Source organism: Eurosta solidaginis, chromosome 4 (assembly GCF_040869045.1).
Source record: "Eurosta solidaginis isolate ZX-2024a chromosome 4, ASM4086904v1, whole genome shotgun sequence".
In the NCBI taxonomy this organism is placed as follows: Eukaryota; Metazoa; Arthropoda; class Insecta; order Diptera; family Tephritidae; genus Eurosta; species Eurosta solidaginis.
Genome location: NC_090322.1, coordinates 233,971,133 through 234,043,221, shown reverse-complemented (window position 1 = coordinate 234,043,221; position 72,089 = coordinate 233,971,133). Strand labels below are relative to the sequence as shown.

At 37.6% G+C, this 72,089-nt stretch overlaps 3 protein-coding genes across 4 annotated transcripts in view; all 3 read right to left on the bottom strand.

Annotated features, from left to right (window-relative positions):
- LOC137251076 (scoloptoxin SSD14) overlaps nt 1-10,624 on the bottom strand; it is a 151,239-nt gene extending 140,615 nt beyond the window's left edge. The window contains exons 1-2 of one of the 2 annotated variants that reach the window (XM_067785042.1): nt 10,281-10,624; nt 4,038-4,344 (exon numbers count right to left, since the gene is read on the bottom strand). In XM_067785042.1, coding sequence (XP_067641143.1) covers nt 4,038-4,105 — 68 coding nt within the window. In that variant the 5' untranslated portion in view covers nt 4,106-4,344; nt 10,281-10,624. Of the gene's footprint in view, nt 1-4,037; nt 4,345-10,280 lie in introns of those variants that run through there. The other variant, XM_067785039.1, reaches the window with a different exon arrangement.
- A 20,971-nt stretch (nt 10,625-31,595) lies between these two features.
- Nucleotides 31,596-45,456, bottom strand: ppk28 (pickpocket 28). The gene is made up of 9 exons (XM_067779704.1): nt 45,390-45,456; nt 45,151-45,313; nt 40,967-41,173; nt 37,127-37,229; nt 36,906-37,057; nt 36,635-36,839; nt 34,407-34,995; nt 33,583-33,725; nt 31,596-31,799 (listed from the first exon to the last, which is right to left on the bottom strand). The coding sequence occupies exons 1-9, from the start codon at nt 45,454-45,456 to the stop codon at nt 31,596-31,598; spliced, it is 1,833 nt and encodes a 610-aa protein (XP_067635805.1).
- Nucleotides 45,202-67,354, bottom strand: LOC137248805 (pickpocket protein 28-like). The gene is made up of 7 exons (XM_067779703.1): nt 67,197-67,354; nt 60,885-61,085; nt 60,653-60,761; nt 60,439-60,587; nt 59,539-60,329; nt 57,185-57,899; nt 45,202-45,313 (listed from the first exon to the last, which is right to left on the bottom strand). The coding sequence occupies exons 1-6, from the start codon at nt 67,352-67,354 to the stop codon at nt 57,652-57,654; spliced, it is 1,656 nt and encodes a 551-aa protein (XP_067635804.1). The 3' UTR covers nt 45,202-45,313; nt 57,185-57,651.
- Between the last annotated feature and the right edge of the window lie 4,735 nt (nt 67,355-72,089).

Sequence of the window (72,089 nt, the reverse complement as noted above, 5' to 3'; positions counted from 1 at the left end):
AATTCAATCATTATGTATCTACATAAACGAATCAATAATTGCGTCTACAAATATGTACGTATACGAGCAGCGGAGAAGCAATGCACAAACACATGCATATATCTTATCTGAGTTGTCACAAGAGAGGGCAATAATTTGTGCAAGTATTACTCAAATGAGAAATTATACATCTGTAGTTGTAGCTGAGAAATTTATAACTAACTAAGTAAAATTCTGGAAGCGCCTTGAAAATGCCACGAGGAAATCACAAAGTATAAAAGCATCAGCGGTAGAGGCGCTATGGGCAGTTTTCGATTAAGACGCTATCTAGCGAGCAATAGCAGTATTATTTTGAAAGAGTTTCATTTGAGCTATCAATCAGTTTGGTTTTTAAGCAAGCTAGTGTTATTGCGAAGTACTTTAATAAAGGCCATTTTTCCATTATTCAATATTGGAGTTATTTATTCAACAGTTTAGTGATTCGAACTTAGCAAAAGGGCAAATAAGAGGATTTGCAAGTAAATTCGTTACAATATTATAGTCTCTACTCTATATATATTTTTTGGTATCACATCATCAGCGATTGACGGTGCAGATCAAATCTTAATACAGTGTTTCAAAAACATTACTATTAGACTGAGATACACAGTTTTTCTGTATCAGTCTAATGTATTTACGTGTAAACTCTATATATCATGCACATCTGCTGAGCGTTGTACTGGCGGATGAGTCTCTCCGTTTAACTCAAGATTATTCACCATCAATTGAATTGTTATGGTTTCTCACTTTATTTGTATATAAAGATTATCTATAAAGTGGGTGGGTGTAAAAATGTTTGCAGCTACAGCGGCATACACGTATTTATATTTACATATGTATATATATGTAAGTATTTTGCACAGTTTTAGATTATCTTTTTCCTGCATATCTAGGCATGTGGCCATATGAGACCTGCGGGTAAAACATTGTGGTCTTATTATGATGTAAAATGTTCCAATATAACCTTGAGTTTTTGTTTACAGAAATTTTTTGTTGCTATAAAATGCTAAAAATATCATATTCTGGTCACAATAATAACAAACGACTGGAAAACCAATTCCACAAAATTTCAAGAATTTTTGTAGATATATTTTTATAAAATATATATAATTTGAAAAATAATAACACAAATTTTATTAACTTATGATACAAATACAGTTATGCAGTATATGACAACATCACTCACCTACAATCAAGTATCTCATCATCACACTTACTCACGCATGACATGACCTTATTAACGGCAATGGGAAAAGTGCAATCACATTAAAGTTACACTAATTAGTTATCTGTCTGAATATTGCATCCTTGAGTTTCGAAGTTTTTAATTTTGTTGTAATAAAATACCTTAATCAAAACTTTATGAGCAAAGTCGGAAAAAACGTTGCATATGTATATGCTGTAAAAGCCGAGTTTTTTTGTTGTCGAGTAGGAAAATATCACTAGTTAGTGTACTGAAATTCAAGTAAATTACACAAACGCTAGTAAAACATTCTAAATTAGAAGTATTGTGAGTCCACAGAATTGTTGTTGTTGTATTAACGATAAAGACTCCCCACGAATGTTTTGGCGAGTGTTATCGATGTTGATGGTCCTTTGCCTGATACAGATGCGGTACGTTCCGGTAACAAAACACAATAAAGGTACTAGCCCGACCATCTCGGGAACGATTAATATGACCACCTTAAACCTTCCAGGCCAAACCGCCCAGACTCTAGCCTGCTAAACATGGTTATGGTACATTCATATTTGTAACAGGATTCCCCTCACGTAGGTGAGGTTGGCAATTGGGTTGAGGAAGCTTTGAAGCTATAAAGCTTTGTTTTGAGCTCATCAACCCCTTGAATTAGTAACATTCAATTCTTATTCACTCCTTACAATTAAATATTGTCTGTCGGACGATCCCATACTAGTCGTAGTGAGTTCATATCGTCAACACTCCCTTTAACTTACCGAGTTGTTTTTAGGCAACATAATCGGGTTCATGAACTGTTCCTTTGCATCAATATGCCTTTTGTGGAAACTAGTGTCGTCGAAACATTTTGGCTTTGTGCATATGCATGGCCTTAGAGCAAACAGGACCTTGCAAAATGTTCGACTAGAAGCTGTCCTAAACCAGGTAGGGTCCGCGGTCGGAGATCAAAGCTCACGTATAAATGTAAAAATCAGTGATCCTGTTGAGCAAGTTTCGCAGTACCGTTCGTCTTTTGTTTCGCAGTTATGTGGATTTTGTGCGGTTTTGTGAAGTTAACTATCTCCGTAATCTTCCGAATTAACCCGTTACAGTTTAACTGCAGTATTCTGAAATGCGGGGAAGATGTCTTCACTCCTAGGGTAAGAGACGAGTGAACGGGCATTAGGGCAGCTAAGGCTAGGTCACGTGTGCTATTGGACCTTTGGTACAGGGTGCCAAGGGATATGCCGAAGTGCTTGATAATATTGGGTGCGCGGCTGGGTAGCAGGATGCGACAAAAGCGCAATGGAGTACTAAGCAATGGTTCAGAACATCCATAGATCTATCATATATGAAAGTGGCATTGTCCGAGACAGGAACTGGTTTAGTGTAAGGTGCTGGGAGTCTGTTTCCCTGGCCTATTAGAATGGTGGTGCCGGAAATGAAATGGGAAGACGGGGACTGGGACTGCTGCTGGGCGTTAATTCAAGATATGATATGTAAATGGTAGCTATGTGGGATCGCCATCTGAGCTGGAGCGGTTATAGCTCTCTGAAAAGCAGTGTTCTAGAAGGTAGTGGGGTGCAAAAGCTCAAACTGAAATTACCAGGCCGACGAATATTGGGATCCCGTTCAGAACACCCCGTACAATATAGCCATTATTTGCACATGACACACTGATAGGAAAGTAACTGCCCTAAATAAATTCTTCTGCATCAAATCCATTAAATTACTTGCTGGATTAAATGGGGTTAGACTGAAATGTTCGTTACATAAAAGAGACTTACGTTGGAAGTGCCCAATCTTAACCAACAGTGCCACCAGTAAAGATCGATCGCAGGAGTGATTAGAATGTGACTTACAGAGGTTTCGAATATGAAATGCCACCGATCGACATTTTCATAAAATTAGCCCTGCTTTCCCCTGAGCTACAGCAGTTAAAGCTTGAAGAGGGGGTGCATACATTCTCGCATGACAATATTAAATTTATCCTGAATGTGTACAACTCCCGTATAGAAGCCAAAGCGTACTATATCAGTCTTATGACAGTCTTCATAATATATGAACCTTCTCCTACTAGAAAAGATTGCGAAGATGATTGTTGTTGTTACGGAATGCAGAAACAGCACCCAATGATTTTGGAGGATATGAATCGGGTACGCCAGGTATCCCGACTGCAGCGGGTGCAATTTATTTGAACTCTCGGCTGAACTCATTTTGCTTATCCGCACAAAACATGTCTTTAAGTCAACAATGCCACCTAACGTGAGCGAAATCTGGATAATACTGGTGAGCAGTATAGGCCTTCTTATGTATTCTTATCCACCCACATCCCAAATGGAAGTGCTTAAGTGGCTATCCCATAATTATACGGTTTGTAAATTTAACACATGCTCTACTGGCTAACGAATGATCATCTGGCTTCCGGCCGGTATAACTTTCAAGCGCATCTCTTAGCTCGAACGGCTGTAAACTACCCGAAATAGAGGCTGTAGAAAATTTAAAGTTTCACTGGACATCTGTGGTTTGTTTCTGTACAGATGTCTAGTAGGCTAAGGAAACGTTAGACCTACATTGCCCTTTTGTAGGGTAGAAGGATCCGTCTAGCCAGGAATGGATTTCAGGCGGTACAGGCAGTATGTCTTAGTATTCCTTCCCCCTGTAGTTGCATGTGTCATGACTCTTAAGCATCATCTATTTATTTTACAAGGTTTTTCTTAATTAAAACGTCATAATACACATTCACTTGAGCTACCATCAGGGCTGCGCATGAATTCATACACTCAATTATCTCGCATTCTCTCTGAAGAACAATAAAAATATGTAAATAATAATGCAAACTTACGCATTGTATGATGTATTCGTGGAGTTGCTAGAATTCAAAGCAGAGGCACTGCATGCCGTGGAATGCATTTTGAAGCTCGAAAGCGTCTTGAGCGCGAAAAGATTAAAAACTTTAATAGCGCAAATATAAGAATTTCCGTTTGCAATAAAACCAACGCACTTTTGCTGTAATATACATATATTTTGCTAAGAAATATAATAAAGTGTTTTTACTTTTCAGTTTCTTTCAACAATAGCATAATAATGTATATGAAAGGTGTTCATTTAGCAAAAAACAAAAAACACTTATTCGCCCACGAGTGCGTCAACTATCAATCATAGAAAATATATACATGTAACCAATTTGCATATATATTAGGCCGAGTCGATTTGTGGGGAGGCAAAAAAATCGCCCATTGCTCTGTGAAAATCATATTCTAGGGATCAAAATAAGAAACTTTGCCGAAGCAACCATACCTCTAAAACGAATTCTGACGTCCCCCCCCCCCCCTTTGGGTCGTAGGGGCAAATTTTTAAAAATCCCTTTTTGAAACTCCTATGTTTTTTCTTTTTGGAGTTTATTTTTCTCTTTAGGAATTTATTTGGTCAGAACATATGTAAATGAAAAAATGAATTTAACTTAGTAATAGAAAATAAATTTAAAAAAATTATTAGAAATTAGCGTTTTTACAACCCCCTTTTAAAACCAAGGCATCACTGTGATGCATTTGCATGTCGTAAACATAGTTGTGTGGGTTTTTTATTCAACCGTTTTAAAAAATGAAGGTATCACTGTGACACAATTGCAGATCGTAAAATGGCTTGTGTTGTTTTTTTAAGCCACCACAAGACACAGCAGGTAGAATTGTAATTACCCCTACCCAAAAGTTCGACCCAAAGGGCGGACATCAGAATTCCTTTTAGAGGTATGGTTCCTTCGGCAAAGTTTCTTATTTTGATCCCTAGAATACGATTTTCACAGAGCAATGAGCGATTTTAAATCGACCCGCCCTAATATATATATAGTGACTCGAAGTTCTATTCGCATATCTCTGAAGAGAAATTAAAAACAATATGTTGGGATATTATTTTCTTGGAACTACATGAACGCTGAACCACGCCCACGATTATACAAATTGATGTATATTGGAATATTTTCAGTCATCCCTTGTCGAATTTGGTTCGGTCACAAACCAGTTTCGGCGTGGCACCATCTTCAGTATCATTTTTCGTCTTGAGCTGGTGTTATCGTTTGTCTTGTCATACATCAACACCCCTTCTAACCATTACTGCTCAATTTTTTACAAAGAGAAATGATAACAAAACATCAGAAAGAAAAACGGCACTGAAGATAGCCCTATGACGAAACCAAACCCACTTTCATAAGTAATGACAGATAATCGTTCCAATATACATCAATTATTCACCATCAAAAAAAAAAACAAAATAATTTCCAAATTATTAAATAAAAATTATAAATTAAAAATTGCTTCAAATAAATGTTTTCATACATTTAAAAGCAATAAGGGCAACCCCCGCTTAATTCATACAAAATAATTTGTATTGAGAGGAATTAAAGAACTTAACACAACGATGGTTAACAACATATGTTTTTTTCGGACATATGTTTTGTTGGATCTTGGAGTTGGAAATTAGTGCTCCCAAACACTCATCCACATAATAGCTCTAAAGGTCAGTGGAGAAATTTTCTCTAGTGGAAAATTATCATTTGTCCTTTTTATACATATGATTCATTTTATATGATAACAAAAGAAATGAAGAGCAGACGTTTTCATTAGAGCTACATATAATAAATCATTTCCATTATGGAAGACGACGTTTTAAGTGTAAAGTCCGTCAACTTCGACCTTGCAGCAGAAGCCAAACCGAACATTCAATTTCGATTTACTAATCGGTCAATTTCCGAAGCCAAAGCCATTGGTTACCATAAGTTTGAATATGCCAAGAAACTCGAACAAAATACTATATTTCTCGTACAAAATCATGGATGAGGGAAATTTAGGTTAGAAAAGGTTTTCTGACTAATCTTTCAAAAAGTTTCTAGGAATTTCTGCCAAGTTCATTACTATGTTTGCAAGTTTAATGGTGTGCAGAAAAGAGTCTTAATTTAAGAGCCCATCTCAAAATGAGCCTAGCAAACTAATAGAATTTAGTGACAAATTCTGTGACCAAGAGCGTTTCATATGTCCAACACAAACATTTTTTTTCTAGCAGAAATATTTAACGACAGGTCTTTGATGACAGGTTTGATGAATAATAGGCCTACTTATGAAAACACACAAAGCACGCAAACTTTGCTGAAATTGTTTAATTTGTCAGGTTACGAGGTTTACGACGCAATTGCGAGTTTAAGTATGTCTTTTATATTTTTTTTCTTTCGTGCAACAAACCGTATTTTATTACTTTTGGTAGTTCTCCTACAATGAAAAGAAGGCTATGTTATTTGTCAAACTCTTTAACAGAGCCACAGATATGAATATTGTCTTCATTTTGACAAGCACTCTCACTACCTTCAACTACCCTGCAGTCAAGCCAACTAGTTGTATACTAGAAGAATACTAGTTTGCCAAAAATTTCAATTAGCTCAAGTTCTGTCATTTTTCCATATTAGCAACTGGTATTTATAGCACGGCAATGTACTACGAAATATTGCTTGCCAGCCTCTGCATCAGCATCATACATGTCGACAAACTAAGCACTAAATTGCACCAAAATTGTTCCAAAGGCCATACTGTTGTTCCAAATATCATACCAATTTATGCAACAGCAACATACCACTAGACATAGTACTACGTCTATGCATCAGGGTAATACCAGTTAACATATTAGTCGATCTAAGCAACAGTTAAATGCCGCAATATACTAGTTCAAATCTAGCCATTTGAAAAATTACTTGGTTATGTGGGAACACATCACATGCAGGACATACATGACATATTTGGTGTTTGATTCTGAACAAGTATTTAACCTAAAGGCGGACATTTTTCATATAGATGCGTTTAACACAAGCTTATGCATTCCAATAACATCGCCACAATCAACGAAGATGTTGCGTTTGTAAATATGAAGGAACTTCAGACTTGGCAATTGTAGTTTATTACGCCTTGCCCATTCACATACAAAATTTCGCGGAGCACTGTTGTAAACATTCTCCCTATATAACAAAAATACTTGCTAACATATTTTGTGTCGTATTCGTATTGTTATATTTCAGTTTTCAATTGCGAAAAATGTTAAAAATTTTACCAACCAGTGGGAAAAATAATTTCACTTGCAACGTGTGCCAACACCCTTAGCCAAAGCAAATATCAAATTCTTCTTCTTATGATTTGCTTGGAACAAAATTGGGGGGTTGGCTACTTTTCAATATCAGATGGCGCCAGTATCGCTCATTCTACCGTTCTCCATAAAAATACGTGCAATCTACTCATAATGCATAAGCATGTTGTAAACTCATCTATATGAAAAACTGCTTATGTGCCGGACCTATAATACAGTACACAGAACTAAGTTGGGTTAGAGTGACTCGTGTTTTCCTGGGCAGTCTGCTTTCTCCTTCTGCAAGTGTTAGATAATGTAGTATATTGATAACAGCCTTTACAAGGCGTTACCTAGCGAAGCTATTTACCGACTCAGTGTAGATTAGGCTTAGGGCATCTTTATATTTATCTGGATCAACCGGTGAGTAGGTAGGTGCCGTATATTTTCGTAATGCTTACGGAGATGTTTTCTAACGCGGTGGAAGAATTATGCATTTTACGGAAGCCATAATGATGACTGGCTAACCGAAGACTTGCGCTTAAATGAGGTAAGCATAAAGGGTTTCAACGTCGTAGTGGAGCTATCCTAGCCATTATTCATTATTCTGGAACGAAAAAGGACATTGAGATATCATGTGTAAGGTTTACAAGTTATGACTAGTATGAGTAACGCCAATACATTTTAGTCAATGAATAACCATGTTGTTGACACTGTAAGTTTTTGAATAATTTGCTCTATGTCAATGATAAATAACAATAATAACATAAATAAAACAATAAATAAACTAAATACACACAACAGCGATCCATGACTGGTTGTACAAAGATGGCCAGCGCTGCAAGCAACAGCTTCTGATTGCTACTTAAAAATTTATTGCATTTGTATGCATATCAAATTATTGTTCAATATATATAAAATTGTACGTAATGCAACCACAATTGCAATATTATTTGGTCTCCGCAATTTGGTTCAAAATTCGTATGGAAATTGCTAAAATAAATGCCGTATTTTGTACAAAATGCGAAAATGCGTACAAAATGCCATATTCGAACTGAGTATAAACAGCCTCGATATATCATGAATTTCTACTATCATGAATTTTTCATAATTTATTTTCTAATTTTAACAATCATTGTTCCAAATGATACGTTCTTTAGTATTAAAAAAATGTATAACTTGCATAGAAATAAGGAAATTGCTGCAGCCTCCAAAGCAATTCTACCTACTTGAAAAGCTGCGAAACTACAATTTGCAAAAACTTTTTTCTCTCCTCATCTTTAGAGTTTTTTTACAAAACTCTTTTTATTACGAATAAGTTAGTTTTTAAATGACTGCCCTTATAACGTCACACAAATAAATGTGCACCTCGATGATAATAATAATCTTATCTCTGCGAAAGAAGTCTCTCAACTTGGGCAAAACCTTTGCTTTTCGTACTCTTTTTCCAGAACCGGATTAACAAGTAGGCAGAATAGGCAGTTGCCTGGGGCCCCCGATTTTTGGGGCCCCCGAAAAATGAAAAAGACTTCTAAAATTTTCTTACAAACATAAAATTCTAGAGAGTGAAAAAAAATATAATCAGAACTGAAAATAATTTTTACTCAAATAAATAAAACTCAATTGACCGCATTCAAAAGACGATGACCGACGAACTAAACAGGGTTCTTAAAAAGGACATTTCCGAGTCATTTGACAAATTGTATTAGCGTGCAAAGAAGTGTATCGAAGTGAAAGGAGAGTATATTGAATAATAAGAAAGAATTATCTCAAAATGTACACTGGTTGTTTTTATTTTGAAAAATTTCGGTTATTTTTGGAACAGGGAGTGTAGAAGACTTCAACTCTATTTTGGCTGCTATGCGTTCAGTAAGTAAGTCATTGCAAAGTGAGAAAGCAGATTTGCAACGTCTGCTTTTTTGTACGGATCGTTAGAAGAGAGTTTAGTTTCATTCCGTGAAAAGTTCACGTAAATTTTGAGGAAAAACAAAACAATTATTACCTGGTGTAGATTAAACAGAAATCGCAAAACGTACTCGTCGTAGAAAAAACAACTTAATGACGGAAATGCTCCAGAAGTAGAATTTTCGCATCGCGATGATTTTAGGACAAACGGTTTCCTCGAAATCATCGAAGAACTTCACAGTGAAAGTATATGGAAGTTTCAGACAGATTTGCATTTCTCATCAACCTTTCTCTAAGTGATGGAGACCTCCACGAAGCTATAAATAACTTAGTTATTTCTTATTCTAGAGTTTTGGAAGAATTTTTCATTGAAATGAAACAATTCAAAAGTTACATGAACTCCAGATATACTGATGCACAAAAAACTCATACGTTATTTGTATAAGATTCTAATCGAAGATCAATTAACCGATGTATTTCCAAACACAGAAATAGCTCTTCGGATTTTTTTAACATTAATGATCACAAATTGTTCTGCCGAATGATCTTTCTCGCAATTAAAAAGAATCAAAGTTGCTAAAAGAGCTACAAAGCGACAAGGGCGACTCGAGATGTTAGGTATACTTTGCATTGAGTCAGATTTATTGAACAAAATCAATATTGATGATATAATTAATGAATTTGCCAAAAACAAATGTAGAAAACGACATGTTTAAAATGTAGATAGTAATTCTATTGATATTATTACATTGTGACAATAAAGTTTTTATGAAAGATATTAGTTTGTATTTTTTAATCGAAATTAAAGAAGGGAAGGGACGTGAAAAAAGGGCCCCTAAATTGCAGGTTGCCTGGTGCCCCCTTGAGGGTTAATCCGGCTCTGTTATTTTCAAATAAATAATCTTAAAATTGGGCCGCTTTTTTGAGGTGATCTTTAGGATTATGTGACTCTAAAAGAAATTGGTGAAATCATTTTGCTTATGTGCTGTAACAAATATTTAAGACCTTTAAGATAGTTTCGAAATCGCACGATCAAAACTTCGAGTCACTGTAACTTTTGAATGCGCCGTCGCTTGTATACATTTATCTATTACCGGCCGGTGGTGACATGAGTCTTAACAACGTAGCTAATTTTTATATGTATTGTTATAAAGATATAAATAATATAAATTTTCAATGCGTATGCACACAAATTTGTTGTTGCAAATGCGCGTTAATACTTCATAGACACGTTTGGAAAAACCGATTAAAAATCATGTTAGATATTATTATTGTTGCAAATTAGCACATAAATTTTCGCGCAAAAATATTTCAGCTTATTACACTTTTTATGATATATTTATCATAATATTTCAGTTTTTTTGTTACTTTAATTAATTTTTCATTCACCACACAAACACGTCGTACCAACAGCTAACAACTAGAGCCAACGCTCTAAACCACACACGTTCACAACGAAACCGAAAGTGAACTACAACAGCAATACTTTTCCAACGTTAAGCTCGAAAATAGTATAACAACAACAATTTAAATAATTTATGTAAGCAACAGGCAAAAGAAAACAATATTTAGTTCCAGCATCGAGCAGCAACAACATTATTGAGTGTACGGCGCTCGTTAAAGATCAATTTGACGCTGAGAAATTAATAATGACTACATTTGTACGTAAGAATTTGAAATTTGTGGTATATTTTGTACATACATTCATACACACTTGTATATGTCTTTAAATGCAGGTTTATGTTTTGGCGATTTTCTTTTTTAAGATTTTTTTTATACTCAGTTGAGCAGAGCTCACAGAGTATATTAAGTTTGATTGGATAACGGTTGGTTGTACATATATAAAGGAATCGAGATAGATATAGACTTCCATATATCAAAATAATCAGGATCCAAAAAAAATTTGATTGAGCCATGTCCGTCCGTCCGTCCGTCCGTCCGTCCGTTAACACGATAACTTGAGTAAATTTTGAGGTATCTTGATGAAATTTGGTATGTGGGTTCCTGAGCACTCATCTCAGATCGCTATTTAAAATGAACGATATCGGACTATAACCACGCCCACTTTTTCGATATCGAAAATTTCGAAAAACCTAAAAAATGCGATAATTCATTGCCAAAGGCGGTTAAAGCGATGAAACTTGGTAGATGGGTTGACGCTATGACGCACAATAGAAAATTAGTAAGATTTTGGACAATGGGCGTGGCACCGCCCACTTTTACAAGAAGGTAATTTAAAAGTTTTGCAAGCTGTAATTTGGCAGTCGTTGAAGATATCATGATGAAATTTGGCAGGAACGTTACTACTATTACTATATATGTGCTAAATAAAAATTAGCAAAATTGGATGAAGAACACGCCCACTTTTTAAAAAAAAATTTTTTTAAATTCAAATTTTAACAAAAAATTTAATATCTTTACTGTATATAAGTAAATTAAGTCAAAATTCAACTCTAGTAATGATATGATGCAACAAAATACAAAAATAAAAGAAAATTTCAAAATGGGCGTGGCTCCGCCCATTTTCATTTAGTGTGTCTAGAATACTTTTAATGCCATAAGTCGAACAAAAATTTACCAATCCTTTTGAAATTTGGTAGGAGCATAGATTCTATGACGTTAACTGTTCTCTGTGAAAATGGGCGAAATCGGTGGAAGCCACGCCCAGTTTTTAAACACAGTCCACCGTCTGTCCTTCCGCTCGGCCGTTAACACAATAACTTGAGCAAAAACCGATATATCTTTACTAAACTTAGCCCACGTACTTATCTGAACTCACTTTATCTTGGTATAAAAAATTGCCGAAATCCGACCATAACCACGCCCACTTTATCGATATCGAAAATTACGAAAAATTAAAAAAATGCCATAATTCTATACCAAATACGAAAAAAGGGATGAAACATGGTAACTGGATTGTCACCCCTGGCCCACCCTAATGGCGATATCTGGAAAAGGCGTCCACCTATAGACCTAGTGCCCACTCTCTCTTAAAATGCTCAGTAACACCTTTCGTTTGATACCCATATCGTTCAAACACATTCTAGAGTCACCCCTGGCCCACCCTAATGGCGACATTTCGAAAAGGCGTCCACCTATAGACCTAATGCCCACTCCCTCTTAAAACGCTCAGTAACACCTTTCATTTGATTCCCATATCGTACAACTAGAGACACCCCTGGTCCACCTTTATGGCGATATCTCGGAACGGCGTCCACCTAGGGAACTAAGGATCACTCCTTTTCAAAATACTCATTAACAGCTTTCATTTGATACCCATATCGTACAAACATATTCTAGAGTCACCCCTGGTCCACCTTTATGGGGATTTCTTGAAAAGGCGTTCACCTATAGAACTAAAGCCCATTCCCTTTTAAAATACTCATTATCAACTTTCATATGATACCCATATCGTACAAACACATTCTAGAGTCAGCCCTGGTCCACCTTTATGGCGATATCCCTAAATGGCGTCCATCCATAGAACTATGGCCTACTCTCTCTTAAAATACTCTTTAATACCTTCCATTTGATACTCATGTCATACAACCACATTCCAGGGTTACCCTAGGTTCATTTTCCTACATGGTGATTTTCCTTATTTTGTCTCCATAGCTCTCAACTGAGTATGTAATGTTCGGTTACACCCGAACTTAGCCTTCCTTACTTGTTTGTATTTATTTTGTGTTTTTTAGTTTTCCTTTTCTTCTTGTTAGCGTCTGCCTTCACTTATTGCTTTCACACAATTGGAAAATTTTGTTCGATATTTTTTCTGTCTTTAATAAGTTTTGTTTAACGTATGTATGTGTGTGAATTGGCTGTGGTATTGATCAGTGTTGTCACTTCTAAAATCTATTTAGTGGTAGATCTCCTGAAAATAGTGGTAGGATTTTCAAAAACATTAAAACCATTTTTTTTTCAAATTGTTATTATTATACGACTAAAATGAATATAACAACTTCAAGTGCATTAATAACATACATATAAACATCTGTATGAAGAGTACGTGTATACTGTATAGGCTTTAGACCTTATCAAATAAAAAAATATAATTAAATAATAGTGGGACTCTCACCTAGTTTTTAATTCTGAAATTAATAGTCGGTAGTTTTTAGGCGTTTTTTTTTTTTTAATAAACTATTTGAATAAGTATCAAAGAACTAATCTTTGAACATTTTTTTACTACAAAAACCTTAACAGCTGAAATTGGTAATCAAATGCGAACTACCGACCAAGAACTTTAACAAACCATGTGTAGATACGACTAAAGTTAATTTACAGTCTCCAAATATTCCATTTTTCATAACACATAGTTCAAAAATATAATAATATTACTAAGAAACATTAAAATAACAAATTACTTCAATGGTATCCAACGAATACCAATAGTCCGAATCTAATGAAATAGACTTTTGCATTAAAACAATTTATTTTTTAAATCTTACAACTTACATTCGTGACATCGAAGGCATCCATCGGATTCTGCAATCGACGGCTGAGTGGAATATTGCTCGTATATCGGCTGCCAGTACGAGAATGCCCTATCTGAGAATGTTTTTCAAAAACACCATATTTTAGTTTTTCTTTTGAAAACGACCTATCTCAGAACTCGATTGAAGAACGCCCAAAATGTTTTTCATAAACTTCCCAGCTTACGTCACAAATTTATTAAATTTAAGCTGAGATAGAGCGTTTTTGAAACAAGTTCTGAAATAGGGCGTTATTCCAAAATTTTCTGGGATAGGGCGTTTTTGAAACGGCGGCAGAGATACGGCGATATTCCACTCAGCAGTCGAAAAATCGGATTATTACAAAGTTTTTGGCACGAATTTCCCATCAATAAAGTTAAATTTTACATAAAATTGTATAAGTTCTTTCGAAGGTACGTAAGTGTTATAAAAATCACACATTTCTTTGGTGAAAATTTGAAAAACTTATACAGAGTGTGCTTTACGTTTAATTTTCAACATACTTAAAAACCTTCATTTTAGGTCATTGTGAGCAACTTAAAGAACATAGTCAAATGCAGACAAATAAAAAAGTGGTAGATTTTAAAGAAAAAGTGGTAGGAGTGGTAGATCCGGATTTTAGCCTAAATAGTGGTAGAGTGACAACACTGGTATTGATGGCATAGATATATATACATATGTATGTATGGAACATCACACCTTAGCATTGTTGGCAAGCTGACGCACCGGTTGCGCAGTTGCCGGTAGACGGGTAGACGTAAATGTTTGTTTACATTAATTTTCTTAGCTTATTTTTTCTTGGTCAGTTGTTATTGTACTGTGCAAATGTGATATACTTATGTACATATGTATGTATATTCACACTCGAATGTTATGATATATAGCATCAAGAAAAATGAACATCTTACGTACGAATCTCAAACCACACAATGTTACACATACGCAGTGTGCGCCCACAAATTAAAGATATTTGGGGATTTGTTTACAAAACAAACAGAACTAAAAAAAGCTTACAAACCCAATTACAAAATTTTGGTAAATGTGAATTTGCGAAGATAGCAATTTCTTAAGCAATTTTGATTAATAAAATATTATCTTTTAAGTTCTTACATTCATATTAGGGTGATTTGGGTTTTTTGGGTTAAGACTGAAAACGAACCATGAAACCAATAAAAGTTAATATTTTTATTTTGATGTTCATGAAACTGAATGATTTGTCTTGTCATTCCCGGCTATACTTAAAAAATCTTTTTGTTGCGATTAACGAAATTAATAAATAGTAATCTTTTGCAATGGAGACGATTTTGGGAATACGTGGAGATGATTTTGCTATTGTTGCTGCTGATAAGACGCAAGCCCGTTCTTGCAGACTACCTGCGCAGCAGAACACCCTACCAAGTGAATATGATGATAGCCGGCTATGATGAAAATACTAAGAAATCTGCACTGTACTTCCTCGATTATTTGGCCAATTCTGTAGAAGTAAAATACAGCGATCAAAGATATGGAGCCATGTTTTGTCAAAGTATCTTTGATAGAGAATACCAACATGGACTGAGTAAAGATGAAGCCTATACTAATCTAGAATATTGTGTTAAGGAAATTCAAAAACAACTCGTTATAAATCAGAAAAACTTTAAAAGTTTCTCTTGTGAATAAGGATATGTAACACCATCCTGCCCGACATTAAAGTAAAATTGAATGTAATTAAAAATAATGAAGGAATATTTTTTTTTTTGTTTTTATGAAACTTTAATAAAAAATTTATAAAAAGGTATCAAAATATTACCAGTTCTAAAAAAGGAACCAGTTCTAAGTAGTTGCAGAATTAAAAAAAGTAATCGGTTCCAATGAAGCAAGGGGTTTCAAAATTATATTGGGTTCCAAACACGTTATCGGTTACAAACAAGTAATCTGTTCCAAAAAAGTAAACTGTTCCAAAAAAATTAACTGGTTTTAGAAAGTAACCGGTTCAAAAAAAAAATAACCGGTTTTAAAAAATTTTCAAAAAAAAAAACATTTCAAAAACATTACCGATTTCAAACAAACGAAAACGTTGCCGGTTGAAAAAAGGACACGGATTTGAAAATGTATAGCTCTAACAAAAATTAAAAAAAAGTAACCGTTTTCAAATAGGCAATCGGCAACAATATTTTACCAATTCTAAAAATATATTGTGATCCAAAAAGAAAGCGTTGCCAGCAAAGTAACATATATTGGGTTTCAAAAAAATAAACGGTTTCACAACTGCAACCGGTACTCCTATTCCCACTGCCACTCCCATTCCCCAAACCCACTCACATTCGCATTCACAATTGCACTCCCATGACTATCCATTTCACTCCCACCCGCAATCCCAATCCCACTACGCGCTCCTCTTCCCACTCCCTAAAGGAATCACTTCCAAAAAGGCATCTCGTTTCAGAAAATTGGAATTAAATGTAATAGGTTTCAAGGAAAGAACCGGTAAAAAAGTAATCGTTTCCAAAACAGGAGCCCATTCCAAATAAGTAAACCGTAACAAAAAAATTACTCGATATATACTCGATATTTTTCTCCAGTTCTCCGGTTCAGTTGAAGTAACCGGTTTCAGAAAAGTACAAACAAGAGAAATGCTTAAGAAATGTGACCTGAAAGATTCGTCTATAATATTTATTTATAACCCTAGCGTCGAATTGCTCCAACAAAATGTAGGAAGTCTGAACAAAGAGTAGCGAATTGCTTTTAGTTATTATTTATCCCCATTATTTTAACTCGCAATAGGTTGTTTTTTAAAATTGACACAGATGTGTATTTGACCATTCTGTGTATTGAGGCCAAATTACATTTACGTACTAGACTGACCAACGATTAAGGGCCGGTTTTTCAGTAGTTGGTTAAGCTTAGCTTAAACTAAGCTTGCCTAAACTCTTGTCAAATTAAAACTCCAGTAAAACTACAGAGGAGTTTTCCAGTCAGGGTTTTAGGCCGCCTTTGAGGTAAGATTTTTTTAAGGCAACATTGGTTTATTATTATCTAGATAATTTGTAGATACGGCAACAACTGGATTTTGTTAACCCAACAAACAAAGGAAAAATAGTTCTCTACACATATGTCTATTTTGGAGCTGATATGCAATGCCATTCTCCAATTATTCTTAAACCTGATAGTTCTCAATTTGATCTCCAATGTTATTCCCAAATTATTCTTTAGCCTACGAGAGATTTTGAGAAATGTATAGTTCTCGAATGAATATCCAAAATATTTCTCCAGTTAATATCCTACATTGTATATCGAATTGAGGTGGAGTGCTACCACCAAAGTCAACAGCTGTTTATTGTGAGAAAGAAACACCTGGTTGGTAGCAGCATAAAAAGCGTTATAAATTAATAATAAATTATACATGTTTTACATTTAGTGCAATTAGAGACCCTGCTCGAATACAAGCTGGGAACTATCTTTTTTCAACTCAAGTAACATAATTTTTTCCTTTATAAAAAATTTCCTTTTTGCTGAGAACGCTATGATTCTCAAGTTGAGCCACTGTTTCAAAACAACTCTTGAAATTTTAAGACTATACTAGTTATGAACATGCGCTCGAATGGGTATTCTCGCCGCCATTTGAAACGAACGCAATTTAAGCGTAGTTTAACTGACAAAGCTAGTTGAACTTGTACTGACGTACCCGTTGTATCCTGACGTAAAACGTACACCCCCCCCCCTCCCACAGCTCCTATGTAGCATTAATTTATCTAACGTTTCAATTTAATTTTTTTTTTTTTTTAACTAAGCGTGTCATAAGTCTAAGCTCTTGTGTCTATCTTATAAATTGCGAAAGCGTATCGATTTTTTTTTTTTTATTTTCAAGTTACCAAAAAAAATTTGTTAAACAAGAATAACAAATCGTTTAGAGGGAAACCATATATGAAAACGCTTCAAGAACTCAAAAGAGTATTAATAGGAAATAGAGAGCTTCACAACTTGAAACGTTTATTTTCGAGCCAGTCTAATGTACATCGCAGATGTGTTCAATAGGAATATGTATTTGATGCTTTTAGGCGCATTCTATTCATTGTGTTGTTGATTTGCTACAGCTTTGGTAAATACATTTGTATTTGTGAACTTCTTTCTTCAATAAAGTGCTATGTTTTTTTCGTTTGTTTGACTTGTGGGAGAGCGTCATGTGAGATAATCCATATGGCTTTCTTCTTTTATAGTGCGTCTCACTTTCCTAAAAGACTTTTTGCTCGTTTTCTGAAGCTGATCCACCCATATTTGCTGCTACAAACTATCTAAGCTAAAAAAAGGCCTTATACTTTATATTTTCCAATTTCTTTAGTTCCTTGTATAGCAAATTTTCGTTGTATGTGTATGCAAATGTATGTACATCTGCGAACACGAACATAGCAGCAACAACTTTTTCCAAATTTCTTCAATAAATTCTTTTTTTATTTTCGATAATTTATGAATAAACTTCCATGAAGCTATCTGAAACTACACATTCCAGTATTAACAAAAAATTCAGAAAATTGTGAAAATTTTACGAAAATCTCGAAAATTGTATATGAAGTTTTTAAATTTTTTTTTTTTTTTTGACTAGATATGCAAATAAATTTTTGCCTGACAAAGTACAAGTTATAAATTTCTTAAAATTCGCATTGAGTTTTATTCTTCTATAGGAATGGCCCATTGATTTATTTTTATATTAGATTTTCTCAAATTTTATCGCAAACGGTTTTGAGATTGCAGGTTCGAATTCGAGCTCAAGGTCTATAATAGTAGCTTTTATGATAATTATTGTTTTTTTCTTTCTAAAATTAAAAAATTATTTTTTAATTTGGAATAGAAGATAGAAAGTTTTTCAGACACCTGCCATAGCTCTGCTCCATTTTGAAGGTTGCTAAGCCTTCATCATCAGTACGCTTTAGGCACACTGCGCTAACCTTTTAACAACACATCGGTTGTTTGTTATAGGCCTTGAGCTCGAATTCGAACCTGGAATCACTTATCATCACGCCGATGAAACAAAATCAATTGTTTTTGAGATTAGTTTGCATATTTTCAGTTACGAAATTTGTGGAAGTTTTTTTCTAAAATTATCGAACTTCAAAAAGAAGAATTTAGTGGACGAAATTAGATAAAAATTGCTACTGCTATTTCCGTGTTCGCAACTGTATGTGCGAACATACATACATATATTTATATGAAGCTCTTAATTTATAAAAATTAAGCATTGCCCATGGAATATTGAACTACCTACTTTAATTGCACATTCCATGATTTTTAGCGTGTTTAAGTATATATAAACCTTCTTAGCGCGAGTTCCATAAACACCAGGGAGGGAGACGCCCGGGATCTCTAATATACACACATATGTAAAAAAAAATGTTAAGAATGTGAGGCTCTTTAAGCTCAGCTGAAATAAATGACCACATTTCCTAACATTTGCTTAGTAGGCGATCTATTTCATATCCGCACAAGTGGTCTACTTTGATGGCGTATCAAAATTCCCTTTTTTGTACCTAGCGAGATATTGGTTGCTATTTAGCATTCACAAGTTCAATTCAATTTTCAGCCGGCAATATACCCTAAAGTATAAATACACTACATAAAATTCGACTTTCATATGACTTACGTAGAGCTGAACCATTTTTTATTTATTTTTTGGTTTATTTAAAGTCGACGCAAACACAAAGCGGTCAAATAATTATTGTAATAAAACAGATATATATGTAAATACAGAGCCATCCTTAAGATTAAAAAGTTTAAAAGAGGTACATAGAAAATTATTATGTTATAAAAATTTGACAACGCATTGTATAATTTTTTTATTTGAGTGTGCCCATGGGGGCCATCGCGAGGAGCTCAGAAGGGAGCTTGGGCGAGGTGCTCAGAAAGGAGATCGGTGCCGATAAGGGGGCTAACGCGACGTGCTCATAAAGGAGCCGAATGCCCAGTAGGGGCGAACATTCAAGGCTAATGCAGTTGTAAAAATTTGAATTATTTGACGACAATACTAGCTCAAGGTTCCCTACAGCGAATTCCACTAATTTTTAGCCACCGCAGAACTATAGCTTTAGGAAACGGTATTAGTTCTAATTATGTCCCCTCGCAGTGCTTCCGATTCACACTTTTTACATGTGATGTCCTACAAAATGTAAACTGCATCCCTTTGCAGACCGCTTGAACGCGTTCTTAGTTCGTTCGGTCGTGTCTGGTTTTAAAACAGTCACAGCCTTTGGTTAATTCAATTAAAAACATATATTCCAATTGTCACAATATGCATCCGACTGGCACCAGTTCGGAGGTAAGTAGTTACAAAACTTCTAGGGTTAAACTGTCGCTTTGGGTGACTTTCTTTTGTCAACCGATTCCATTTCTGACAAATTAATGCAAATGATTGTCGATAAGCCATACTCCGGTGTATATTTCAACTATCCCTTTTATAACCAGTACATAGTAGTTTAGTTCTTGAAATGTTTTAATTGAGTACTGTCTCCGCCCTTTACTGCAGTAACAACTTCTGCTCTTAGCTGGTGACCACATTTGTGTATGTGAGATATCTCTTTACTTTAAGCTGCTGGTTATATGTGTGGAATATTCTGCATTGCTTTGTACGTAAGCGTGGCTGCTTGTTTTAATGTGTACATGTACATAAGTGTGGCTGCTTGCTGTTTTTGTTGTTGTGATTATTTACTATCAGCATAGTGATACTAGTATTCGCTACAATGTATACTATAGATAGATAGATAATTAATTGAGGATCGCACTGCGACCATTGGTCTATTGTGCCCTCATCTGCTTCACAACACCTCATCTAAGCCGACATCACTGATGAACCCTAGCAGTTCACCTGGCTTGAGGGATTTGATGTGAGAATGGCTCTGGCCATGGTGAGCCCATAAACTTAGCTCTACGTCTTGAGATTGCATCACACTCCAGGAGGATATGGTCCGCCGTCTCCGCTGATCGATCACAAAATCGGCATGTGTTGTTCGATATTATACACAGCTTTTGCATGTGGCTGTTCAGTCTACAGTGTCCTGTAAGAATAGCTGTTAGAATTATTAGGTTATTTTTCGAGAGGCCTATAAATGCCCTGTATCGAGTTGTGCAGTAACTCCCTAACAGTAGCTTAGATTGTCTCAGCCCTGGCATATTACGCCAGTGTTCTTCCCTCTTTTCCTTTTCTTATGCTAATAGATGCCCCCTAATTTTCTGTGGGCCTACTGGCAGGAATGGCTCAGGACCAATAGGTCGTATCGTTGCTGCTTCTCTGGCCAGGCTGTCCGCCTGCGCGTTTCCCTCGACTCCCCTGTGGCCAGGAACCCAGGCCAACAGTAGTTCATTGTGTGCTCCTAGTTGATTCAGCTTTTCCACGCACTCAAAGCCTAGTGCTGATTTTATTTCAAATGCCGAGATGGCCTTGAGGGCGGCCTGGCTGTTACTGAGTATAGCAATTTTCTCATTGAAGTATTTCCGAGGGTTCAGGTCCGCGTATACTATACTAGCTACTGACACACCTATGTATATTAAAACAGTAATCAACTCAAAAGATTGCAATTTTCAGAAAACGAAAAGATTAAGGGACTTCCTTATAAGCGCCTGTGCAATTTACATTTTTTACAAATCCTTATCTCGCTTTTTAGTGAGGATATTATAAATCCAAGTGTACAATTCTGTGCACTCATATGTAGCTGCGAAATTTCGGATGTTTAATCTAGCTTCCATTTGATCTAAGTGCGCGATGTGTATGCTTATAAGCAAACTGTTTTAAGCAGCTGCTCTAAACTAATTGGAGGTTTGTAAATACAATTTTGTATACTCAGTTGAGCAGAGCACACAGAGTATATTAACTTTGATTGGATAACGGTTGGTTGTACAGGTATAAAGGAATCGAGATAGATATCAAAATCATCAGTATCGAAAAAAAATTTGATTGAGCCATGTCTGTCCGTCCGTCCGTCCGTCTGTCCGTTAACACGATAACTTGAGTAACTTTTGAGGTATCTTAATGAAATTTGGTATGTAGGTTCCTGGGCACTCATCTCAGATCGCTATTTAAAATGAACGATATCGGATTATAACCAAGCCCACTTTTTCGATATCGAAAATCCGAAAAAATGCGATAATTCATTGCCAAAGACGGATAAAGCGATAAAACTTGGTAGGTGGGTTGACCTTATGACGCAGAATAGAAAATTATTATAATTTTGGACAATGGGCGTGGCACCGCCCACTTTTAAAAGAAGGTAATTTAAAAGTTTTGCAAGCTGTAATTTGGCAGTCATTGAAAATATCATAATGAAATTTGGCACCAACGTTACTAATATTACTATATATGTGCTAAATAAAAAATAGAAAAATCGGATGAAGAACACGCCCACTTGTAAAAAACTTTTTTTTTAAAAGTCAAATTTTAACAAAAAATTGAATATCTTTACTGTTTATAAGTAAATTATGTCAACATTCAACTCCAATAATGATATGATGCAACAAAATACAAAACTAAAAGAAAATTTCAAAATGGGCGTGATTCCGCCCTTTTTCATTTAGCTTGTCTAGAATACTTTTAATGCCATAAGTCGAACAAAAATTTACCAATGCTTCTGAAATTTGGTAGAGGCATAGACTCTATGACGGTAACTGTTTTCGTTGAAAATGGGCGAAATCGGTTGAAGCAACGCCCAGTTTTTATACACAGTCGACCGTCTGTCCTTCCGGTCGGCCGTTAACACGATAACTTGAGCAAAAACCGATATATCTTTACTAAACTCAGTTCACGTACTTATCTGAACTCACTTTATCTTGGTACAAAAAATTACCGAAATTCGAGTATAACCGCGCCCACTTTTTCGAAATCGAAAATTACGAAAAATGAAAAAAAATGCCATAATTCTATACTAAATATGAAAAAAGGGACGAAACATGGTAATTTGATTGGTTTATTGACGCAAAAAATAACTTTAGAAAAAACTTTGTAAAATGGATGTGACACCTACCATATTAAGTAGAAAAAATGAAAAAGTTCTGCAGGGCGCAATCAAAAGCCCTTGGAATCTTGGCAGGAATACTGTTCGTGGTATTACATATATAAATAAATTAGCGGTACCCGACAGATGATGTTCTGGGTCACCCTGGTCCACATTTTGGTCGATATCTCGAAAACGCCTTCACTTATACAACTAAGGACCACCTCCTTTTAAAACCCTCATGAATACCTTTAATTTGATACCCATATCGTACAAACACATTCTAGAGTCATCCCAGGTCCACCTTTAGAATTATGGCCGACACCCTTTTAAAGTACTCTTTAATACCTTCCATTTGATACTCATGTCATACAAACACATTAGAGGGTTACCCTAGGTTCATTTTCCTACATGGTGATTTTCCCTTATTTTGTCTCCAAAGCTCTCAGCTGAGTATGTAATGTTCGGTTACACCCGAACTTAGCCTTCTTTACTTGTTTGTAATTAATAATGTCATTCGTTTGTCCATACTTAATTATGTATGACAGAATATTTTTACAAAATATTTTTGTTTCTCCAAATTTCAACTCCACATTTTCGGCTTATGGGGCACGTGATAAGCTTTTAATATGAAGTATTGCGCAAGTGGCGGTATTTATCAGAGAAACTTATTGATGGTGATGTCAGCTGACTATAAGTTGTAGTGCATGTACAGAATTGTCACTTACCAAAATTTGTTGGGATTTTCCGTTAGCAGACATTTTTAAAGAACTGTTTTGGGCATAATGGAAACCAAATGCGCAACTCTCTATCTTTTGTAGTTAATTATGTATGTATAAAAACGCACATGTTGAGCTTTTTACCTTTGACTGGCGCTTGCTATAAATACATACTTACTTTCTATTAATTGCCGAATAACTTATAATAAGCACAAGTTAATCGGTGTCGACATCGATTTGTGGAGCGATAATATTTAGGTAAACATAGATGGTGCTTTGACCAAATATTATCGACTAATATGAATGCCAAATTAAAACAAGTAAGAGAGTCTAAGTTCGGGTGAAACCGTTGTTGTTTCCTTTAAGTGGTTAATAGTGTTATAAGGCTGCGCAATAATATAAATATGATTCTATTCTAATCTCATTTTCGTTCAAAAGAAGCAAAAAGGATACTACAGATGCTTCCACTAACGTACTTGAGCGGGTAAAAATGCAGTTTAACAGCTGTAGCTAAGAAAAAATGTTCTGTAAAATGTAGTTAAATACCATAAAGTTATTGCAAACTTTGTTAAGGTTAGACCTTTAAGAAAAATGGGCATGGTCTTTAACCGATTGTGATTATCTTCACTGAGTCTAGATAATTTGGCAAAGATAGTGTTAGTTAGCTTGTTAAACTTCCCACGCCCATATCAAAAAGTTTTATAGAATTTAAGTTTTGTGTCATAAAACCAATCCATCTACCAAATTTCATTAGCTTTGCTGTATTTGTTTTTTAATTATCTCATTTTTTCCATTTTTCTTTTTCGATATCGAGAAAGTGGGCGTGGTTACCGTCCGATTTTGCTGATTTTCAATACCGATCTATTCTGGGTCCAGGTAAGCCGTATACCGAATTTGGGGAAGACATCTCAATATTTGCTCAACTTATCGTATAGGGAATATGCTATAGGAGTCTTCTTGGACATTGCCGGGGCTGTCAATAATGTTTCTAAATGGGCGATTATGGATGGTCTTAATTACATTAAAGTACATCCAGCTTTAACCAGATGGATCGGCTGCATGTTAAATTGCAGGAAGATTACATCACAATGGGGATTGTACGAGGCCACGAAATCAGTGGAAAGGGGCACGCCGCAGGGAGGGGTGCTATCACCTCTGCTGTGGACGCTGGTCATCAGCCAACTGCTCAGGCGATTCGATGAGGTAACCGTAAAACTTACGGCTTACGCAGATGACGTTGCAATTGTCATAAGTGGTAAGTGCCTTCCAACGATTAGTTCTTTGATGGATCGGGCGCTTCGGGATATTCATACCTGGACATCTAATGTCGGGTTGAAAGTCAATGCGGAGAAGACGGATATGGTCTTGTTTACAAAGAGGTACAAGGTCCCAAATTGGACCAGGCCTAAGTTACGAGGGGTCACCTTACAGGAGAAACATTGCACAAAATATCTAGGAATCATCCTAGACAGTAAGCTGTCATGGAAGCTCAATGTGGAGGAGAGGGTCAAGAAGGCCTCAACGGCACTCTATGCATGTAAAAGAATGCTGGAGTGTACGTGTGGCTTATCGCCTTCTCTTTCTCATTGGGTTTTTACAGCGATTGTAGGCCCTATTGTATACTATGGAGTTCTTGTTTGGTAGAAAGCCACACAAAAAACAACATACCTCAAAAAATTAGAGGGGGTATGCAGACTATCGATGCTTAGCATTACGGGAGCCCTGAAAACCACCCCGACGGCTGCACTATATGCCATTCTGCACATTCCACCTTTAGACCTGGTAGCAAAGAACATAGCATTAACAACTGCAACCAGGCTCGGTGCCTCGGGGCAGCTTGAGCGCCGACCATATATCTATAGTAGTATGGCGTCATCAATCACAAGACGAACAGACTACCTGATTCCCTATCTGCGCTTCGAGGGAGATCTTAAGGCCACAATAGAGGTGGACGGTTGGCGTAAGGGTGCGCAAATGGCGGACGAGGCGATACATGTGTACACAGATAGTTCCAAAGTAGTGGAAGGAGTAGGGTCTGCGGTATACTGTGCTAATCCGGAAATAAGCAGGTCCTACAGGCTGCCGGATTACTGTAGAGTTTTCCAAGTGGAAATATTAGCCGTAACCAAAGCAGCAGTAACCCTGGAAGATAATAGCTTAAGCTGCAACCGTGTTAACTTTTATATTGACAGTCAAGCAGCAATTGAGGCAATAATCTCGCATAGCACTTCCTACATCTGCTATCACTGACCAAGCCTAGTTTAAAGGCATGTGACGCCAGCAGGCAGTGTCCAGTCAGAATACCCGTCATGAGTCTACAGTCCTCTCTTTTTAATGATAGGAGCAACTGTGTTAGTCTAAGGTTGTAAGACCTACACATAATCTTCGACACTTTACAGCCCCGCGCTTGAACCCACACCTTTCCCGCTTGGTTGGTCATGTGCACCTCTCGACTTCGCTTAATCTCTCCCAGTCTAATTGGGACGTCTACGGAGCAAGCTCAAGGGATGCGCCCTTTTTAGCTAGTTCGTCCGCTTTTTCATTCCCATCTATTCCCATATGCCCTGGGACCCAATATAGATGTATGTTTCTGTCCCGATTCTCTCCAGAGACTGCTTATACTCTAACACGCATTTAGATGCTGTGCTATGCGAGATTATTGCCTTAATTGCTGCTTCACTGTCAATATAAAAGTTAACACGGTTGCAGCTTAAGCTATTCTCTTCCAGGGTTTCTACTGCTTTGGTTACGGCTAATATTTCGGCTTGGAAAACCTTACATTAATCCAGCAGCCTGTAGGATCTCCTTATTTCCGGATCAGCGCAGTATACCGCAGACCCTACTCCTTCCACTACTTTGGAACCATCGGTGTATACATGTATCGCCTCGTCCGCCATTTGCGCACCCTTGCGCCAACCGTCCACCTCTATTGTGGCCTTAAGATCTCCCTCGAAGCGCAGATAGGGAATCATGTAGTCTGTTCGTCTTGTGATTGATGACGCTATACTACTATGGCCATATGGCCGGCGCTCAAGCTGCCCCAAAGCACCGAGCCTGGTTGCGGTCCTTAACGCTTTGTTCTTTGCTACCAGGTCTACAGGTGGGATGTGCAAAATGGCATACAGTGCAGCCGTCTGGGTTGTTTTCAGGGCTCCCGTAATGCTAAGCATCGATAGTCTGCATACCCCCTCTAATTTTTTGAGGTATGTTGTTTTTTGTGTGGCTTTCCACCAAACAAGAACTCCATAGTATAGAATAGGGCTTACAATCGCTGTAAAAACCCAATGAGAAAGAGAGGGCGATAAGCCCCACGTACACCCCAGCATTCTCTTACATGCATAGAGTGCCGTTGAGGCCTTCTTGACCCTCTCCTCCACGTTGAGCTTCCATGACAGCTTACTGTCTAGGATGATTCCTAAATATTTTGTGCAAGGTTTCTCCTGTAAGGTCACCTCTCCTAACTTAGGCCTGGTCCAATTTGGGACCTTGTACCTCTTTGTAAACAAGATCATATCCGTCTTCTCCGCATTGACTTTCAATCCGACATTAGATGCCCAGGTATGAATATCGCGAAGCGCCCGATCCATCAAAGAACTAATCGTTGGAAGGCACTTACCACATATGACAATTGCAACGTCATCTGCGTAAGCCGTAAGTTTTACGGGTCCCTCATCGAATTGTCTGAGCAGTTGGTTGATGACCAGCGTCCACAGTAGAGGTGATAGCACCCCTCCCTACGGCGTGCCCCTGTCAACTTATTTCGTGGCCTCGTACAATCCCCATTGTGATGTAATCTTTCTGCAATTTAACATGCAGCCGATCCATCTGATTACGGCAGGATGTACTTTAATGTAATTAAGACCATCCATAATCGCCTATTTTGCAACATTATTGAAAGCCCCGGCAATGTCCAAGAAGACTCCTAGAGCATACTCCATATATTCCAGGGATTTATCAATGCTTATTACCACCCTATGCAATGCGGTGTCTACCGACTTGCCTTTGGTGTACGCATGCTGTGTTGTGGAGAGGAGCTTTTCATCCACGTTGGACTTTATGTACACATCTATCAGCCTCTCAAAAGTTTTGAGCAGAAATGATGTTAAGCTAATGGGTGTATAGTCTTTGGGATACACGTGACCGATCTTCCCCACCTTTGGTAGAAAATCTACACGAGCTGTTCTCCAAGAGTGCGGTACATGATTCAGTCGTATGCACCCATCGAATATTATTTTAAGCCATTCCACGACCGCCCTACTTGAGACTTGTAGCATGGCCGGGTATATACCATCTGGGTCCGGCTATTTAAACTTAGAAAACGTCGTCACTGCCCACACGATCTTGGTATCGGTCACCAAGCCCGACGCTACTAGCTCTGTGATCGAAGTGTGAGTGATGTCTGCTGGCTCCTCTAAACCGTCTCCCGGTGGGAAATGTATATCGAGAAGCACCTCAAGGGACTCCTCGCTATTATGTGACCATTCCCCGTTCTCTTTCTTTATTAGTCCCTGGACTATGTTTCCTTTGCTAGGAATTTTTTTCAGCCATGCTGTTTCGCTGGAGCACTCTATGTCCGTACAGAAACTTTTCCATGAGTTTCTCTTCGCCCTGATAATTTCACGCTTGTAGATCCTCAGTAGATCCCTGTACTCGTCCCGACACGCTTCGCTTTCCGCGGTCTTTGCGAGCTTAAACATTTCTTTTACCTGTCTTCTTAGAAGACTCAGCTCATTGCTCCACCATGGCGGCTTTGCTTTTCCTCTGAATCTTCTTAGAGGGCAAGCTTTGTTATACGCAGTCATAAGCGTCCGTGTTAGGGATTCATTCGACTCCTCCAGTTCCTCTACATTAACAACCTCTTTGGGTTGTCCCAGTTTTATTTCCACATGTTTCTGGAATTTAGTCCAGTTCGTTGACCTACGGTTTCTAAAGGTTCCTCCCTTCTCTACCCTCTTTAGGGGGATGTTGAAACTAATATACGCATGGTCGGAGAAGGATGGTCTATCAAGAACCCTCCAATCATACCTTGATATATCACACTCGGAGCTCAATGTAATATCCAGAACATTGCTGGATGTTGGACCAATGTATGTAGGGACATTTCCCCTGTTGGCTATCTGAAAATTGGTTTGCAGGATGTAACAAAACAGAGATTCGCCTCTCTCGTTCGTATCTGCTCTTCCCCATGCATTGTGGTGCGCATTTGCATCTGCGCCTATGACCAACCGCCCTTTGCGCCCTTCCTCCTGTACTAGCCTTTTGCACTCCATCGGTGGGATCTCCGCAGCATGGGCCATGTAGCAGGACGCCAGGATAAATACCTGCTTATTCTTTTGCTCAACGGCCACCGCTACGATATCCTCAGTGGTGTAATTAGGCAGCATATATGAATGCAGCTGTTCCTTACCATTACTACAGCTCGCACCCGTCCTTCCGTTTGCGCGTAGTAAACGCCAAACCCGCGCGCGCTAAGTCCAGAAACCTTTCATCCCGATGAGAGCCACGGCTCCTGGATCAGCGCCACGTCAAACGAACCCTCCTCAAGGGTTAGGAGGAGTTCGCTCGACGCTACTTTACTGTGTTGGAGGTTTATCTGTAGGACTCGCAGCACCATTGGGCTGTTTGTCCCCCTCCAGCACCTTCGTCGTCCTCCCCTTGCCCTTTTGGTTTAGAGTATTCGAGTCCCCTTCAGCCTCTCGTGACTGTTGTGCAGGGTGTTCCTCTGTGCGAGTCACAGCACCATTTAGCGGTTGGTCCTCTTCTAGCACGTTCGTGGAGACGACTCCTAAATAGTCCGTAAAATCTTCATAAAATAAGCTCGAAGGGATCCAGAATGAGACTTAAGTAATCCCGAAAATACCCTGTAAGGACACGAAAATATTCCCAAAAAATCATCACCCAAGGTGACTACGAAGTTACCACGGAACTATCACGAAATAGTCTTCAAATTACCCGGGGACCTTATGATTCCGAAATGCATTCGAAATATTCCCTAAAATAATTACGATGTAATCCCGAAATAATCCCTAAGCCCATCCAGATGTAACCTGACAATGATCTCCAAATGCACCCGAAATATTCCTTAGATTTATTCCGAAATACCGTTGAAATGCTTCCGAAAAGACCCTATAATTAATCCGAATTAGTTCCTAAGGCCATCATTATATGATGCCCGGAATTACTCCGAACGATCTCAAAATCATTCCGAAAGGAAAACGAGATAGTTCCTAAAACTTGCGAAAGTGACCTCGAAATGGCCACGAAATACAGTGCCCAATGGCAATAAACTTTAAATACGACGTAGCTCATAGCAGAGCCATAGAAATGCTATCACTTTTTTAACACGCTTATATTAGTTTCACTTGTATGTATGCTTGTTTGTTTCTCTCTAGACTAGGCGCGTAAAGCAGAGTTATACTATTTTCACACAGACGGCTTATTGAATAATAAAGGCAATTTTCTACATTAAGACGCTTATTGAGCTCAATCTTCCCTACAAAATTCGAATCTATTATTATTTCATTAGTAGCTAATCGAATGCCTAATGAAGTCAAAAGCACAATGCAACTCTGTTGACAGCGTTCCACTTCCGTTTCCGCTTCTTAGTTTTTGGTGTGTTCAGTGCTTAAAAATGTCATTTGTCAAAGCAAATGTCATTGTCTGCATGGCGGAACGATACAAGGTGGCCGCATCGAACAGCTGATTATAACCTTTTTTATTTGATTTGATACATCAACTACCGGCGCAGTACGATTTTGACATTTGTCCATCGAATTTACAAGTACATGGAATTTTTTTTGTTTGTATGTATGTCACCATGCTCCCACCTTGTATCGTTCCGCCATGATTGTCTGTCTCATCCTTCATACTAATCGAGCAGTTACTTCTGTGTGAAAGCAAACAAATTACGATTTCATTAGCAAGTGAAATGAGATCATTAAGTTTCTGTGTGAAAACAGTATTAGACCCATTTAGCGGCAATTATTGAAGACTCGCGGCAGTGGTCAAATAACTTCCTACAAAACGAGTTGTACTTAATAATGGAGACGCAGAACCTCTGTGCTACGGTGCTATCAACATCAAATATCCGAGTGGATTGTAGATACTAAAACGGCACCATATTTGCGTGTTTTCTAGTTTTTTAAACTATATTTATTAATATGATATGGCTCTGCTTAATGCTCTATTCATTTTCAGAGCTGGAACAGTAGCAGAGCTAATTTTCCGTCGCTACGGCAGCTCTGGAGTATCAAATACAAATACTGGTTTCAAATACCACATGGATCAAATTCTCGCAAAAACAATTGATATGTTTAAGAATCTCACGGTGTACGAACTTTTTCTTCAAATACATGACCACTGTAGCTTAAGTCGCAAAACCTTCATAGCGTAGCCAATCTCCCCCAGCGGGTTAGGGGGCTTAGAATATACCCACGGCAGGTATGACTCTCGTAAGAGGCTACTAAAATACCAATTTGAATCAAGGAGTTGTGTAGTGCAACCCTTTCAAGGGGTAGACGGTTTCATGTGGTTATACTAAATCGTTCCCGATTTGGTCGGACCAGTTCTGCCTCCGGAAAAGGACCATCAACATCGATAACACAGCCCAAGGCTTTTGGGGAGTGCCCTAATCTCTACAACAACAACAGCAGCTTAGCCAAGCCACTACATTTCATGTAGAATGCTGATGTTATACTTTGTTCTCACTAGGTCCCAAACCAATCTAACAGCGCCACCTTCTACATTAAGAATCCGTATGTTCCAGGTTTGATGTGGTTTTCATCAAAAATAATGCTGCTATTAGACGCTTGTCTTCTCCTTTTTCTTCCTCTTGTGTCATAAGGAGACTCCACCAATATTTGAGAAGTTTTATCGATGTTGATTGTCCTTTGCCGATTATTTGATTTGCCGGAACTTGGGGTTGTCAGAGCGTCGCCTGCTTAATAAATAGTTCACGGGTACTTGAGATTTACAATTAGCAATTACGCTGGCAAACCCCTTAAAATGGTTGCGCTACACAACCCCTTGAATCCTATCGGAGGCTTGTGCTTACCTTTGGCCTCTTTTACCCCTTGGAAAGATATAAACTTAGCCTCATATTTATAAGCATGCTTTACCTCATTACCAGGTAATTCAGATTTGAACAGGTTTTTCAGGTTTCGATTTATTTGCAAGGAAAATTTTAAATTTGGATAATATTTTATTAAGTAGAATTTTTTATTTTTTTGTTTTTTTTGTTTTTTTTTTGTTATTGCTTTCACTCCAAATAGGGATACAATTGTACGTCGTCATGACTGTTTTGATAATTCCTATGTTGCATTAAAATATTGTTTAAGTTATTTCGTAAATTTGTGTTATTCTTGGATGTTTTCTGAAATTGTTGTGATGTTTCATTTACCCAAAACCTTTGACCGACATCTCTTTTTACTGGTCGCACTTTAGATTTAATAGCACGAAGCCACTGAAATGAGAAATGATTTCATTATTGACACACACACATCATTTGAGTGGATGATGAAGAAAAGTTGAAACATTTCCCCCGGGGTTCGAATGGTTATGAAGATCGAATACAAAAGAGATCAGCGATCGCCAGAAACTTCTTATGGAAGTGTAACCACACATACTTTGAAACAAAATTGATATCCAAAAATGAATAAAAATGGCGACGGACCTAGTACAAAGTAGACTGTAAAAAAAATTTAAATATATGTTTTATTTTTTAGAAATATTCAAAGTTTATTTTATTACTTCAAAATTCAAAAAATACGGCCTACGCATATCGTCACAGGATTTGGCCAACAGAGGGACAAAAAATAGTTTACATTCTGCGCATTTACGCACTTATAAAAAATACGATAAAGCAATCAACGCCTAAGCAAGCTTTACTATATTATTTATTATATTCTATTAAATTTTTGTCAGTGCATGTCTATTCTTTATTTTGATTTCTCGAAAAAATAACGACAATCAATCAGTGAGCAGAGATGGCGCTGGCACGTACACAAACCCAGTCGGACTTGGTAGCTTTCAAAATTAACGTATCGCATTGTTTTCTTGAATGCATTTAAAAATACTTCTACATGCCTTAAATTAAATAATTCAAACAAAGCTTTATTGTTTTCGTACAGATGAACCAAAAATATACCCAAAAATATTACTTCAAAAGTCATTTTACACGAAATTATAGCAGTTTAGTTCCTAATGGGCATAGCAGAATACTGTCGGTTGTTGGCGAGAGGATAGAAAGCGTGCGCGCGGGGATGTGTGGTGCACTTGCCTATGCGGTGCGCTTACTTAAACGCTTTAAGCTGGAGTCATTGGTGCCGTATGTCGTATGTCGTATCGCTGTATCCGTATCCCTAACGTAATCAGCTGTTTATCGTTACGGCGGTCAACCAAAACCCAATTGGTTGGCTACGATACGGTTACGACTTTAGCGGCACCAATAATCGATTGCATTGATTCTCATAAGGTTGGTCGAATCAGCTGTTAAAAGGTTACCGATACGGTTACCGATAAAGCACCAATGTCTCCAGCTTTAAGCAGCAGTTACCCACTGTCGTGTGTAACGTACGTATACGTATGCCGTACGTACACACATTTGAGCGAAATTTATGCCCGTAGTGGCAACGAAAAAATGTTGCCATTGACCGGTTTGAATTCATGCTTATGGAAACATCAACTTTTTCTATTTTATTTTTTGATTTTGTAAATGGCTGGAATTAATATTAAATAAGTATAAATAGATAACATATTTATGATCTGCACTTTAACATAATTATTTCGAATTATTTTCACAATTTTTCAAACTTTCATTAGGTGTTTTTGCATAAAACTGCAAACGGCCAAAAATTAGCGCACAAAAGTTTCCTGGGCAACTCTGTTTAGTGAGAGAGCGATCAGCTGACACGTTCTTACAGAAAAAATCAAAATTGTTTTGATTTCTACGTTCCGGGCTACGTACGTACGTGCGTTGAACGTCGGTGAGTTCTCGTTTACATTGCACACTCATAAGATAGGTCGCGTCAGCTGACACGTTTTTTGTACGTACGTTCGTGGGTAACTGCAGCTTTACGAAAACAATTGCGTGAAAGCGCTTATGGGGTGACGACCGCTGAAATAGATAGTTCATAGGAAAAACCTCAACCTTGCCGTTTTGACACTGTACCAAAATATTTTTTAAGTCCAATTTGGTAAGTAAGGAACACTCTACACTAAATAAATATGTAGTACACAATACATACCTTCATGTTCTTGTGACGCCGACGATGTGACAACTTCATCGTGCGACTAGCGCAATACGGACGCACAGTGATGTAATAAATTATTTCGATAATTGAAAAAATGCTGAAACCCATGAAGAGACCCAACAAACCACCAGTATTGGCTATGCGAAATATAAAAGGAGAATACAAAAGTTTTAATTATTACGTACATACATACATATATATATAGGGCTAAATGGTTTAAATCAGTGGTGGCCATATTGTCCTATCAAATTTAAAAGTCCTACTGGGTTGTTTTCGCACTGAAAGTTGTTGTTATGAAGTGCACACAATCAGCGCAGCGAGAGTTAAGCCGGAGTTATTGGTGCCGTATGTCGTATCGCTGTATCCGTATCCCTAACGTAATCAGCTGTTTATCGTTACGATGGTAAACCAAAAACCAATTGGTTGGCTACGATACGGTTACGACCTTAGCGGCACCAATAATCGATTGCATTGATTCTCATAAGGTTGGTCGAATCAGCTGTTAAAAGGTTACCGATACGGTTACCGATAAAGCACCAATGTCTCCAGCTTAAGAAAAAGGAACAATAAAATTTTTTTTATTGGTTTGACCCATGGCGGATCGATACAAGGTGGCAGCATGGTGACATACCTACAAACATAAATAAAAATTTCATGTACTTTGTTGTTGTAAATTCGATGGACAAATGTCAAAATCGTACTGCGCCGGAAGTTGATGTATCAAATCAAATAAAAAAAGTTTATAATCAGCTGTCCCATGCTGCCACCTTGTATCGTTGCGCCATGGTTTGACCACCACTGTTTTAAATACAACTTACATAAAAACTCCGTCAAACCAAACATTTTGGATTTAGTTGTTGTGCGTATAACATTAGATAAATAATAAAAATTTACTATAGAAATTTCCTTAAAGTTGGTATTCGCACTAAACTGACCCTTCGGCCAATCATCAACAGTTAAGAATTTTCCATAAGTTATAATCGTCGAAGTGACAGTTGTTTTGTAACTCAATTCAAAACATCCCGGCAAGCAGTGAGTACAAGTCAAATTCTTATTTGATGACTCGATTTTAATCTGCACTTCATTCGTGCAACGATTTTCATTCGGTCCACATATACGTACCGAACTATTTACTCGTGGCAAATAATAAAGTACACAATCACATTTTTCTGTCAAAATGTCAGCTTCGCATTCGAACTCACAATTTCTGCGTGAATAAATACCATAATAAGTTAGGCCACCTTCATCGGAGAAAAGACAACGACGTGTATCTTTGTGTATGGAACGTATTTCAGCATCAGCATTCTCATAGATGGGTTCAATTGGAACACGCGCTTCACGTCCGGCTGTTACCAAAAACCCATAGTTACTGACACGCGGCAATTCAGCAGGATTGTGTACTAGAATCTTGTTAAAAGTAAGAGATTTAAAAATCAAAATAAAGTAATTGGATGATGTATTCGGTTGTACTCAAACGGAGCCTTCCCGATACCGGAGCGCCTCGGGAAGTGACGATGGCCTTACCAAAATAAGGGGCAGCTGGGGGAGCGAAAGTAGTGAAGAGTTAACGGGCTCCGTGATGGAACGGTAGGTGAATTCAATCGGAGAAGTAGAATGGAGAGTGAGCGCTTGTAATGGACCCGTAAGGCGTTAGAAATAGGTCGGAGACAGTTTAAGAGGTTTGCTGAGAGAAACCTTCGCGGCGGCAGAGCGATGCAATATTGGGCTGAGGGCGACAAACCTGCTGTCCATAGGTAAAAAGAACACAGTCTTAGAGCCGAGGCAGACCAGCTGTAGGACATACATATGGATCCCAATAGTGGGTTGGCAACTGCCTTGGAAGCTGCAAGTCGGAGAGGACTTGAAAAGTGGGGATTTGCAGAACGCGTATATAGAAGTAGGATATAAGCGAAAAGCAGATATGATTCCAACTTTATTGGAGGGACCAAAGGGAAATAGCACTACAAATCCGAGACTGCAAAGCAGTCACTTGACTGGCGCTGGATGACGATATAATTCCTTTCAGACTGATGATTACTGAAGGGTGAAGATCTGTAGACAGTGAGTTTATTAGCAGCTTAATACTCAAAAAGATGAACACATTTCATGGGACATTATAGTCAAGTTTCAATGCAGCGGGAAGAAAACATTGTAGGGATGGGAAAAAAATGCAACGCTTCTTTACATCATTGTGGGTTATCCACACATTATTTAGCAAATTTTCTTATCGATTGAGCGCTAGTTTGATAGGAGCTGCAATTAACAACACACTCTAAATTCCATCAGAACCATTCCTACGGGGTTGGGCTCGTTGCCTTATGACTATATTAGCGATTTACCATCAGCTTTGAGCCCCCGCCGTATACCGATGTGTGAGGAGTTACCACTGTACCTTTACGATGTACTTCCCCTCAGCTTAAAAATTCGGCTACGAAGTAGCTCTCTACCATCCGGTTGTACTACTGGTACACGCTCCGTCGCCTCATTGCAGCAATTGGCCCCGCTTTCATGCTCATGCCTCAATTATTTCGTCCGTCTTATACAGATAAGCCAGATTACCACGCCTTCCCGCTTCTTGGTAAGCAGCTTACCCTCTTAATATTAAAATATAGTGTGCGTGGGTATACTCGATCTTAGGAGATACAAATTGTGTGCTTATTCAAAAGTATATTGGTGGAATATTCAGCGTTCGTCAAACTCAACAAATATTTGGCAAACTCCATCTAGGTACCAGGCGAGCGCAGGACACGAACCCAGGACGTGCTCAACCGTTTCTTCCTGCAGTTCGCACTTCCTACATTAGCTGTAACTGACGAGGCCCAACTTATACGCATGTGACGCCAGAAGCCAGTGTCCAGTTAATATGTCCATTGTGAGCCTCAAGTCTTCACTCTTCAGAGATGTGAGCTACTTTGTGAGTCTAGCGTGGTAGGATTTGAACATGAGCTTAGAAATCGGAATGCGAACAACACGCGGTGTTCCCAAGCGGTGCCCCATCTAAGTACTAAACCGCGTTCGACACTCGAACGGAAACCGATGCACTCACCTTAAATCCAATACTTTTAGACTTTGTGCAATAATACTCCTCGCTTGAAGAGTTCAAAACCACTGTTAAACCAAGTCGACTTCCAGTTCCACCCGATACACGGGGAAAATATTTTTCAGGTAACTTTTGATTGTAACCTCCTTCAGGCGTCCACCTGATAGGCACAAAATGACTGCCAGATTTAGGAGCTATTTGGTCTTCATCACTTTAAGTTAAGAGGAAATGGAAATTTAAGCATGAATTATTTCTATATTTTTACTTTTCTCTTTACCTGTAATTTCGTTGCAGATAAATTGGATCCAATGCATTGAATGTACAACACAAACCGTCGTCCGTTAATACAGAATTGAAAATAGCCGAACAATTTTCTATTTCTGCGCCAAAGCTGCAGTATAGCAGCATTTCATCGCAGGGTTGCGCTACCTACAAAATTTTTATTTGGAAATTGTTGGTTATATTACTTTTTCAATTTTCAAAACAAAACAAACTTACCGCTTTAAGTATAGTTTTAAAATTTGACCAGGTGTTGCGATAATACGATACATTAGGAGCATTTTGACCGCATAAACTTATAAGTAGTGAGCGATTTAAGTTGCTTAGAGGAAATACAATTATAGTTAAAAAGAATTAATGTGTTAATAAGTGTTAGCGTAGTTTTATGCCCCTATTGCCGTTTACAACTCAACTTAGTTGGCTTGTAATTAAAACAACTCAACCTTCAGACAACCCAACTCCTGTTTGGTATTACGAATTACAACTTATTTCAGTTGAAGTTGAATTGAGTTGCCAACTTCAGAAAGTAATGATTTGACAGATAAATTAACAGCTGATCAATTTGTGGCGGAAATTTAAGCATTTGCAAAAGTGTTTTTGTTATTAAATGCAAAACGGATATTATTTGAAATCTATTTTATAATGGTGAAAATGTTGGTGATTGACATGTCGCGAATACGGAAAATATTCGCGTGATCATTCCAATCCCTTGGAACTACCAAGCACCAAGTAAGAAAATGTTTAAGTGACAAATGATGTGTTTCTTATGAAGTTATTTTGCAGATTTGAAAGTAAGCATTTTGCTCATTACTAAACAAAATTAAGGACCAATTCCGCATACGCGTTCGTATTTTAAAATTATGGGCCACACTCAGATTCCTTGCTGACGGCAGCTATCAAATATGCTGTGGAAATGATTTTGGTGTTGAACTGGTTTTAGATACCTATTATTGAGGAGCATATTTGTGCGAAGTGGATTAAAACCACAACAGCAAAAATTGTATTTTACTCTAAAACACGATTCCCAGGAGTAGTGATTAGTATCAATGGGACTCACGTTCGCATAATTTCACTTATTTTGGCGCTCGAACTGCGGATGCAAAACAACTTATATATGACTATCAATAGAAATTTGACGCGTCCAACGCTTTTATTTAATTGTCTGATCAACGCCCTAGATTGGTGAGGAGTGTGATGACTAGTACCTAGGACCTACGTAATTATTTTCTAGCTTTTAGTATCATTATTACTTCATGTAGGTATTGTTTTCAATAAAACCGTTTAACTTAACCATTTTTTTATTGTTTTATTTTCAAGTTTTTAGTCTTTATTTAATTGCCTATTATTTCTCATTCTATTTAGTTCATTTAGTGACTCGTCCAACTTCGGAATGCCGCTCCATAAAATCAAAAAGTTATTCAATGTAATCCTTCGTTTAAACGTTGTTTTTTTTCCTAATGTGTACAAAATTGTTGATTATTGTTTGATTAACAAAGGTTTAACTGCGGGCTTTAAATATGTTGTTTTTTTTTGGTAACGTTTTATGAGCCCGTGCACCATCTAACTCTTATCAAAGGTGGTACCAAAAGACGCGTTTCGATCTCCGTTTTTAGGATTCGAAAGCGGAAATTAAAAATTTTATTTCTGTCGAAAAATATTTACAAAAACCCAAAAAATGGCCCGAGAGTGTCCGAAATATCAGACCCGTTCCACAGTGTTTTTTGCACAGAACATCTTTCTGCGTTGGCGGCCTTTGGCTGCGATTTGTAAAAATAAGCCTGCGTGGGTCCAACGCCTTTCTGCATTAGTGTGTAAAAAAATCTGGCAAAATACAACAACCATATGAAATTAGATTTTATTCGAAATTCTTTAGAATTTAAATTTTTAATTTTTGTTTTCGGATTCTTAATTCGGAGGCCGAAACGTGTGTTTTGACACCAACTTTGAAAATTTTTGTTAAAAATTAGGTGGTGAAGCGTCTTCTAAAACGTAAATTTTTTTCAAAACAACTGCAAAATTGTATGAGACAACTGCTAATAATCAGTTGTAAGATTTTGACGTCTTTGACAACTACACCAACACAAGGTTGTAAACGGTAATGCCACAAAAAGTTGTTAAACTAGGCAACTCAACCGACATTTTTTTTGACAGGTTGAGTTGTAATCTGTAATACCAAATTGCGAAATTTCAACCCAACCAGAGTTGAATGGTAAACGGTAATAGGGGCCTTAAAGATCTGGCGATGAGGAAAGGTTTGCACCTTTGATTGCCTTTATTTTAACCCACAAGTTCTCTTCCACTCCTTCCATAGCAGCGAGCGCCTACTTTTCCTTTGGCCATCGATAGAAACTCTCTGAAATATTCTAATTTATTTGGAAACATAAATCTTCCGGAGATCACTTCTGATTACCTCAAGGGCCATCTGATTAAATGCAATCATCGTTATTTGATAAGGGTATATACGATAGGAAGAGACCAATAGAGCATATTTTCTATGGGTCGAAAACAAAATTCACCTCCCTATTGCCTAAGTAAAACTTGTTATTTATAAGTAAAAACTTTCCGAAGCATTCTAATTTATTTGGATACATAATCTTCCGAAGAGCCCTTCTGATTACCTCAAGGGCGTCAAGTTTCTTATAAGCAACAACTTTTCGAAACGGGAACTGCTATGCAGCTCAATTGCCATCCATAGATATTACATACATATATCACCATTCACTATCAATTCCCTGCTTTCCTCCATGTTTTTGGCACTGGTAACTGCAAATTATTTCGGAGAGCAAATAAACAAGGTTTGGCTGTTCAAAAGCTTTACAGTGCTAAGGACATCGTTCCTGATACAGGCCGGTCGGAGTGTGAGCATTGTAGTTCGGTTGTTCACGCTTTGCATTAAATGCATCATCTTTAGCATTAAATGGAATTAAAAAATTTCATTTGACCTCTACCACTGTTGACGAAGAAGTGAACGATGTGAACAACGTACATTTGTTCAACAATAAAAGTTTTGCAGTTAAAACAAAATCTAAGACGGCGTCATACAAGCAGCTCATTGTCATGCTTTCAAAGAGCGTTATCAACTCGGAAAAAGGTGGTGCGTGCCGAGTGCCTCAAAGTTCCTAACTGTTTCTTCAAAAGCTGATATATGATATGGTCCACTCAGCGGTGTCGACGATGATATAAGCTTGTATGCAATATTAAGAATATTGTTACCGAAATAATTGCAACGACCAGTAGGATCCCCTTTGCCAGCCTCGTTCGATCATATTTGAACTCGATGCTTGACCACTATGCTTGCGATCTTATGCATACTTTCTTGGCGGCAAAGAGACGGTGCAAATCATGCGCCTGCAGCCACATTTCAAGGTAGCGAAATTATGCCCTTAGGTCAGGACCTAAACATTTTTATACTGCAAACACGGCCACTCTAATACATAATTTATTTAGTGCAAATACATTCATACATACTGTCATGTACTGCACATCCACATGCATACACATCTATGTATATTCACATATATGCAACACTAACATGGGTAACTGAGTTTTCCATCCGATAACAAATATCCCTTGGAAAACACCCGCACGATCTCCGGTTCGACAACACGGAGATCACTTTCCATTTTGCTGTTCAATTTCAACCACGAAGGAAGAAGGTCAACTGCTGCTGTCACGCCACATACCAAAGGTAAAATATTGTACTAACTTAATACAAAATAAATAAATTATCGTCATTATACTAATATAAAAATTTGTCTTTTATTTCTTTTTTACATATATACATTCTCCGTGCGAGAATTTACACCGAGTATACCAGAGATATCTCAATTAAGCTTCCTTTACTTTCCCAGTTTCAAGTCTCTACCTCGTCGGAAATTTACTTAAAAGCTGATACCTATAATCGATCTCTCAAATTGCTTTATACAACTTGTCCGGATATAGATACTATTCAAAGAAAATAAGAGTTCAAAACCCACTCGGAATTGTAATCGTTATTATTAGGTTTTAGAAAACAAGTGCAGTTTGTAATCGTCAGCCGCGGCTTTAATATTTACTTACTAGTTATGGTCGATGTCACCAACCTTACTTTTCATTGCCTGATTGAGATTGCAGATTGTGATAGCTGGGAATGGCACTTCATTGGCTAATGTTTGTTTAGCGCTTGTTGTAATTATTATTGGCGAAGCACTCCATTTTACATAGACATTGGATATGAAGTAAGCAGACAATAAAACCACGCCAATAAAAGATAAGCCAAATAATATTCTGAAATGAAATAATTCAATTTTTTAAATGCTGTAAATAAAAGCTTGATCGAATCGAAAGTATGACATTTGTTTCGTATACAAAGCATTTGCAATGATTTTTGAATTATGTTCCATGTTTTGAGTCTATACATCGAGTTTAAGTTATCATCGCAAGATTCCTAAAATTCGCAGGAATGTTAAAATTTTTTTTATTTCTGCTACATTATTGCCCGGATTCGAACTGTTTTAGAACTCTTTAGTATAAAGGTCATCGAGTAGCTGCACAAAAGCCCGCTTAAACAATCATTAAATTTGCACTCACATGAAATTGAAAATTAGGAAAATGGACCTCATATAAAGGTGGTAAAAAAGGGTGCCCATGCTTATATATGCGCGTGAGAAGTTATACTTCATTGCCATCATTTAAAAGTATCGTAAATACTCATCAAAGCAAATTTGTTGGAATAGATCCGTCCCTGGTACACTTTCCGGAAAGAATCTTCACAGGAATACTCTCTGGGTTGCTGTGAAGCTCTCCTGCGAATTTGAATAAATTCGGTGAGGAGGTTGAGGAATCCATAACCTACATACAAACATATGGGGTATTCCATCCCATTTCGACCAATTTTGAACCCGACCCCTTTAGAATTGGCTGAAAGTTTTTCTTCTTTTTCTAGCTTACGAAAGACGTTTTTCAGAATTTTTTCAAATTTTTTAATCCAACTCAAAAAAAGTTATGAATTTTTAAAAAAAACACCGTTTTTGTTTTCAAAATGCTATAACTTTTTCAAAAGTTGGCCGTTTGGGATCTTTTTTTTTTAATTTGTTTTTAAATTTACTTTTCGGAAAAAATACAAAAAAATGTTTAAAGTTTTTTTTTTTGTAATTTTTCAGTTTTTCGAGATTTTTCGAATTTCGCCATTTTTTTTTTTTTTTTTGTCTCATAAAAAACTTCAATCAATTCTGCAATCATCCCCACTAATCCCGGAGTGGGCCGATTATTATTTTTTTTTTATTTAATTGAAAAAAAAAAACTAAAAATTTTTTTGTATTTTTTCCGAAAAGTACATTTAAAAACAAATTTAAAAAAAAAAGATTCCAAACGGTCAATTTTTGAAAAAGTTATAGCATTCTGAAAACAAAAACGGTGTCCAACTCAACATAAGTTATGAAATTAAAAAAAAAAAAAAAGTTTTTTTCAAAATGCTATAACCTTTTCAAAAATTGACCGTTTGGGATCTTTTTTTTTTTTAAATGTACTTTTCGGAAAATTTTGAGTTGGATGAAAAAATTTGAAAAAATTCTGAAAAACGTCTTTCGTAAGCTAGAAAAAGAAGAAAAACTTTCAGCCAATTCTAAAGGGGTAGGGTTCAAAATTGGTCGAAATGGGATGGAATACACCATATGTACTTCCTTCTTTTTTTATATAACAGGATTAAGTCTCTTTAACATTAGCATATATGTACATACATACAAACAAACAAAAAATTAACTTTTGTTTAAGAATTTTAACGAAACGCTTAAAAATTTTAACGAGAACGAACTTCAGTTTCAACCTGTCCCTTATTTGTCAAATTTTTTTAAATTTCACTCTTATCATTTTTTCGTAACGCGCCTAAAGAAGTATAACTTCAATAAATCCTAGAAAAAGGTTCGTAGGCTCCTCTATTTTAACAGGGGTGTTAAATTTTGCAATGAAATTTTATGATTGTTAAATTTACAATCCACAATCATTTTTGAGTACGACTGCAATCTTTGGTTGAACAATCATTGATTTATAAAAATGAAAGCCTACAATAATTTCTATGCTTGTGATTTCAATAATTTTTCTGTTATAATCATTGATTGCAAGCATGTCTCCGCTACAAACATTTATCAAAAAAAAATTCTTATTACAATCACTCACTAAATGCAATCATTCTGAAATACTGGGCGTTTTGCAATCACATCATGGTATTTGATTTCGTCTCTAAATTCAATCAGGTTGGTTGCAAACGAAATGGTTAAAATCAAGTCGATTGTAGATTTTAATTTTTACAATGATAAAAATGCAAACAAATTTGATTACAATGTGTTCATGTCGATTGATAAAATAAGAAGTGTAGTAGTTGATTGTAAGTCAAAATGATTGTAAATTTTTACAACTCTAGATATAAATAATCACATGATTTAAGCTTACGAACATGATTCGAATATTAAAATAGTCCCAAGACTATCTCGAAATAGTTCTTAATGGTCATTAAAACATTCAGAAATGTTCGAAAAGTCTCGGGACTATTATATAAAACCAGTCTCGAAAGCAGTCCCAAAGTTATTTCTATTGTATCGTATTAAAAGTAAAAGAATAATGATTAAGAAAAAAATCTGAAATTACTCAGAGATAGTCCTGAAAATATGTCCAAATATTTCGAAACGATACCAAAAACAATTCCGAACTTGTTGCGAAGTGTACCTTAAGCCATTCCAACTCTCTCGAAGTGATTATGAGAGATCCAAAATGAGATCGGAAACGATCCCGAACACAATTCCAAAATAGTACCGATAAATTTCCAATCTACCACGAAATATTTCCAGAATTATCCGCAATCAAGGCCAACTTAGCGTCATAAATAAATAAATGCAAAGCGTGATAACCTCCGAAGAGATTTTAGGCCCAGCCCGTCTTCCAATTTGCTACGTGCTCCTCTTTGATTTTTCCTACACATCGGCGGCATGGTACCTACATATTTTAAGTCGACTCCGAACGGCATCTGCCAGGCGGATAAGTTTTCACTGAGAAGCTGTTCACGGCAGCAATAAATACAGTTGGGGTGCTTACCAAATCACTGCCGAGGGGCCACCCGACTTAGAAAAACTTTCATATAACTGAAAAAAATTTGTTTCGAATCTTTTTATGTTGCTTTGCCTGGGATCTTCGGGGTATAGGCGGGGCACGCTACCATCACACCATTTAGCGTCATAACGATGAATATTTATTTAAAAAGTAGCTGTTTACAAAGACGTAGCACCCTCGCTCTCTATTCAAAAATTATAGCCAGGGGGCCTACTCTGTATTGCGATGCGAAAGGCAGTGCGATGCGAAAGGTAATTGGAACTCTGTAGCGCTATCGCATCGCTAACAATGTCGCTTTTTTATTTTTCGCTAATTTTTTGCTTGAGTATGCATCACTGACCAAACTCAAAGAAAGAGAACAAAAGAAGCAAGGCGATTACAATTTCGGCAAACGATCAATTTTTGTTGAACAAATTAAAAAAAGGATTCTGTAGCATTATGGAACGATTTAAATGAAGAAAGGATTGATTTAAATGAAGAAATCTTCCCAGTTCAGAAATTGAACTGGAAGAAGTGAACGTGATAAATACAGAAAACGTGGAAAATCATAGAATGGGAAATATTGCTAGTTGTATCAGAGAACAAATAAAAAATGACATGATTTCAAATAGAAATGCTTTATAAAAAAGTGGTTTCGATTTAATTGTTATTTATTTATGTATTTTAAGTCCACTAGGATTACAAATTGTTGCTTTTGTGTTTGTTTTGTTTTTTGAGTTGTCCTATATATTTTTAAATGAATATAAAGATATCAATTTATAAAATCATCAATTAATACTTACATATTTGAACAATGCGAATGCCTATTACTTGTAGCAAGAAAAATGCGAAAATGAATGCTGTTTGACATTCGCTTTCGCTTTACAGAGTGCCGGCAATGCGAAAAGGGAGAAAAATTGCGAATGGGCAAAATGTGAATGCGAAAGTCAAAATATACATGCGAATGTCAAGATACAGAGTACCGATTTTGCGATTTCGCGTATTTTTTCTTTCGCATCGCAATACAGAGTAGGCCCCCAGTACTGCCGTGTTCCAAATTTTATAAAAATCCTATCGAAGAAGACTTCGGCCTTCCCTTTTTGATGAAAATGGAGTCGACCTTAGATCCGTCTAGACTCTTGGCTTTCTCTCTATTTCAAATATGTACAATTAAAACCTCTTACCTTTCCGACAAAGTTATTTTATCCTCCGCTATATATTTCAAACCATGTAGCGTGGTATTTTGTAAATAATATTTAATACTTTTCTTAATAGCAACTCGATTACAAAGTCCTTCATCGATAATTTCCTCACTCGAGCAATCACTGCTTTTATGTTTTGTGCGCGCTAAAAGACGAAAAAAAAAATTTACAAAAAAAGTTAAATAAACATATTGAAATTTTATTTTCCTTTTTATCAAAACCTTGGTTTTTGTCAGCCGGAAATTTTGGCTTAAATTGCACCAAATTTTCTTCGGACGAAAATATCATGTTGTACGAAAAGCTCTACCAACACCTAACTGTAATTAAGAATCTTTCAATTTGTATATTTTAAATGCACAACTCGTTTTACATTTTTTTTTTGGCTTATTAAAAAGTCACTCGAAGAGCGTTAAATATTTTCTAAACCATTAAAAATTATATTGACTAAGAGCAAATATGTAAAAAACTAAATAGGTACGTACAAAACGCTAGGAGGCACGCCATTCAAAAGGTTAAATTAATTTTGCACAAAGTTATGTTTGTAGTATGTAGGGATGTAACGGAAGCGAACTTGCCAAAATCGGACTTGGAGTCAGAACTACACTAAAAGAAATGGTGCTAGTAAAATCAACAAATCGGTTCTATTGTTCTTGACTTAACGGAGATTCGGTGAAATTGATCGAATTATGGTTAATTCAGCCGAGTTCTTTGTCAAGCGAACAAATGAGTTTAGTCATTTCAAAGAAGAGCAATTGTCGCTCTTAAGTTAACAAAATTTTGTAAAATTAACAGATTCCTAATCAATCTAATTGATTTTTCTGTTAACACAACTGATCTTACAGGTCATTTCAACGGCGATTAACTGTCAATACATGAGCAAATTTCAAAGAGAATTTTACGCTCACTGCGCTCTCTACTTTGTACTTATGACGATGGTGCCACTTGTTAAAAAAAACACCAAAATAAGAAAACCATCAAATCGAAAAAACACACAAAATGGGAAAACAATAAAAAACTAGTTTTTCAGTTATCGAGCAACATCAAAATTTTATAAACAAGCTTTTTCAATTAGAAGAAATATTTTCTAAGCGGTGTCGCCCCTCGGCAGTGTTCGGCAAGCACTCCGAGTGTATTTCTGCCATGAAATGCTCTCAGTGAAAATTAATATGCCTTGCAGATGCCGTTCGGAGTCGGCATAAAACAAGTAGATCGCGTCCCGCCAATGTGTAAGAAAAATTAAAAAGGAGCACGACGCAAAGTGGAAGAGAAGTTCGGCCTTAAATCTCTTCGGAGGTTATCGCGCCTTACATTTATTTATTTATATGACAACATAGGTACTTTCATACAAAGCTTTCGCAACAACTTATTTGTTCATTTGAGTACTAACTAAAACGGTCAATTGCGAATTAACGATTTGTGCGCAGTTGATTCAACATCTTGTTGCGATGGATAAAAATTTACAGAAATTTCGGTTTAATTGACCCGTATTTCGGTTTATTTTACCAGACTTTTTCTTTTAGTATAACAAATTTCTTCAATTTGGATCAGAGTGTAAACCGAAATCGAAAGTGAAAAAGGCCACTAAATTTGATAGGATGACGAATAGAATAGTATATATGTAATAATATTAAAAGTTTCTGTAATTAGTGGGTAAGGCTGGAATTATGCCTTGCTAAGAAACCGAATTGGCTAACGCGCTTGCGTAAGCTCTATATATTTCCCATCAAACCTATATACTGATCGACTTCCGTTCTACGTGCGATTCCGAATACTCGGAACCGAAAGAGGAACCGGAAATCCTAAACAATCTGAAGTTCACACGTATCGGATTGGAAACTCTGTTACGTACCTAATATTTAGAAATGTTTACTAGAGATGTAACGAATAGCTTGCAGCCACATGGCTAATGTACGATTGTATACCTAAAATTGTGGTGCTATGATTCATCCAATATTTTATCACAATTTTTTAAGTAAAAACCAACAAATCCGGCAGACGTTGTTCTGCCCTAACTTTGGTTTACCTGCATGACTTTTGAAAGGTTGTTCTATGGAATCATTCTAGACATGGAAGCTCAACTTGGAGGAAAGAGTAAAGATGGCCCCGACGGCATTGTATGTATGTGCAAGAATGCCAGGGTGTACGTGAAATCTCTCGCCTTCTCTCTCTCTCTTTGGGTATTTACAGCGATTGTAAAGTCCATCATATACTATGGAGTCCTTGTTTGGTGGACAGCTACACAAAAAAGAACCTACCTCAAAAGATTGGAAGGGATATGCATGCTTTCGATGCTTGCAATGAGACTCAAGGTCTCGGGCAGTTTGAACGCATGCCATATTGCCATATTAGTACATATATCGTAATCAAATACATAACTAACAGAGTACTTAGTTCCCTATTTGCGCTTGTAGAAACATACATTTATACTGGGTCCCAGCGCATATGGGAAAAGATGGGAATGAAAACGCGGATAAACTAGCTTAAAAGGGTTCATCCCTCGAAGCTTGCTCCGCAGACGTTCCAATTGATTTGGGCAATATTAGGAGATGGGGCTGTAAGGTATCGAAAATCATGTGTGGGTCTTAGACTAACAAAATTACTCCTATCATTATAAAAAATAGGTCTGTATACTCATGACGGGGATACTCTGATTGGACACTGCCTTCTAGCGTCACGTGTCTTCAAATTAGACTTGGTCAAAGATGTAGATGCAGGAAGTGTAGGTTGGAAGAGGAAACGATCGAGCTCATTTTGTGCTCGTGTCCTGCGCTTGGCAGGCATAGACTCTAGCTACTAAGGGTGATACAGTTTTCAGGTTTAGAAGCAGCAATTGGCATAAGTCCCAGAAAGCTTCTAGTATTTGCCTAGAGGATGGAATTATTTTATAACATAGGTGATGGTTTTTGATAGGGTTTTTTCAGTTTCGTCATTAAAGGAACTTCTGGTACCACTACGAACTCATTCAGTCAATGTGAAATCCTAACGGACCGGCCAGTTTAACCTTATCTAACCTCCCTCTCAATGTCTCCTTCACCTTCTCCGTCTTTTTATCTTCCTTCCTCTCTCCCCCTTTAGTTCCTTCCCCTTCACCCTGCCCTCCTCCTCTCCATGTCTTTATCTTCATCTAACTCTAACTTTTTCTCAGGCTCTTTCCTCTTTCTTCCTCTCTCTCCTTTCCATTATCCAAATTTCTAGGAATTCGCTTCCCAAACAAATGTATGCGAAATATTAATTTGGACGAATTACAAAAAACTCCTCATAAATTAAATGATTTCGCATAATTAGTCCCTTGTCCACTACCCAGAAAAATAGTGTACTAGGCAAAAATCTATCAATTTATGCAATCGCATCCTTAATCTGATACTTTCAGAATTGATCGATCTCTGGTGCAGTTCCCGAAAAAACCTAACAGGAACGCTATCCGGATACCTATTTATAATAATAATAAACCCATCGGATAAATACCCTCCAAAGCCCGCCCAACCGACAGGAGGGGCGCATCCGCATGACGCACAGATTTTGTTTTTGCCGAGTTGTTGATAGGCGGAGGTTTGTTAAGCGTTGAGATCTAACACTGCTCAGCTACAGAATAAATATCATCAGCTGAGTATTATACATAACAGTAGGAAATCTAATATATATTATAAATGGGAAAGTTTGGATGTTAAGATGTTTGGATGTTTGGATGTTTAGATGTTTGGATGTTTGGATGTTTGGATGTTTGGATGTTTGGATGTTTGGATGTTTGGATGTTTGGATGTTTGTCCAGACGTTTGTCTTTGTGACTCAATAACGCAAGAACGGCTGGACCGATTTGGATGAAATTTTGCACACATATAGCCAATAGTCTAGAAGGATCTACTAGCTATATATTTTTCAAAAGGGGCGTGGTCCCCGCCCCCTAGGAACAGTTATAATTTAATTATTATATTTTTTCGTCTTTGCGACTGAATCACGCCAGAATGGCTACACGGATTTTGATGAAATTTGGGACACAGACAGTAGTCTACTAGCGAAATTTTTTTCGAACATGGAAAGAGGGGTGGGGGTCCCACGACCCTTCGAGAAATTATTTTTCATAATTTTTACACATTATAACTTTACGTATACTGGCCTTCACCAATATCACAGACTCAAGGGGTCAAATAAGTCGAGGGCTTACAAAGTAAGCAGTGACACCCTCCGCCCGCCCCCCTTTATCTCCCCCTCTGGTGTAAAATCCATAAATTGTTATAACTCAATTTAAATTTTCTCCTAAATCAATAGTTTTTGGTATCTGGTACATACAGAACGAGATCTAGACAATTTTGGAGGAACGATCAGTGGTCCTCTCCTCTACTCCCGCCATCCGCCCTCCATCAATTGTTTTTATTAGCACGCTTTTATTAGCTTTACCTGTATGTTTCTATCTAACTTTTTATTCGCTCCAATGCGCCTGCTGCCTTATTAACATGGTTTTATAATTAGCTTCACCTTATTTGTAATCCCGTAAGGGTCATACCGAGACCCTTCCGGGATCATTTCTGGATGGTTTTCGGGATCGGTCTGGGATTACGCCGGGGTAATTTCGGGACTTTTTCGGGACTATTTCGGGATCATTTTGGGACCCTTCCGGGATCATTTCTGTATAGTTTACGGGATCCGTCCGGAATCCCGTCGGGGTTATTTTGGAACATTTTCGGGACTATTCCGGAATCATTTCGGGACTATTTCGCGATCATTTGGGGACCCTTCCGGCATCATTTCTGGATGGTTTTCGGGATCCGTGCGGGATCTCGTCGGGGTCATATGGGGACTTTTTCGGGATCATTTGAGGGCTCTTCCGGCATCATTTCTGGATGGTTTTCGGGATCCGTCCGGGATATCGTCGGGGTCATTTGGGGACTTTTTCGGGATCATTTGGGGGCTCTTCCGGCATCATTTCTGGATGGTTTTCGGGATCCGTCCGGGATCTCGTCGGGGTCATTTGGGGACTTTTTCGGGATCATTTTGGGGCTCATCCGGCATCATTTCTGGATGGTTTTCGGGATCCGTCCGGGATCCCGTCGGGGGCATTTCGGGACTTTTTCCCGACTAATACGGGATCATTTGGGAACCCCTTCGGCATCATTTCTGGATGGTTTTCGGGATCCGTCCGGGATCCCGTGGGGGTCGTTTCGGGACTTTTTCGCGACTAATACGGGATCATTTGGGAACCCTTTCGGAATCATTTCTGGATGGTTTTCGGGATCCGTCCGGGATCCCAATAGGGTAATTTCGGGATTATTAGGGGATCATTTGGGAACCTTTCCGGCATCATTTCTGGATAATTTTCGGGATCCGTCCGGGATGCCGACGAGGTCATTTCGGGACTATTTCGGGATCATTTGGGATACCTACCGGCATCATTTCTGGATGGTTTTTGGGATTCGTCCGGGATCCCGTCGTGGTCCTTTCGGGACTTTTTTTCGACTAATACGGGATCATTTGCGGACCCTTTCGGCATCATTTCTGGACTATTAGGGGATCATTTGAGGACCTTTCCGGCATCATTTCTCTATTGTTTTCGGAATCCTTTCGGGATCCCGTCAGGGTCATTTTGGGACTTTTTTGGGGCTAATACGGGATCATTTGGGGATCCTCTAGGGGTCGTTTAGTGACTTTTTCTGTTTTATTTCGGGATCATTTGGGGACCCTTCCGGCATAATTTCTTGATGGTTTGCCGGATCCATCAGGGTCATTTCGGGACCATTTTGGGATCATTTGGGGACCCTTCCGATATCATTTCGGGATCCGTCCGGGATGCCGACGAGGTCATTTCGGGACTATTTCGGGATCATTTGGGATACCTACCGGCATCATTTCTGGATGGTTTTTGGGATTCGTCCGGGATCCCGTCGTGGTCCTTTCGGGACTTTTTTTCGACTAATACGGGATCATTTGCGGACCATTTCGGCATAATTTCTGGATAGTTGTCGGGATCCGTTCGGGATCCCGTCACGGTCATTTCGGAACTATTAAGGGATCATTTGAGGACCTTTCCGGCATCATTTCTGGATAGTTTTTGGAATCCTTTCGGGATCCCGTCACGGTAATTTCGAAACTATTAGGGGATCATTTGAGGACCTTTCCGGCATCATTTCTGTATTGTTTTCGGAATCCTTTCGGGATCCCGTCAGGGTCATTTTGGGACTTTTTTGGGGCTAATACGGGATCATTTGGGGATCCTCTTGGGATCGTTTCGTGACTTTTTCTGTTTTATTTCGGGATCATTTGGGGACCCTTCCAGCATAATTTCTTGATGGTTTGCCGGATCCATCAGGGTCATTTCGGGACCATTTTGGGATCATTTGGGGACCCTTCCGAGATCATTTCTGGATCCGTCCGGAATGCCGTAGGAGCCATTTCGGGATTTTTTGTTCCTTTTCCGGGATAGTTTTTGGACCCTTCCGGGATCATTTCTGGATCTGTGCGGTATCCCATCTGGGTCATTTCCGGACTATTTCGGGATCATTTTGGGATCCTTCCGGAATCATTTCTGTATGGTTTTCGCGATCCGTCGTTGATTCCCTCGGAGCCATTTCGGAACCTTTTCTGGAGTATGTCGGGTCATTTGGGGACTTTTTCGGGATCATTTTGGGGCTCATCCGGCATCATTTCTGGATGGTTTTCGGGATTCGTCCGGGATCCCGTCGGGGTTATTTCGGGACTTTTTCGCGACTAATACGGGATCATTTGGGAACCCTTTCGGCATCAATTCTCGATGGTTTTCGGGATCCGTCCGGGATCTCGTCGGGGTTATTTGGGGACTTTTTCGGGATCATTTGGGGGCTCTTCCGGCAACATTTCTGGATGGTTTTCGGGATCCGTCCCGGATCTCGTAGGGGTAATTTGGGGACTTTTTCGGGATCATTTGGGGGCTCTTCCGGCATATATTCTGGATGGTTTTCGGGATTTGTCCGGGATCCCGTCGGGTTCATTTCGGGACTTTCGCGACTAATACGGGAACATTTGGGAACCCTTTCGGCATCATTTCTGGCTGGTTTTGGGGATCCGTCCGGGATCCCGTCGGGGTTATTTCGGGACTTTTTCTCTACTAATACGGGATCATTTGCGGACCCTTTCGGCATCATTTCTGGATAGTTGTCGGGATCCGTTCGGGATCCCGTCACGGTCATTTCGGGACTATTAGGGGATAATTTGAGGACCTTTCCGGCATCATTTCTGGATAGTTTTCGGAATCCTTTCGGGATCCCGTCAGGGTAATTTCGGGGCTTTTTCGGGATCATTTAAGGATGGCTTTCGGGATTCGTCCGGGAACCCGTCAGGGTAATTTCGGGACTTTTCCGAGACTATTTCGGGATCATTTTGGACCTTCCCAAGATCATTTCTGGATGGATTTCGGGATTTGTCCGGGATGCCGTCAGGGTAATTTTGGGACTATTAGGTGAGCATTTGAGGACCTTTCCGGCATCACTTCTGGATGGTTTTTGGTATCCGTTCAGGATCCCGTCGGAATAATTGCGGGACTTTTTCGGGATCATTGGGGTCCCTTCCGACATCATTTCTGGATGGTTTTTGGGATTCGTCCTCCATCCCGTCGGGGTCATTTAGGGGTGCGTTCGAGATCCCGTCAGGGTCATTTCGGGACTTCTTCGGGTCTATATCGGGATCATTTCTGGATGGTTTATGGGATCCGTCCATGACCCCTTAAGGGTAATTTCGGGACTATTAGGTGATCATTTGAGAACTTTTCCGGCATCACTTCTGGATGATTTTCGGTATCCGTTCGGGATCCCGTCGGAATCAATGCGGGACTTTTTCGGAATCATTTGGGATTCCTTCCGGCATCATTTATGGATGGTTTTCGGGATTTGTCCGGGATCCTGTCAGGGTTATTTCGGGACCTTTTCGGGGATAATGCGAGATCATTTGGGGATCCTCTAGGGGTCGTTTCGTGACTTTTTCTGTATTATTTCGGGATCATTTTGGGACCCTTTCGGCATAATTTCTTGATGGTTTGCCGGATCCATCAGGTTCATTTCGGGACTATTTTGGGATCATTTGGGGACCCTTCCGAGATCATTCCTGGATCCGTCCGGGATGCCGTAGGAGCCATTTCGGGATTTTATATTACTTTTCCGGGATAGTTTTGCACCCTTCCGGGATCATTTCTGGATCTGTGCGGGATCCCATCTGGGTCATTTCCGGACTATTTCGGGATCATTTTGGGATCCTTCCGGAATCATTTCTGTATGGTTTTCGCGATCTGTCGTGGATCCCCTCGGAGCCATTTCGGAACTTTTTCTGGAGTATGTCGGGATAATTTAGGGACCCTTCCTGGATATTTTCTGGATGGCTTTTAAGATCCGCCCGGGAGCCCGTCAGGGTCATTTCGGAACGTTTTCGGGATCATTTTGGAACACCTTCAGGGATCATTTCTGTGTGGGTCTCTGGATACGTCTAGAATCGTGTCGCTGTCATTTCGGGTTTTTTTGGGACTATTCGGGGAACTTTTGGAGACGCTTTTGGGGCATTTCTGGATGGTTTTCGGGATCCGTCCGCGATAGCGTGCGGGTCATTTCGTAGCTTTTTCTGGATAATTTCGTGATCAATTGGGATTCTATCAGGTTATCAGCTCATTCAGTTCTTTTTTTTACTCAATTACAAAAATAAAATGCATTAGACAGAAAACAAAATTTTAAACAGATAATAAGCAGGCTAACGCGAATAGCCCATATATTTAAATTTCTCCTTGCGGACGGGGGCCGCGGGTAAAGGCTAGTAATACATATATGTACTACATTGTAAAATAAGTGAATATTTTATATAAAATTTTTTATTTTTTTTTTATTTTGTTACGAGTTAAGATAGGATAGGACAGTTCTCTTTATAGTAAAAAGTGAATCTGTTATATAAAACGAGTTCGAATGAGAGTTAAAATCATGAAACAAGCGCCGATAAAGTTCACTTAAATTTCATAAGGGTCACGAAATTAGTTCTGCACTGCCCCAAAAGAAGAGGTTTGTAATGTCTTGACACTCGCGATGGGACATTGAAGTTTACTTCGTTCAAAAGAAAGGGGCTAGAAATCAGTCCATTCAGTAGTTTATCCATGAATAATACGCCTAGCATTTCTCTACGACTTGCGAGAGTTGGAAGATTGATAAGCTTTAACCGACTAGTATAAGGTGGAAGATTATACCCAGAGTCCCAATGAAAATTCCTTAAAGAAAAAAGTAAAAGTTGCTTATGTATTGACTCTGTCTATCTGCATTAACTTGATATCGCGGATTCTAAACTATTGATCCGTATTCTAGTATCGGTCTAGCTAATGTGGTAAAAAGGGCTTTAGTTACATAAGGGTCACTAAATTCTTTAGACCGTCGTTTCACGAATGATAGAACACCTCTAGACTTATTGGCAGTAGCCATAATATGAAGGTTGAAACTAAGTTTAGCATCCATTGTAACTCCCAAGTCAACAAAATAATTTACTGATGCAAAACAAAAATTATTAATTACATAAGAGGCTGCTGGCAAAGATCTTCGAGAGAGGTACATGAATTTACATTTATTGAGATTCAGCGGCGTTGAGTTTGCGTTACACCAAGCAACTAAGCAGTTTAAATACGTTTGAAGAAATCGACGTTCATTAATAGACGCATAGGACCTAAAAAGTTTTACATCATCAGCATACATTAAAATTTTGGAATATTTTAATGTGGTACAACAGATATCATTAATTAATGGCAAGAACAGAAGTGGACCGAGATAACTGCCGTGTGGGATGCCAGAGGGAACAATAATAACATTTGAAAGAGCTTTTTTATACTCAAATGAGCAGAGTTCACAGAGTATATTAACTTTGATTGGATAACGGTTGGTTGTACACGTATAAAGGAATCGAGATAGATATATCAAAATCATCAGGATCGAAAAAAAATTTGATTGAACCATGTCCATCCGTCCGTCCGTCTGTCCGTTAACACGATAACTTGAGTAACTTTTGAAGTTACTTGATGAAATTTGGTGTGTAGGTTCCTGGGCACTTATCTCAGATCACTACTTAAAATGAACGATATCGGACTATAACCACACCCACTTTTTCGATATCGAAAATTTCGAAAAACCGAAAAAGTGCGATAATTCATTACCAAAGACGGATAAAGCGATGAAACTTGGTAGGTGAGTTGAACTTATGATGCAGAATAGAAAATTGGTAAAGCTTTGGACAATGGGCGTGGCACCGCCCACTTTTGAAAGAAGGTAATTTGAAAGTTTTTCAAGCTGTAATTTGGCAGTCGTTGAAGATATCATGATGAAATTTGGCAGGAACGTCACCCCTATTACTATATGTATGCTAAATAAAAATTAGCCAAATCGGATGACGAACACGCCCACTTAAAAAAAAAAAATTTTTTTTAAGTCAAATTTTAACAAAAAATGTAATATCTTTACAGTATATAAGTAAATTATGTCAACATTCAACTCCAGTAATGATATGGTGCAACCAAATACAAAAATAAAAGAAAATTTCAAAATGGCCGTGGCTCCGCCCTTTTTCGTTTAATTTTTCTAGGATATTTTTAATGCCATAAGTCGAACAAAAATTTACCAATCCTTGCGAAAGTAAGGGCATAGCTTTTATGCCGATAACTGTTTTCTGTGAAAATGGACGAAATCGGCTAAAGCCAAGCCAGTTTTTATACACAGTCGACCGTTTGTCCTTCCGCTCGGCTGTTAACACGATAACTTGAGCAAAAATCGATATATATTTTCTAAACTCAGTTCACGTACTTATCTGAACTCACTTTGTATTAATGTAAAAAATGGCCGAAATCCGACTATGACCACGCCCACATTTTCGATATCGAAAGTTACGAAAAATTAAAAAAATGCCATAATTCTATACCAAATACGAAAAAAGGGATGAAACATGATAATTGGATTGGTTTATTGACGCAAAATATAACTTTAGAAAAAACTTTGCAAAATGGGTGTGACACCTACCATATTAAGTAGAAGAAAATGAAAAAAATTCTGCAGGGCGAAATCAAAAGCCCTTGGAATCTTGGCAGGTATTACATATATAAATAAATTAGCGGTACCCGACAGATGATGTTCTGGGTCACCCTGGTCCACATTTTGGTCAATATCTCGAAAACGCCTTCACATGTAAAACTACCACCACTCCCTTTTAAAATACTCATTAACACCTTTCATTTGATACCCATATCGTACAAACAAATTCTAGAGTCGCCCCTGGTCCAACTTTATGGCGATATCTCGAAAAGGCGTCCACCTATAGAACTAAGGCCCACTCCCTTTTAAAACACTCATTAGCACCCTTCATTTGATACCCATATCGTACAAACAAATTCTAGATTCATCCCTGGTCCACCTTTATGGCGATATTCCCAAATGGCGTCCACCCATAGAACTACGGCCTACTCTCTCTTATAATACCCTTTAATACCTTCCATTTGATACACATGTCATACAAACACATTCCAGGGTTACCCTAGGTTCATTTTCATACATGGTGATTTTCCCTTATTTTGTCTCCATAGCTCTCAGCTGAGTATGTAATGTTCGGTTACACCCGAACTTAGCCTTCCTTACTTGTTAAAAATTACTTTTTGCGTTCTAAGCAGGGAGTGGGAAACTTTATCAAATGCTTTACTGAAATCAGTGTATATAACATCGGTGTTAAGATTTTCTCTAAATTAGGTTGATAATAGTAGATTTGCCTTTACAGGACCTGTGCTGTGAATCTGTAATCGACGTAGAAATAGAAAATGTATGCAGCTATTTCTTCCATTTTAAATACTAAAATATAGTCGCCCTTGCTGTAAAAACTGCTATCTCTATCCAACAAAATTTCACGGTGCAACGAAGGTTAGGTAAGATATCGGATTAAAGTATCGATACTTTACTAAGTACTTGGTAAATAGCATCGAATACAAAATACTCGGATATTTTTTGGAAAAATATCGATACTACTCACTCAGTACTCGTGTCGTTCCATCACTTACCATTCGTCTATGCAACCTTTCATATAACCGCGAAAAATTACTATCCGTTGCATATCGCTGGTGGATATTCGCTTATGTTCTACATTTGCAATTATATTTCGATGCAATGTCACTTGTTAGTATCCTGTCACGCCTGCATCAATGTTACTTGGTCAATATTTGAATGTGACAAATGGTTTATATTTGCTGGCAAATGCATATGAGGATGTGTCAATAACTATTTTACATGGCCATTAGAAAGGGATATATATGTATGTATCTAGGCATGTTCTTATACGAGTATGGTCGAGTGCTGCTAGAATCGGTGTTCCTGTGCTGTGCTCCTACAAATACTTTAGTGATTATTAGAGGTGATGAGCTAAAAACTGCAATTAAGAAGTTCCTGTAACTTTTAGGAAACAATCTTTTTAATGATTTATGTACATATATATGTACTTGCCAGATTTTGAAATTTGTCTATATATTTGCTAATACTGTTGGATCGACGCTCTTTTCAATGGCATATTCATCGAACCTTTATATGGATTAACGTAATGTATTTTCGATCGATTGGCTAATTGTATTCGTGATTTTACTTCACCATTTAAATTTTTGTGTTTTAGATTTGACCTTGTTGCTGATGTTCGACATGGTCGTATACAAATGTAGTAAATGATTTCGGCTAGTGATATAAAACTGAAGCCAAAGAAAACGCTGATGAGTCCACCAAAACTTGCTGAAAAGGATATCAAAAGAGTTAAAATATAGATTGCATTTATTGAATATGTTAAGGTCAACAGCTGAAGAGAATCCTTGAACTGAACCCTCCTAGAGGGTGCCGGCTGGTAATAGCCAATACAGAAACCCCGCGCTAGCAGTTCAGGAATCAGTGCCACTACTTCCTCAGCTCTTTAATATCTCTGGCCTCACAGCGTATCTCTGCCTGGGGTAGACGACCCCGTTCTCAGCAACTCGTAAAATTCTTATTATGTACAAATTAAACAAAAATAATAATAAATCAAACTCTAACGATACCGGCTCTCATGTGATGCAGGGCCCCTCTACCAGTCGCACCGCGGTTAATGAGGGTGGTGTAAAAGGCTTCAAGTGGTGCCGGAGCTTTGTGCATCGCTCACTTCTTCCACTAGGAGAGCATTGGGGGCGGCGGCCGAACCTGATGTCTCTGTTGGTAGCGCCCTCGGAAGGCAGTTGCTACGGGGGAAGCTGCCAACACGGGGGAGCAGCCCGCTAGCTTGCCTTCGGTTACGCCGACAGCGTAAATCTAGAAGAATAAAACAGTACCTCTATGAGATATGCCCAGATAGGCAGGTGGCAATAAGAATCCTGAAAAGGTCGACACAAGTCCCAATAGCGCTGCCTGGAGACGTAGAGAAATTAATGGCAGAAATCAATAAATCTAATGGCCAAGCAATGCGCTGATTTTTCTGCTCTGTGGTTGCGAAAGCTATTCGGACGAAAAGACAATGTGGATGGCCATGTAGCCATTCTTAATAATATGGATTCAACTTCGTCGGACTTACAACCGGGTACATAGCAATCGGTATGCATTTACAACGACTAGATGCTCCCTATAATGATTACTGCAGGCGCTGTAGAGACGAGGAGAAGGTAGAAACAGTAAGCACTTCCTGTGCGATTGCCACAAGAGGAAGACATTTCTGGGATTTGATCACAACGTCACATTTCAATGGTTACAATGCTAGCAATATTAACACCATGAACGTCCTGCTTTCCCGAAATGGTCCTAAACTCAACACTTTTTCTCAAGTGGCCATTAGGTGAATTGTTTTGTTTCGCATCTCCACGTATTGAAATGTTGAATTGCAATTACGACCTACAGTTTTCTCTCTATTTTTGTTCAGTCGAATGAAAAGAGAATCTGTTTTTATGTAAAATTTTCGGATGCGGCAAAATGGTCGTTAGAGAATTGGATAAAACTGGCCCAAGGCGGCTCTCTCTGAGATAAGAAGAAGTTATTCAAATAAAAGTTTATACAAAATTTGGAATACAAATCGCTCGAGTTTTTATTTCAAATTTTCCTCTGCGGCGCTACTTTTTCTATATTCCATTCTCATTTTAGTTTTTTGATTTAATACAAGTACAGCGTGGGTTTCTTTTAAATAAGAAAAACGTATTTAGATGAAAGATAGTGAAAATTTGAAATGACGTGTAATAAGGCCAATTAATCTTATGGACATTTGAAGTTGTCATAACGTCAATTGACCTTTTTACCGTTGACCTTATGTCACCTTCCATTAGTCATAGCTTCATTTGGATTTGTGGTAATTTTAAGTGGTCTTAAGACCAATTGACGTTATCGCTGTTGACCTTATGTCACCCATCCCCACACTTACACAACACATTGAGTGGACCGATGTATGGTGATTGTTTAATACTTGTATACGTAAGTTGTTCAATATAAAACCTTGCCACCGCAATATTTCTTTTCACATAATCAATACTTGCATTACCAATTAATGTTCTCATATTTTCCATTGCACCATTTTCCAATGGAGCAGCAAATACATCCATACGATAAGTTTTCGAAATACAACTATGCCAACAACGCTGAGTACAACCAAACTCGTTAACTTTCGCAGCCAATTTAATATCTTCCAAACATTTCCAATTTTCATAATGGCATACAGATGAATTGGGTGATCTTGGTGCCATATATGCAGCAATACAACCACAGTAATGCAACGCCATTGCTGTTCTACATTCATACATACAATTATCATATGAATAATGTACAAATGTTTTTAAATTGTACTCATTAAGAAAAATACAATTTCTACTCTTCGGCTTTAATATGCGTAATTTGTCATCAGCATCCATTTTAGTTGGTAAAATACGTACAAATGACTCATAACCAGGTGATATTAGTAGACCCTTTTCAAATATATCTGGACGTTCATTCGGATTATGCATTGCGATTTTGAAGCCAACACTATTCGATGATGAACAATAATATTCATCGCTCTCTACATTTAAAACGATCCTAAGGCCAAGTGATTGTCCTTTGCCCACTGCTTTCATGGGTGTGAAATATTTAGGTAAAGGATTTTGATAACCATTTTCGAGTGTCCAATCGACGGGTTTGTGATCCGGTGGATATTGTATCTCATTACTTAGTCCCGCATTGCTACAGATAAAATAAAAGAAAATGGTTTAAAAACTTTTACATCCACTCCAAGGCAAGCTGTCAGTTGTTCATCCAAGTCTCTCATTGCATAATCACAAACTTAACTTACCCGTCCACGAAGTTAAATTTTGGATCCAAAGAATTAAATATACAGCAAACACCCTCGGACATAACAACCGCTCGAAAGATATGTGAACAATTGTATTTGAGACCGCCAAAATTGCAATCGATAAGCATTCGCTGGCATGGTTGAGAAACCTAAAGCAAATTTGTTTAAAAAAAAGTCATAAAGTACTAGAGTTTTTTTCATTTTTTTTACGTACTTTTTGGATATAATCTTTGATTGTGGCCCAGTCTTTAATTGATTCGATAACTGTGATATTTACTTTACGATTGCAAATTGTTTGTAGTATAGCATAATCTTCCGAATATCTGAAAAAACTCTTATCTTAGTATAATCGTCTTCTTTATACTATACACAAAATCATTTGCGATGCTTTCCATTATTTTTGTACTCCACCATTAGCTGGAGTTCTTCAAATCAAACCCACTTACACTGAAAAATTAGCCACTTTGCTCTTGAGCGCTTGATTCATATTGCATATACTTAGCGAAGGAAACGGTTCATCGGTGATAAACTCCGGTTTAGGATTTAGACTTGCAATAGTCGGTGAATATGCCCATTTCTCAGTAACTTTTAAAATGAAGTGAGTACTCACAATCAATGCAACTATAAACGTTATCATGAAGAAAAGTCTGAAAATAAAATAAAGTTGAATAGTTTAATATGTGGAATGTTTCCGATGTGTAAACATCTTTTCTCACGATAAGAGTGTTGGAAGTGGTAAGATCTAGGGGGAAATACAGAATGTAATTGAAGGGTGGGTCTAAACGTAATGTGTGAGAGTGGTGGGATTAAAGGAAAAGGAAAAAATTAAGTGAGGGAAAAGAAAAGGAAAGGTAAGAAACCAAAACCGAACGGCATGTTATCGATCTGTTGGAAAAGTGTTAACTATTTGTTTTCGATAATAAACATTATCGACGAGCTATCGAATTTTTATCGGCGGGTTATTTGTGTGTTACCCATTTTTTTCACGAGTTATCGGCTCATTATCCATTTGTTATTGGCGTGACATCGACGTGACGAACAAACATTCCATATTTAATAGCATCATATCGTCAAATTAAGTCATATCATACGAAATGATATTAAACATATTGAGGCCGCATCAAATCAAAAGATTAATATCACCATGCATACATGTAAACAGCGAAGGTAACAGCAAGGAGAATATTTCACATATATATATGTTGGCAGCAGCTAAGAGCAGAATTTATTACTCACACATACACACGCATATAACTAGAAGACAAAACTTAAATATTAGATACATATAGGTGAAATAAATAAGCACCTGTTCGCGGAATGGGTGTCCGAGGTAACAGAGGGTATAAAAGCAGCGCAAGCTGAGGAATAGTGAATCAGTTCAATTTTAATAAGCTTTTAGTGAAGTACGCGAGTATTGTAATTGTGAAGTACTGCTACTATAGTAGAGTTGTAAATAAAAGAGTATTGCTACACAAATGTTAGCAGAAGGTGCATATTAACCAGAAACTTCCCTAAAATTCGTTAAAATATAATAAATTTGAGCAAGCATGCCATGAAAAATCAGCTGTTTGGGATATATGTTATATATTTAACCGATATTTGCGATTTTTTCAGACAGTAACGTATTTCATATATGGAAGCATCTGCTACAACTTCAAGGTTCTAGGAATCTGGGAGAAATGACGAAAAACCTGAACAATCGGTTGCCTGGAATGTAAATTACGTATATAAGCGATCCTTACAATTTTTGCAGGCAACAAAGCATGCTATTTATGTGAGCATGTGCTGAAATTCCAAGCTTCTAGCTGTTAAAATAGAAGAAATGACAAAACCCCTCATATCCGAAAAATCGGTTGAAAGAGACATAGACTGCTAAAGTGGTCCGATCCGGTCGGTTGCAACAAATGATTAATCAGACACCGAAATTGCCCTTTTACCAATTTCCTCAAGATATATCAAAAATCTAGGAACTAGTTTGCGTTTAAACAGACAGGGGTGCTAAATCAACTCAGCTCATCATCCTGATCATATCGGTATATTTATGAGGGGGTCTATCTCATTTCTTTTAAAGACTTATAGTTTTTGAGAACCGGATTAAACTTGATATACAATTTTATTTTCATGTCATATAATGAATATAACATCATGTCATTTCGTATCATAAATAATATGAAAGGATGTACAGCTTATTGAGGCCAAATTAAGTGAAATCAAAAGGTTGATATCATATGACAAATCTAACACATCATATCATATTGATTACCATATGAAATTATTTCAAACCAATTGAGGTGACATCAAATCAAACCAAACCAAAATAATGATATCATATGCAAAAATCTCAACATATCAATTTTGAAAGAACATACCATATTTTATAACATTATATAATACATGTTAAATTCCTATTAGAATTAGCAAATGATGCAATTGGTTTATATTCTCTAATTCATTAAACAATTAGAAATAGTTCACCTAATTCCCATTAAATAATTGAAATTTTTATTCTAATGGTAAATCTAATTGCAATTAGTTGCCATTAGCACAAAAAAAAATTGGGGTACCTTTATAATTAGAAATCTAATTGACTTCTGCTAATGCAATTAGATATTAAATTAGCTCGAATTAATTGATTCTAATTCGAGCTAATTGAATATCTAATTGCATAAGCAGAAGTCAATTAGATTTCTAATTGTAAAGGTAAACCAATTTTTGCTAATGGCAACTAATTGCAATTAGATTTACCATTGGAATAAAAATTTCAATTATCTAATTGGAATTAGTTGAACTAATTCTAATTATTTAATGAACTAGAGAATTTCGCAAATGAAGGTTAATTAGCAATCATCTATGTATTATATCATATCAAAATAAGTCATATCATACGGAATGATGTCATACCCATTGAGATCATATCAAATAAAACCAAATCAGATCAGAAGATTGGTATCATATGACAAACGAAATATATACCTCATACTCACCGCCTTAATCTTATACACATTTCAACTTTGTTAATCGTAAAGAAATGCTTGCAATTATGTTTATGATTACTAAATGTTTAGGTCGCTAGCTTATTCCTACTGGGCGAAGTAGACTTTTACGGCCCCTCCCGGTCATCAAGACATGCCAAACCTCTTTACCGAAAACATTGAAAAACCAATTTTGAAATAAAGACTTAAACTATCGTCCATAACAGAAAGGCAGTAAAACGGACTTACTGCCTTTTAGGAATTTTAATGCCAGACATTTCTGCAATTACAATTTACTCATTAACTAAATAAATAATAATAACTAAATAAATAAAAAAATAAAAATGTAAGGCGCGATAGCCTCCATAGAGACGGAACCTACTTGTTTTATGACGACTCCTAACGAAATCTGCCAGGCAGATGAGTTATCCCTGAGAGCTTTCCATGGCAGAAATACACTTGGAGTACTTGCTTGATACTGCCGAGGGGCAACCCCGCTTAGAAAAATTTTATTCTAATTGAGAAAATTTGTTTTTAAACTAAATTTTCGCAGATTTTACTTTTTACACTTTTCTGCCTGTTTGCTATAGACGGCAGTAAATGCTTTTTAGAATATTTTTATAAAAATTTAGTACTTGAAAGTTCTCGCAAAAAGGATTCTGGGTCACTATCTAAAAATTACACCTTATTATATGAATTCACTGGCTACACTCAGATAAAAACGCCGTTCTAAAATCCAGCACCACCGGACTCAATTCAAACTTTTCATGTTCTTACTTTTTTGTTCTTGAAAAACGAACGACCTGTTCTTAAAACAACAACCTTGTTCTTGAACTGACACCATTTTCTTGAAAAGAGAACGCCTGGTCTTAAAATATGAACAAATGTTCTTTAATGAGAACGATGTTCTTAAATTAAGCCCAAGAAAAAAGAAACGGTACAATTCGTGCGCACTACAATGTTAAATACAACAATTGGCACAAGCCACCAAACATTCGTAGTGGCCCAGCCCAGCCCCAGTTGATGTTGCGATTGCGATTGTGTGGCGCGGCTTCGAACACCGTCAAACTCTGAAGCTTTTTAAAACGATTTTTTTATGTTATATTTTTTTAACTCATATTTTTCATTCAGTTCCATTCACATATGCCCGGGTAATTCTCAAACTTGTTATGAAATGTTTTAAGTACATATTCAGATTACATCAATAACAAGTAAGGCAGGCTAAGTTCGGGTGTAACCGAGTATTACATACTCAGCTGATAGCTTTGGAGACAAAATAAGGGAAAATCACCGTCTAGGAAAATGAACCTAGGGTAACTCTGGAATTTGTTTGTATGACATGGGTATCAAATGGAAGGTATTAAAGAGTATTTGAAAGGGGGTGGTCTATACTCCTATAAGTGGACACCATTTCGGGATATCGCCATAAAGGTGGACCAGGAGTGACTCTAGAATGTGTTTGTACGATATGGGTATGAAATGAATGGTGTTAATGAGTATTTTAAAAGGGAGTGGGCCTTGGTTATTATATCAACATTCAAGTTGATATTTTAAAAATCTTTTATTTTGATTTTAAGTATAAAAATTTATTTTTGTTTATTTTTGAGTTTAGATATTTTCCAACTAATTAGAATTTTCTTTTTTTGAAGTTATTCAAAAATTTTAAGTTAACACGAAAACTCAATAAAAATTATTTTTAAAAATTAAAGTAAAGAATACAAAGTAGTTAACACTATATTTACTCCTTGTACGATATGGGTATCAAATGAAAGGTGTTAATGGGTATTTTAAAAGGGAGTGGGCCTTAGTTCTATTGGTGGACGCCTTTTCGAGATATCGCCATAAAGGCGGACCAGGGGTGACTCTAGAATGCGTTTGTACGATATGGGTATCAAATGAAAGGTGTTAGTGGGTATTTTAAAAGGGAGTGGGCCTTAGTTCTATAGGTGGACGCCTTTTCGAGATTTGGCCATAACAGTGGAGCAGGGGTGACTCTAGAATTTGTTTGTACGATATGGGTATCAAATGAAAGGTGTTAATGGGTATTTTAAAAGGGAGTGGGCCTTAGTTCTATAGGTGGACCAGGGGTGACTCTAGAATGTGCATGTACGATATGGGTATCAAATGAAAGGTGTTAATGAGTATTTTAAAAGGGAGTGGTGGTATATGTGAAGGCGTTTTCGAGATATGGACCGAAATGTGGACCAGGGTGACCCATAACATCATCTGTCGGGTACCGCTAATTTATTTATATATGTAATACCACGAACAGTATTCCTGCCAAGATTCCAAGGGCTTTTGATTTCGACCTGCAGAACTTTTTCATTTTCTTCTACTTAATATGGTAGATGTCACACCCATTTTGCAAAGTTTTTTTTAAGTTATATTTTGCGCCTATAAACCAATCCACTTACCATGTTTCATCCCTTTTTTCATATTTGGTATAGAATTATGGCATTTTTTTCATTTTTCGTAATTTTCGGTATCTAAAAAGTGGGCGTGGTCATAGTCTGATTTTGGCCATTTTTTACACCAACAATAAATGGAGTTCAGATAAGGACGTGGACTAAATTTAGTAAAGATATATCGATTTTTGCTCAAGTTATTGTGCTAACGGTCGAGCGGAAGGACAGACGGTCGACTGCGTATAAAAACTGGGCGTGGCTTCAACCGATTTCGCCTTTTTTCACAGAAAACAGTTACCGTCCTAGAGTCTAAGCCCCTACCAAATTTCACAAAGATTGGTAAATTTTTGTTCGATTTATGGCATTAGAGGTATCCTGGACAAATTAAATGAAAAAGGACGGAACCACGCCCATTTTGAAATTTTCTTCTATTTTTGTATTTCATTGCACCATATCATTACTGGAGTTGAATGTTGACATAATTTACTTATATACTGTAAATATATTAAATTTTTTGTTAAAATTTGACTTAAAGAAAAAATTTTTTTAAGTGAGTGTGGTGGTTCTCTGATTTTGCTAATTATTTTTAAGCATACATATAGTAATAGGAGTAACGTTCCTGCCAAATTTCATCATGGTATCTTCAACGACTGCAAAATTACAGATTTCAAAACTTTTAAATTTCCTTCTTTTAAAAGTGGGCGGTGCCACGCCCATTGTCCCAAATTTTACTAATTTTCTATTCTGCGTCATAAGTTCAACTCACCTACCAAATTTCATCGCTTTATCCGTCTTTGGTAATGAATTATTGAGCTCTGCTCAACTGAGTATAAAATGAAGAATTTCTTAATAAGAGAAAGCCATAAAAAATGCCTATTATGCGTTTTTTTAATTTTTGGACTTTAATAATATTTTTTTGTTATTAATATTTTTATTAACGACAAAAAATTATTATTAATAAAAAAATTAATAAGTGGGTACTAATTGGAAAAATTCCCCTCCCCCCCTCCCCCCCTCCTCGCCACCCACAAAAATAAAGCACAAACGGTTCTTGAATTGAGACCGAAAAATGTTAAATCAACCACAAATCGTTATCAAAGCATCAGAACGAAAGATCTTAAATCAAGCCCAAGTAGTGCTTGAAATGAGCACAGAAAGTTCACACATCAATACCAAACTGGTCATAAAATACGAAGGGTGTGCTTGGAAAAACCGTTCTTAAAACAAGCCCATCGGTCACGAGTTACGAAAAAACGTACTTAACAGACTGTTGTCAACGAAAGTTCTTAATTTTGAACTTGTTTCGTTCGTTTTATAACGATTTTTTCTCTGAGTGTAGATACTTCCGAAATACATAATTTCACTTATCCTTTTTACTTACCTTTCCAATGTATTCAGCTCGGGTTTATTGAAATAGCATAATCCATGTATTGTTGAATTTCTTAGGAACTCAGTAGTATTTTCTCTATAAGCGTCCTTTAGCCTTTTTAGCTTTTTATATAAGCCAGGTACAGAAGACTTCCGCTCGCGTACAACCATTTCAACAAATTTAATGCTTGCAGGTAACTTTGAAAAGCATTTCGGAACATTGCGATTTGTACTTAAAGAAATTGTTAATTGAGCGCACAATTATCCTTCTAAGTTAAAGTGAAAATGTGATTATAATTGCTTAATATGGGATAAGGCATATAGATTTCAATTACTTAAAAAGTTTATTAATTGATTAAGAAAATTCGTATAATAATAAGTAAATAGCTGATGTATGGTGGCTAAATCTACCTGTACTTGGGTAAGCACATTGTCGATGGTGTGAATGCTTAGTGTCATTAAACGGCGGGATGAAAGTAACCAAAAACTTCCTACCCCTTATCCGGGGTGTTATGCGGACCGTTCCTGTTGGCTGATTAGCATTCAAGCGGTATAGTAAAAGGAAACTGGACTATAAACGATGATTCAGACCTGCAAAGCTTGGGAAGCATGAAATCAGTGAACCCGGTGTGAAAGCGGTCTATAAGCAAGGACAAAGATTCAAAGTTCAGAAGGGGGCAGCTGCATTAAGAATTGTCCACCTTTTGGGAGACGTAGCTAACCCAATCGATGGGAGAGATGAGAGCGAGTGCTTTACATAGACCCGTGAGACAGTTTTTGCCGGTCGAACAAAGACAAAGACCTTACTTTGCGCAATCCTCGATGCCACAACCGTCAAACGGAGCTAAACGTTCTTTCCGAAAAGTTTAACGAAGTGACAAAGCAGTTCCAGTCTGTAGCACCAATGGATCGTAGCAATCGAAATATCTATAGATAGAGAGCTACCACGTGTATTAAACAGAATGATACCATGCTTCGGCGATACAAGAGGGTTTAGTTGGTAAAGTGCAACAATATCACGACTTTTTAAGTGTTAAAAGGAGTTGTTTCCAGCCTGGCAAGGCAGGTTGAAGTTAAATAAAAATAAAATAAATGTAAGGCGCGATAACCTCCGAAGAGATCTAAGGCCGAGCTTCTCTTCCAATTTGCGTCGTGCTCCTCTTGATTTTTCCCTACAAATTGGCCGGACGGGACCTACATGTTTTATGCCGACTCCGAACGGCATCTGCAAAGCAGATGAGATTTCACTGAGAGCTTTTCATGGCAGAAATACACCCGGAGTGCTTGCCAAACTCTGCCGAGGGGCGACCCCGCTTAGAAAAATTTTCTTCTAATTGAAAAATCTTATTTCTAAAATTTTGATGTTGCTTTGCCCGGGAGTTGAACCCAGGGCATACGGTGTGATAGGCGGAGCACGCTACCATCACACCACGGTGGCCGCCAAGGCATGTTGAAATTGTTCAAATATAATTACTTAACGGAGGTATATGTATGTTTTTCCTTTTCGTCGTCGAACAAATTTTGCTAGGTCTGTTTATAGTTTCAGTCTATGGCGACCGATTTGATATAGAGGAAGTATGCTCTCTTTCATAGCCGGTGGGTTTCGACAGACGTGATATGCAAAATAAAATCAAAATACTTCAGAAAAACGGGGTCGCCCTTCAACAGTGGTCTCAAAAGTTTCTCTGCGAAAAAACCGCGTCTACTTTAGCTGATTCCATTTGGATCGGCACAAAACATGCAGGAAAAATTGGAAAGTAGCACACCACGAATTGGAAGAGAAGTTTGGCCGCCTATGTGAGGTCTATATTGACGGACTAGTTCAACCAATCCAAACCTTAATCTAGGGAATAGCTCCTGATTAACTTAGTCCTAAATGCCGTAAAAGATTAAACTTTCATCCATCCAGACCTTTCAGAAAAAAACTAGCAATTGTTAAAAGCGAGCTCGTTACTAGTCTACTATATTATAGGAACAGAGCTGGGTAAATTCAATTCCATTGCATTACCCATTACATTCCTCAGTAATTGTCAAAAGTAATCAATTCCTTTCCTCCACAGCAAAGGAGTTGATTACATTTCAATTCCTCAAAAAAAATACCAAAAGTAATTTCGTTTTTTGAGGCTCGAGTACAAAATTTTTTTTGTTTATAATTGAAAAAAAAAAATACTATACGAAATTGTAATTTGTTTCCCAGTACTTTCGAAAGGAATGGGATATGTAATCGAAATTTCGTTCAATTACATTACAAGGAATGGAAAAAGTACTTTTGAATTTCCCATTCCATTCCTCAAAGGAATTGCGAAAGTAATTGAAAAACTACAAGTTAGTCTGTCTATAGGAACTTACTCCGGTTGATGAGGGTGACTTTTCGGCTCACAGTTTTCATTATTTCATCAGATTTTTCTTGTGAGCGGTAACTGAAAGCATTTGGAAACACCAATAAATATCAAATTATTATCCTCTAAAGTTCCCAGCTAAGTAAGGGCATCTCCTTTCCTTCTTCCGCCATCAAAGGGTGGTGGCTATAGGAAAGCAGCATAGTTTTTAATTTTCTTTGATATATTCAGCTGGTTCCGGAAAACTTTTTTCTCGTATTAATGATCTTTTGATCCATCCATAGTTGCCTCCTCTGAACCATATTGTAGTAAATAATATTAGAGCAGAGAATGACAAAGAGTCGTCCGTATAAAACCTCAGAAGCGTTTGAAGTGAAGTGTAACTAAGGTATAGCGGCTCCAGGTGCTACTACATTTCAATGCCAGTTTGCGTAGAAATTATACATCGTTTCGCCTCCTTGTTTGAAAAGTTTAGTGGTCAGATGTTCTTCTGTGCCTCATTGTTTTTGAGTCGGAATATTTGCATTTCCACCTCCTCACAGTACGATGTTTGTCCTTGTACCATGGAAATAAGGCGTTTCGCAAAATTTGTGAGTTTTTAGGTAATGGTATCCCCATTATTCCTATCATACCTTCGTTAAAATATATATGTATATCATATGCACGTGTATTTGTAACTGAACTCCTCCTGGACTGGATCTAATTTAACGAATATTTGTGTATATGTTCAATGAGGATTATGGATGATTTATATTCACAACTTGGTCCATTTCCTTTCTTATTTTGCCGGTAAATTAACCAGGGGCCGACATATTCTAAGCAAAATTAATTTATTGTGCGATTTCCTTGTAATTTGGAACGGGGGTATTTCCTTGACCGGGTTATTATTTGAGAGAACTCTTCTTACCGGGAAGCGGACCAGTCACCGACCTTTTTGGCAATTTTTTCACACAACAACGCTTCCCACATTTTTAAAAGGAGAAACCATTGGCGAAAATCCTTTTTCTGAAAAATCGGTTGTATGGGAGATATATGTCTTGGGGGTTCGATACGGTCGGTTCCGATAAATGTCTAATAGGACACTAAAATGTACGCGTTATCTTAATTTCAAGATATCTCAAAAAGTGAGGCACTAGTTTGCATTCAAACATACAGACGGATAGACAACAGTCCGTCATCCTGATCATTTCGGTATGCTTATTTAGTTTGTTTTTCTCTTCTCTTTTAAGGACTTACATTTTCCGAGAACCAGACCGTACTTAATATACCATTTCATTTTCATGAAAGGTACAAAAAGGAAAAAAATATTTGACTAGATTTTGCACTATTTTCAAACGATCCTGATCCTGAGACTGTACTCAGCATGGTCCATGTTGTGAAGATGATAGCGTGCGACAACATCGCGACCTTGCGGTGGCTGGAGGAAGTGTTCCAAACCTCCAAAGGCAAGGAACGAACGAGCTGTTTGATATGGTGGATAAAGCGCAAAACTCCACGGTACCAAAAGTTAAAGTATGGATACCATGCGTGATCAAGTCGAGGGATACACTGCGACTTCTGTAGAATCAGAATCCGAATATACCGACACAGCATTAGACATTAGGATCTATACATTGATTTCCATTGTGTTGAATTATCACCAGGCTCAGCGCTATGATTCTAGCTCACCTGATATATGTTCAGAAATTTATTAAAAGATTCTCTAAAGAAATTCCGCCAGGCGCTATCATGACCTAGATATAACTTTACTCATATTAGGAATCACAACTTGAATACTACGCGGCTGGTAAATGAACACGAACGTCCAATTGGGAAGAACATCGAAATAACTGCAACCCCTCTTGGGTGTCAATAGCCGTGGTCAATCGTTAAATCCTTGTCTAACCCGAAAAAAATACGATGATAATATATCCATAGCATTTGGCGGTACAACTCTGCGGACTCGAAGACATACGCCAGCGGTTTTTGCCGGCAATTTTTAATGCGTCCTAGAGTATACAAGGGCAGAAGACGTGCAAACAGAGGGGAACATAGACATAAACACGACGAGTGACCCGTTACCATCACCCCACAGAGGGTGAAGATGCCATGAAAAAAGCAAAACCCTCTCAATCAATAGGTCCACATGGAGTAGCCATCACAATGCTAAAACATCATAGCGCTGAGGGAGAAAGCTACCAAGCATACGTTTTCAAGCCTGGGAAACGGGCTAACGAAGGTGAGTCGTAACGAACGGTATCACTCCGTTCGCCAATAGCGAAGACATTGGAAACCTTCCTGCTCCGTCAGTTTACTGCGAATCTTCGCCTAGCCACTCATCAGCATGGCTTCCGCAAAATACATAGCACTACCAGCGCTGTCAAAAGCTTTTGGCACAGTCAACCACTGCAAATTGTCTAAACCTAGCCGAATAAATCCACGGCCACTCTGTTTTGCGACGTGGAATAATTGATGTTCACGTCGATGATGTTGCGCTATCGATTTTCAGTCATTCACAGATCTTAGGAGTAACATTCGGTCACACTCTCACCTTCAGGGCGTATGCCGTCGAAGTTGTATCTAAAGTA

Bases quoted from the DNA above. Each gene is read 5' to 3' on its own strand.
- ppk28 (XM_067779704.1), bottom strand. From the start codon at position 45,456: ATGATATTTTCGTCCGAAGAAAATTTGGTGCAATTTAAGCCAAAATTT. The intron at 41,174-45,150 runs GTAAGAGGTTTT...ATTTCATTTCAG, and splicing joins AAAATAACTTTGTCGGAAAG to AATATTATTTGGCTTATCTT. The intron at 34,996-36,634 runs GTGAGTGCATCG...ACTTTTAACAAG, and splicing joins CTAAAAGTATTGGATTTAAG to ATTCTAGTACACAATCCTGC.
- LOC137248805 (XM_067779703.1), bottom strand. From the start codon at position 67,354: ATGGTTGTACGCGAGCGGAAGTCTTCTGTACCTGGCTTATATAAAAAG. The intron at 61,086-67,196 runs GTAAGTAAAAAG...TTTTATTTTCAG, and splicing joins GAGCTGAATACATTGGAAAG to ACTTTTCTTCATGATAACGT. The intron at 57,900-59,538 runs GTAAGTGTGGGG...TATCCTTTTCAG, and splicing joins CGGTCCACTCAATGTGTTGT to CAAGTTTTGGTGGACTCATC.